Below are 60,948 nucleotides of genomic sequence, written 5' to 3'. Positions count from 1 at the left end.
GCTAATATACAATAATATATTAGCTTCAGGTGTACACCATAGTTATTTACCATTTGTATATCTAAAGAAGTGATCATCATAAGTCTAGCAACCATTTGACACTGTACCACGCTAACCCAATATTAGTGCCTATATCCCCTATGCTGGACATTACATCCCCATGACTTATTTGTTTTTCTAAATTTTATAATAGTTTCAGGTGTACAGAGCAGTGATTAGGCATTTGTATAATCTATGAAGTGATTCCCCTCAATAAGTCCAGTGCCCATCTGACACCCTACATAGTCTTTACATTGTTGATTATGTTCCCCATACTGTATTTCACATCCCGTGACTATTTTGTGACTACCAATTTGTACTTCTTTAATCCCTTAAAATATGGAACACTTCCCAAATTTTTGTGTCATTCTTGCACAGGGGTCGTGCTGATCTTCTTGGTATCGTTCCAATTTTAATATATGTGCTACTGAAGCGAGCACAGCTTCATTCCTTTTTATGGCTGAGTAATATCCCACTGTGTGCGTGGAATGTGTTGTGTTTATCCTTATCAGTTCACATCCCTGTCATTTTGCAAACATGCAGATATCTGGGAGAGTGCCACAGTGGGATTACTGGCACAAGTGTTCATGATTCTGGTGGCCTGTGCCAGGGTGCCTTCCATGGGGGTGGCACCATGGCTGCTTCTCCAGCAATGTGTGGAGTTACCTGTTTCCCCACAGCCCGGCCAGCACAGGGTGTTATCATACTTTTGAATTTTTGCCGATCTGATAGGTGAAGACAAATGGTATCTCAGAGTTGTTGTGATTTGCATTTTCTTATTAGGAGTGAGTAGCTTTGGGTGTGTTGAGGAACAACTTGCAGTCCTTTCTGCAAAGTCTCAGTTCAAAATCTTTGGTATTGACTCCTCTGAGTTTGGAGATGGAAAGGGGCAGAGTCTGAGGAGAGAGGGAAGGGGGCAGGGAGTGGACTGCAGACTCCCAAAGTCTGTTGGCATTTATTCCATTTTACAGATGTGGAAACTGAGGCAGGGAATAGAATGGAACTGAACCTGATCTGTCTGATGCCAGGAGCCCCAGTGAGACTGAGACCTTCTCCCAACCCACCCCTGCCCACTCCCTACTCAATCTCACTTTTGTCACTATCCCTCAGAGGACCTTGGCCTCCTCCCCAAGTTCTCCACCTTCAGATCTCAGGCTCACTCCAGATAAATCTCATGACACCGTGCCCCTCCCCCGCTCACACATCTGTCCCTGGAAATAAGCCCCACGCTCAGCCTGCCTTCAAAGCTTGTGCTGCCACCCCCACCCCACCCCTGGCACATCCCCGGCCACTCCACTCCTAACCACAGATCCCAGCACCCATGCTTTCCCAAGTGGCAGGGCCTTTGCTCCTGTTGTGCCTTCTGCTTGGAATCTGCGATGTATTCATTTCTGCCTGCCATTGCAACTCATCCTCCAAGCCCCGGACTCAACGTCCCCTGCCCCACGGAACCCCCTGACCACCCCGGGCATGGAGGTGTCATTGTACATGAGCGGGAACACTGAGTCTGTGGGGGAGGCTAGGAGCTTGGAAAGTCAAAGGCAGATAGATTCTAGGAATCCTTAGCAAACTTCTACCCATGTATTGAAGCCTCAATTTTAATGTCTTCTCCTCCAGGAAGCCTTCCAGGACTCTGCCTCTCCCTCTAGCCTTGCTCTGACTCCATGGAACTGGGGGTGTCTATGTCCAGCTCTGTCCTCTCCCAAGACTGGGTGTTCCTTGAGAACTGGGCCAGGGCTGAGGCCTCTTAGGGGCCCAGTATGGGTGATGTTTGTTGAATAAATAAATGAACGCATGGATTGGGAGTCAACTGAGCTGAGACTAGGAAGTGAGTTGATGAGGTAGCAGTCAGTGGGGTGTTAATGGAGGTTAACTGGGTTTCCACAAGAGGGAAGTGGGACACCCCTCCCCCTCTTGTGAGAACCCGGGGCCTGGAGGCCTTGCAGGGGGGCGGGTCTTCTCTGGGTCTTCTTCATTCTTATCCTCTGCGCTCCACCAAACACCAGTTCCTCTTCCTCTGCACAGCTGGGTACAGAGTCTGCGAAGCGCCAGGGACCACAGAGGATCCAGGAAGGTGTGGGCCACTGTGCCCCCCGCGTCCAGGTGAGCCACCACGCAGCCCCTCCGCGCTTGAGCCTTCCAGCACAGCCCAGATAAAGGTGTGGCGGTGGGACCGCAAAGCTAGGACAGAGGCTAGCACTGGGTTCTGTGCAGGGGCGGCAAATCTGAGCTGGCGGACCCCCTTTCAACAGCCTCCACTCCACCCCCTCCAGCCCACGACTCCCAGCCACCGTCAGTTCGTGGGCGGGGCAGTTTGCAGGGCAACCGCTCACTTGCATATGGTATCCTCTTGGCCAATGAGACCATGAGACCGCGGAAACGTTGGGGAACTAGGTCAAGGCCAAGGGGCTCATCTGGGAGAAGGGGAAGGGGCTGCCAGGGTTAGGGCTCCTCCGCCCTCCGGGCATATGGTTTTGTTCCCTTTCTCTGGAGCTGGAGGCCGGAGCCAAGCATCAAGGGGACAAGTGAGGGGCAGCCTATTACCAGAAGTGGCCTGAGCTGTTCTGACCTATAAATAAAAAGTAATAATAAACTCAACTGGGGAGGGTGACAGTGACCACAGGCTGAGGTCAGGGCTTGGATTCTGGTGTCTCTGCCTAGGTTGCTTGAATGGGGGGCGCCCTAGCATGGGTGCTGTTGTTGCCGCCGCTGCTGCTGCTGCTGCAGATTCCAAGTAGCCAGGGATTGTCCTGCAATGTGTCCTTGGTGGACACGGACTGGACCAGGGAATTCACAGAAACATGCTTGAACTTCAGTGGTCAGCGCTTGAGCCTGCCCCAGAACAGGTCTCTGCAGGCCATCAACGTGGTTCTCCTTGACCTCTCTGGGAACAACCTTCGAGAGCTCCGGTGGTTATTCTTTTCTCGCCTGGAGAAGCTGCAGATCCTGAATGTGACAGACAACCCCCTAGACCGTGTGGAATCAGAGCTGGCGGAACGCTGCGACCTTGACCTGAGGGCTAACTGCCGCTGTGTCCTCAAGTCCTTGCATAAGGCCCGGCAGGACAACTGCTCTGGCCAGCTGCCTTTGCAGTGCCTGGACCCAGGCACTGGCGCCTGGCACAACCTCTCCACCTTCCTGGAGAACAACAGCTGCACCTCTGGCCTGGCCCCAACGACCATTGGGGCACTGGCGGCGGGTGGAAGCCTGCTCCTTGCGCTTGTCATTGCTGGTCCATTGCTGGCCTGGAGATTTCAGGCAAGCTGGGCACCCAGGAGCCGGGACCTGGGAAAACTATCTGCTGCTCAGGATGGTTCCAGGCCCAGCTCAGGGCGGCAGTCAAGGTACAGTAGCCGGAGTCTCAACCCTAAGGAGCCAGCAGCCACCCTGCCCACCCCCTCGCCTGACTATGAGAACATGTTCGTGGGGCAGCCATCTGCCGGACCTCCGTGGACCAAACATGGGTGAGTGACTCACACACATTTGCCTGCAAAACTCTGGAGGCAGACAACCAGGGTTCAAATCCTAGCTCTGCCTCTTGCAGGCTGTGTGATCTTGGGCAAGTAGTATCCCCTCTCTGGGCCTCAGTTTCCTTACCTGTAAAATGGGAATAATCGCAGCCCCCTCTTCATGACATACAAACCCAGTTTCTGGCCACCAAGAAAGGGGAGAGAGAAGACAAGTGCTCCAGGCAGAATGGGGGCTCTGTGGTAGCGGTCAACAGTTTGCGCGCAGATCTCTTGTGACCCAGAGCAGTCTCTGAAGCTCCATTTCCATCTCTGTGTAACGGGGACAGCCCTCCCCCATCTGCCTTAGACATGTGGGAGATGCTAAGCAAGCCATCTGTGTCCATCTCCCCGCAAAAAGCCCCGATACTGCTAGATCTGGCTGGGCTTAGATAGATGTGTTCAACTTTTCCTGGTTGGAGGATGAATTGAGGGAATTTCAAGGGGAGACACCTGCAGGAACAAATGCCACGAGGTGGGAGAGAACGGAGAATCTGCTGTGAATGGGTTTAGAGGTAGCAAGACATCAGAGCTCAGACTCAAGCAGTAAGGGAACAGGGTCCTGGCTGGGTTTGAGTGGTGGGATCCACATTTGGAGAAGCTGGTAGGAGCTGATGAGAAATGAGATAATATGCAAAGCAGATGTAAATACATATGGCTTAAAAGCAGAAGTGGTTTACGGTAGGGATTTAAAGGAACTGGGCTTGCTAAGACAGCTGGTGCTCTGATGCTCGCCTCTGCCTCACTGTCACCAAGGGCTCAGGGCCAGTCTCTTCCAAAAGCATTTAGGATTGGAGGTGTCATTCCTACCCTACATTTTACAGAAAGGTATGCTCTGAGAGGAAGGGAAAGACTTGCCCAAAGTCACAGTTAAGTCAGAAGGAGAGGCAGGAAACTCTGACTCCCAATCCTGTCCATTGCGGTACAACCATATGTTTTTGGAGAAAATCATGCTAAAGTGTGAATGACTGATAGACACCACTTAAAGTAGCCTTTGTTATAAGAGAACCCAAGATGGGATTAGGTGGTTCTGGAGGTGGGAAAGATCTTCTCTGAGGGTCTTGCCTACCATAGCTAGACATTTCTAAGAAGCACCTCCTCTCCTACCAATTCTATGGATGCAGAAACTGAGGCTTAGAGGCTTTTTATTATTATTGGGGAATATTGGGGAACAGTGTGTTTATCCAGAGCCCATCAGCTCCAAGTCACTGTCCTTCAATCTAGTTGTGGAGGGAGCAGCTCAGCTCCAAGTCCAGTTGCCTTTTGTTCAATCTTAGTTGCAGGGGGCACAACCCACCATCCCATGCGGGAATTGAACCAGCAACCTTATTGAGAAGCTTGCGCTCTAACCAGCTGAGCCATCCGGCCGCCCCTCCGGCAGCTCAGCGGCAACTTGTTGTCTTCAATCTAGTTGTGGAGGGCGCAGCTCACTGGCCCATGTGGGAATCCATCCGGCAACCCAGTTGTTCAGAGCTCGCGCTCTAACCAACTGAGTCATCGGCCACCTGAGACTTATTTTTATATTGAGACCACAAAGTCCGCTGCTTCAGGGACCATGGTGGAAACATTTCCCACCTAAAGCAGCAGACACTGGCCAAGCCACTTGTGTCCATGTGAATGGTGTATGAGCAGAGCTTCCAGATTTCCAAGAGGAAACTGAAATCTAGATTTTAATGTGAAAAATGGGCAACCATCTCAATTTTAAGGAAGGAAAAAATGCTACTATGCTCAAAGTCTTTAGATCCCAGCGTAACAATGCTGAATCCACAGAATCTTCCCTGACTCACTTCCACCGACCTCCCTTCCTCAGAGAAAGTTGCAGGCTGGGAGAACACTGCCCTGTGTCTCAGTTTCCTCATTTGTAAATGTTAGGAGTGGACTCGGCCATCCTGAAATTTCTTTGCCCCTCAAAGCTGATGTTCCTACCCCGAGTGCTCCTCCCCGACTGTCTGTTTCTCCCCACAGGACTCACCACCCTTCAGAGGACAGTGACTTCTACATGAACTATGAAGACCTCTGCCAGTCCTCCCAGCCTGTCTATGGCAACCTGCCATTCCCAGGCCAGGTCCCGCTGGATGAAGAGGAGTATGTGATAGCCGGCTGCTGAGCCTGTGATGGCCTCAACTCCAGCCTGCCCCCTTCCGGTGATTTGGGGCATTGCAGGTCTCCCCTGGCTTCAGTCTCCCAGTCTGAGGAATGGGAACAGAGAAGAACTATCCTTGCAGCCCCCTCCCCAGCCTTCTGCTCTGTTCCTCAGCCCCCTGGACGGCTAGAAGGGGAAGAGGAGAGAGACCCCAATACAGATACAGGAGGTTCAAGGTGTGAACTCCGTTTCACCTTCCAGTTGGTCTGCAGTGCTCAATAAACACTGTGGGGCTGACAAGACTGCTGGCTCCGAGGCAGAGAGTTCCTTTGGATGGGGACTTCCTAAGCTCTCAAGAGGAGATCTCTATCTCAGACCCCTGGATTTCTCTCCAACCCTGGTCCCTCCCCTCTGTCTCTCTCAGGTCTCCTTCCCAGGCACCTGGTATCGAGACTCAGCCCCCAGGGCAGCCCATGCCAACCCCCAAGGGATCTTTGTAACTTATGAATTGAGACTGTGCCCCTCCCCTGCTCACACACCCACCATGGCTCCCCATTACCCCTGGATCCTCAGATTGGTACTTGAGGCTTGCCTGGTCTAGCCCTGCCCACCTCACTGCCCTCTCCCATCTCTCTGCCCTTCTGGTCTGGGCCTCATCCCCACCAAGCGCACCTGCCTCCTGGGATGAAAATGGCTTTATTTCCTGAAGCTATTTTCCATGCCATTTCTTTCGCCCAGAATGCCATTCCCTTCCTCTTTTTCTCACTTTTAAACATCCTAATACAGATGCAAAACTATGGCCAGGGTGCCAGGAGGCCCTGGTCCAGGTCCTGACTCCACCATTAATTCTCCGGGCCTCAGTTCCCCCATCTGTAAAACAGGGTGTTAGAATTGGTCTCTAAATCTGTTTTAGCTCTAATATACCAAAATATCTTAACTGGTCCAGAAACAGGAGTACTGAGAGATCAGGAGAGATGCTGAGAAGCAGAGAAACGGAGCTAGAGAATCACAGAGACAGAAAGCGATGTCCCGGGCTGCCCTTGAGGCCCACTGGTGTCAGGAGCACCATCCAATTGCCTGTCATCTCCAAGAACGCCCTGTTGCCCATTCTCTGAACCCTCCCACTCACCCCTATACCAGATCCCCAGTGAGAACTGAGGCCACGGAGGGGCGGGCTCTTCCCAAAGTCTCCAGCTCTATTTGGACATCACAGGAGTCAGGTCAGACAGCTTTCTTTTTATTACCAGAGTTTAAATAAAGGCACCAGCCCTCCCCAGCCCTTCGGTCCCCAGGCTGCTAACCCCAATAAATTAATAATAAATACCAACTTTAAATACAGAGGTTTGGACGAGAGAGGGCAGATATCAGTGGTTAGAATAGGGTACTTCAGGTCCCACAAGCCCATTCAACAGGCAAGGACTGAGGTCAGTTACACTGCACACGTGCCATCAGTGAAGCCCTAAGGCCGCTCATACGCAGTGGCAGTCCTTGGCCACGAGGTTGTCGTAGGACTTGAGTGACACGCGGCCTTGGCTGTCCCGGTGCATGAGCACCACCGGCTCGTAGCTGGAAGGCACGCAGCAGGGAGAAGGCGCGGACTCAGGCTTCAGCTGGTGCAGGCGCGCCTGCATTTGCGCGTGCATGTTAGCCGAACGGAACTGGCTCGGGCACGCGCCGCTGCACATGCGCAAGTCCAGCTCGCGGGGCGATATCACCCAGCCTTCCCAGCCCAAGTCTTGGAGCGACGCGCGCAGGTTCTTCAAGCTGCAGCAGCGCCCCTCTCCGAGAGGGCAGCGGTTCCGGAAGTGCGCATGTGCGCTGCGGCGCCCCCTACCGGCGCGTGGCCACCAGTGCAGCTCCAACCGGAGCTGTGCAGAAGGCAATGCTGCCAGCCACTGGTCAGAGGGCGCCAGCAGGTGCAGGCGGAGTGCGGGCGCTAGGGAGATTCCGAGACCGAGCTGACGCTGCAGCGGCCGCGTCACGTCCCACGAGCCCGAGTCCGTCGGGGACAGCCTGAGCAGGGCCTGATACAAGCGGGAGGCTGTAGGGGGCCCCATAGTCAGGTTGGCCAAGGGGATGTACAGGTCCACGTGGGAGTCCGGCCCAAGTGTCACTATGGGAAAGAGAGGAAGGGAAGTCACCCAGGAGCATACTGTGTGCCGAGCGCGGGGGTGCCCAGGCACCACCCTATTTTATTGGGTCGTGTAACATTTCATCTTCCCTACTAGAATCTCAGCAGGGTTTTGACTGCCTAGTCACGGGGGTGCTTAGTAAATACAGAGGGTGCCCCAAAAATGTATACACATGTTAAGAAAGGAAAAACTGTATTAACATTGTAATAGTCAATATATACCGATAACAAAAGATGAATACAAGTTACATTTGACTTCTGCAATTACAAGAGGTGCTCAAAGTGGTTGCCATCAGCCTACGCATAAATTTTTTTTTAAGGAGGACGCAACTCAGTGGCCCATGCGGGGATCCAACCCACAACCTTGGTGTTACCAGCACCACGCTCTAACCAACTGAGCTAACCGGCCACCCCAGCGTAATTTAATACACTTTTTTCCTTTCTTAAAATGTGTATACATTTTTTTGGACACTCTCTGTCTCTGCAGGAATTAATACATATTTGATATTTAGAGAGACTGGGGCTAGACCGCTGACTCGGCCTCCTCCAGCTGGCAAACAAAAACATGTTTATTGAAGGACTACTAAGTGCCTGGCACTGGGGATACAGCAACCAGTCATTCTGTTTTCAATTCTTTGGGTCTCTATTTTCTACCTGAGAAATGAAGGGTACCAGGCTCCCCAGGACTTGCAGATCCCCAGGCTGGTACAGGCGTCAGGGGTACTATGCGGACTGGGTTTGAGTCGCTGCTTGAGCACCTCCTGCTCACTAGGCTCAGAGAGGGCAAAAAGTTTACCTGGATCCTCACAGCACCAGTGGGCTTAGGACCGGATAACAGACACCCTCTGACCTGACACCCTCTCCCCAACCCTTCCCAGTTCCTAGCGCAGCCCAGATTTCCTTCTGCCCTCTCCACCTCCTGGAACCACCGTGGAAGTCGCGAAAATACTCCCTTCCCTCTTTCAAGGCACCTATCACGTGTGACAGCGGTGCCTTGCCGTGCGATTACATCATATTGGGAACCAGCCAGGGTCGGTTCTGCCCATCGCCGCGCACTGCTAGGTCCCGCCTACAACACTCTTATTCCCCCGCCCCGCTCCTGCGTCTCTCGTCTTGGATCCCACCCACCCTCAACCCCAGCTACATCCAAGGACAGGGGCCGCGCCCCCTGCGGGACGTCGTCTCTTGGCTCTCCCGGCTCTGTGAACCTTCTGGAGAGTCGCTGGCTTCTCTCGGCCTCAGTTTCCTCATCTGCTATCCGAGGAGGTGTAACATCTCCAATTGGCTAAGGCTAGCCGTGTCCCGACGCAAACAGGGACGCTAGCTCCATCAGCCTCGAGTGGGGGACGTTCTTGTCCATCTCACAGATGGGGAAACTGAGGCTCGGCAGCATGCTCTATGACTCAGAAACACTGGTTAGATGATGGGAGCTGCCTGGGCGCACAGTGGGGGGATATGTCTGAGATTTCACTCACCCTCTGGGGTGAGTATCTGGACTTGAACAGCGGGGATGAGGTCAGGGTTCGAGTCTTCCCAGGTCTGGTTCCCTCGAAGCCTGGTCGGCAAATCTTCGAAGCGTTTCTGCAACTCCTGGAATGTGGAGACACTCGAACTGGAGTGCACGTGTGAGGGTTCTGGGAGGGCTTGGAGGTGCTCCTGGGCCAGAGATACAGCGTCTCCTGACGGCAGCCCCGAGAGCGTCAGCAGCAGCATTACCATCACGGAGCAGCACGGTGTCGTGGGTCGCTGCCCGGGCATGGCTGTGCTCCTTGTGCTCCGAGCTGGGACAGATCGGACACCGCTAGCCTGGCCTTTATAGTCCCCGGACTTTGTCCGCCCCCGCCTGCCTGGTCCCGCCTGAAGTGGATGCACGGTAAACATTCCAGGGACCACAGCTGGGCAGGGTCTGAGGCTGCTTTTCAGGAGGAGGGGCTTGGGGGGTGCTCCCAGGGAAGCTGGGGGGACCCCCACCCCCACCCGCCTCTGAGCCTCAATATCCTCTTCTGTGAAATGGGGATATCATCCCAGCTTGGTGGGCTGGTAAGAAGAATGATTTTCTCAGAGAGGACTTAATTACTAGGTGCTCAACTCTATAGTGAGAGCTTAATAAGTGGCCTTCTTCCCCTGTGCGGTTCCCTGCCTTCCCTATTCGGTTAGGGTTCAACAAAGCAGAGCAGAAAGGGCCAAAGAGCTATAAAGTGCAAGCTGGGGCAGGTGGGCGGTTCTCTGAAACCCACTCCACTCACCTCCTTAGATCTCTTGGGGGTTATCACCAGATGGCTTCTCATGCCTCCCAGATAGAAGGCTCCACAGAAAATGAACAGGAAAGTTAACATTTGAAAGTGAACAGTTCAGTGGCATTTAGCACATTGACAATGTTATACAATCATCTTTTCCAGAACATTTATATCACCTCAAAAGGAGACCCTGACCCAATTAGCAGTCATTCCCCATTCCCCCTTCTTTATCCCCTTGCAATCACTAATCTGCTTTTTGTCAATGGATTGGCCTATTCTGGACATTCCACATTAAAATTCTGCACTCAGTTTCCAATGTAGGGAAAGGGGTTCCTCACACCAACAATTCTCCCACACCAGCTGGGTGTCCAATAATTCAACCCAATTTTGACACTATCTACCTGGAGACAGCATTATATCCCAGAGGCTCAAGGCCCAGTCCCATGAGACGACCCCTTCCCACCCCCTTCTTCAGATGCCAATCCAAAGTCCAGGTTACCTGTGCTTCTGACCTACTGGCTATAAAAGGGAAGTTACCATGACCCCCTCCTTGGGTAGATTAATTTGCCAGAGCAGGTCAGACAACTTTGGAAACCCATTTACTCGATTTATTACAAAGGATGCAAAAGATAAGAATCAACCGGCAGATGAAGAGATGCACAGGACAAGGTGTGAGGAAGGGGCCTGGAATTTCCATGCCCTCTCCATGTGTACCCCTCTCCCAGCACCCCACATGGTCACCAATCTGGAAGCTCTTGGAACCCCATCCTTTTTTGGATTTTTATGGAGGCTTCATGACAGGCATGATCGATTACATTATTGGCCATTGGTGACTGATTCAACCTCCAGTGACTCTCCCTTCCCCTCATGAGAGGTCAGGGGTGGGACTGAAAGTTCTAACCTTCCAGTCACATAGTTGGCTCCACTGGCTACGGGACTCCATCTTCAGGTTGTTTTCCAAAAGTCACCTCATTAACAAAAAATCTTTCTCACTCTCTTCACAGGAAATTCCAAGGGTTTTAGGTGGTCTGTGACAGCGACAGGGTGGAAGACCAAGTATATATTTCTTATTGTAAGTCACAATATCACAAATATAAATGGAATCACGTACTATGTGGCCATTTGTGTCTGGCTTCTCTCAGCCTGTTTTCAAGCTTCCGCCATGTTGTCAGTGACCGAGTAATATTCCATTGTATGACTACACCACATTTTGTTTATCCATTGATAGTCTTTTGGGTTGTTTCCACATTTTGTCCATTGTGAATAGGGCTGCTATGAATATTCATATACAAAGATTTGAGGACCTGTTTTCAATTTTGGGGGGATACACCCAGAAGTGGAATTGCTGGGTCATATCATCATTCTATGTTTAATTTTTTGAGGAGTTGCCAAAATGTTTCCCAAAGCGTCTGCCTTTTTATTTTGGAGCTTTGAGATAGGACTTCCATAAGGAAAAAAGACTAACCTTATGTGTTCAATTCGATGGCATTTTTTTTTAAATTAAAGTTTATTGGGGTGGTAATTGTGAGTAAAGTTACATAGATTTCAGGTATACAATTCTGTATTACATCATCTATAAATCCCATTATGTGTTCACCACCCAGAGTCAGTTCTCCTTCCATAGTTCGATGGCATTTTACAATGGTATCCCTGTGGGACCACTTTCCAGATCAAGTTCCAGAACATTCCCAACCCAGGAACACCTTGGGCCCTCTCCCATCATTCTCCCTGCTCCTGGATACCAGTCGTTCCCAACTCTGTTACCATAGATGAGTTTGCCTGTTTTCCAACATGTTGTAATGGCAGCAGCAGTGCATTCCTTTCTGGCCAGCGTCTTTGAGAGACTCAATACTACGTCCATGAGAGCTCTTTGTTGTCTGCTAGGCAGTTTGCCCTTTTTCCTTGCTGTACAGTGTTCCACTGTGCAAATCCAAGAGTAAAGCTGCTGACTCATGGGTAGGCACCCATCACTTTGCAATCAGAACCAGTAATGAATTCATTTTATTCCTGGAACTTCTCAAGGGGACACGGCACCAGTGAGGGCCTGGGGAATCCCTAGGGACAGGATGTTAGCTCCATGGCGATTTCCACTTCACCAAATTCTGGAATGCTGGCAGCCAGGCCCACCTGGCTCTCCTTTGGCCAATGACCTCACTGCCAGTCCTGTGGCCAAGCTGGGAGGAGAAGTGGGGCAGGCTGTGGGCAGCCAGCCAGTGATGAACTCAGTGGGCCAGAACCCTGCATTCCTACTGTAGGCTGAACCAGGGTGGAAGTAAACAGAGCACCCAGACTGGGGGGCAGGCCATTCCCTTTCCCTGGCTCAGCCCCAAACCTCCCAGAATCTTCCCTCACCACTTGGCCATAGTCACCCTTATCAAACACACACAACACACAAGAGAACACACAAACCCACTTTTATTGTTTGTTTCTCGTGACTCGAGGTAAACATAGTCATGGCAGGAGATCTGGAAGAGGCCAAAAAGCAGATTATTTTAGAATCTATAATCAAAAGACAAGGAGAACTGCTATCCCATAGCCATTGTTAAAAGACAAAAATTCAACAAATAAATTTAAAGATCCAGTTGGCTTTATTGAATGATTTGTTAATTGGGCAGCATCCCATCTAGTAAATACAAAAGTGCTCTAAGGAGTTGTACAAAATGGAAGGCTTTTATAGGCCTAAATGGGGAGGGACAAGAAAGTTAAAGAGTAGATGATTTTAAAAAAAAGTGGATGATTTCAGGCAAGGTAACCTTCCCCTAAGGGGAAGACAGGGCGTCTTCTCAGGCAAACTACCTCCCTAGTGCGGACCGGGAAATTCCCAATCGATTGGCTTAAACTTTCACTCTTGGTAGAGGCTGAAACTCCTGTTAGGTTAGGGATTAAGTCTTGGTGGCGCTTAGTAAGAATGACTCCATTGTGAGACTCCAAAACTCAGTTTCTCAGTATTACCCTTTATAGAGCAGCACTGACTAGATGAGGCTTGATTAGAGCTACAATCTCAATATTTTAGAATAACCATTATTATTATTATAGGTGGTTGGGCAATGATGTCTCCACTTTAGCAAGAGTTGGGTTCAGATATACCTAGGCAAGTCTGGAAAGGACAGCCCCTGCTGGTAAACTCCTACTTATCTCTTCAACCCCAGCTTTGATGTCCCATATTCCAGTAAGCCTTCCCTGCTCTCTCCCCAAGCTCCCTCAGGCTGAGGGGTCTCCCTCTAGCCTCATCCTGACCACACAGGGCTGGAGTGTCTGTGTCTGACTCTGTGCTTCTCCACACCAGTGGACCAAGCCTCAGTGTCACTACAGACATACCTCAGTCATATTGGAGGTTTGGTTCCAGACCATTACAATAAAGCAAAGAGTGAAATAACACAAGTCACGCAAATGTTTTCATTTCCCAATGGGTATAAAAGTTATGTTTATACTACACTATAGTCTATTAAGAGTGCAATAGCATTATGTCTAAAACACAATGTACATACTGTAATTTAAAAATAGTTCATTGCTAAAAAATACTAACCATCATCTGAGCCTTTAGCAAGTTGGAATCTTTTTGCTAGAGGAGGGTCTTGCCTTCAATGTGTAAAACACAAAGTATCTGTGAACTGCAATAAAATGTATATTAGTTTCCTTTAACTGCCATAACAAATGACCAAATATGGGATGGCTTAAAACAACAGAAATTTCTTCTCTCACAGTTCTGGAGGCCGGAAGTTTGAAATCAAGGGTCACAGGGCCGTGCTCCCTCAGAAAGCTCTAGAGGAGGGTACTTCCGGCCTCTTTCAACTCTGATGAATCCAGGCATCCTTCGCTTGTGGCTACATTGTGCCAGTCTCTGCCACTGTCTTCACATGGTTTCTCTTCTTCGCTTTCTAAAAACACCTGACATTAGACTTAGGGCCCACTATAAATCCAGAATGATCCCATTCAAGATCCTTAACTCATCTGCAAAGACCCTTTTCCAAAATAATATCACATTCACATAAACTGAGGGTTAGGGCATCACATCATCACAGGAAGGTGTGGTCCAGACAAGGGCCATGAAACTCCCAGAGAGACATCCTTAGCAGTGAATGGTGGTGGTGGGGGATGGGGGGACCTACATCTATGGGGGAAATTTTTGAGCCCCTATTATGTGTCAAGTGCTTAACACACAATCTTTATAAAACCCAATGAGATGGACACATTATCTCTACTTCGCAGATTCTGTCCCCATATTCTGTCCCCATTAGCAGTCACTCCCCATTCCCCCTCCCTTAGGGCCTGGCAACCATTAATCTACTTTCTGTCTTTATGGATTTACCCATTCTGGACATTTCATCATATAAATGGAATCATACAATATTTGTATTGTAGTTTGGCTATTATGAATAGTGCTGCTATAAACATGCACATACAAGTTTTTGTTTGAACACCTGTTTCATTTCTCTTGGGTATATATATATATATATATATATATATATATATATATATATACCAAAATGGAATTGTTGGGTCATATAGTAATTTTATGTTTAATGTGTTGAGAAACTGCCAAACTTTCTCTTGTCAGTTTTATTTTTCATTAAGAAACATTTCAGGCATATAAAAAATGTATCAATAATAAAATAACAAACACCTACCTACCCAGAACCCCCAAAGGAAACATTCCTAGGAGAATTATTAAAAGGGACCAAACAGAAATTTTGGATCTAAAAAGTACAATAACCAAAATGAAAAATTCACTAGAGGTGTTTACCAGATTTGATCAGTCAGAAGAAAGAATCAGGAAGCCTGAAGATAGGACAATTGAAATTATCAAGTCTGAAGAGCAGAAAGAAAAAAAGAATGAAGAAAAGTAACTGAGTCCAAAGGTCCTCAGTTAACCATCCAGAGGACCAACATACATATTATAGGAGTCCCAGAAGCAGGAGAAGAGAAAGGGGCAGATAGAATATTTGAAAAAATAATGGCCAAAAGCTTACCAAATTTGATGAATGGTATAAATCTAGACATCTAAGAAGCTCAACGAACTCCAAATAGACAATATCAAAGAGACCCATTACACTGAGACACATTACAATCAAACCGTTGATAGCCAAAGAGAAAGAGTCAAACTTGAAAACAGCAGTGGAAAGCTATTCATCGATGAGGTTAACAGTTAATTTCTCATTAGAAACCCTGGAAACCAGAAGGCAGTGTGACAATGTATTTAAAGTGCTGGAAAACAAAACAAAATGCAACACAACTGTTTACCTAGAATTCTATATCCAGCAAAACTGTTCTTCAAAAATGAGAAAGAAATCAAGATATCCTCAGGTAAATCAAAGCTGAGGGAATTTGTTACCATGATACCTGCCCTGCAGGTTAAAATGAAAGGACACTAGACTGTAACTCAAAGCCATATACCGTGGTACCTCGGTTTTCTAACATAATCTGTTATGGAAGACCGTTGGAGTTCTGAAACCTCGGAAAACAACCGACAACTAGCCCTCAGGATCTTGCACTCAGCAGAAGCCACGTGACATGTTCGACTTCCGAGGTGTGTTCGAAAACCGAAGCACTTACTTCCAGGTTTACGGCGTTTGTAAATCGAAATGTTCATCAACAGAGACGTTCGAAAACCGAGGTACTACTGTATAAACATCTATGCACCAAAAACAGAGCCCCAAAATACAGAAAGCAAAAACTGATAGAATTGAAGAGAGAAATAAAAGATATACACTAAGAGTTGGAGACTTCAAAACTCCTCTTTTACTAATGGATAGAACATCTAGACAGAATATTAGGATACAGAGGATTGAACTACACTATAAACCAGCTAGACCAAACAGACATCTACGGAACACGCCATGAAACAACAGTAGAATACACATTCCTAACAAGTGCTCCTGGAACATACTCCAGTATAGACCACGTTAGGCAAAAAAAAAAAAAAAAACAACAACAAAAAAAAACCTCACAACAAATTTTTAAAAGATTGAAATCATACAAAGAATCATCTTCAACGACAATAGAATAAAGCTAGAAATCACTAACAAAAGGAAAACTGGAATGTTCACAAATCTGTGGATATTAAGTAACACACTCAAACATTGGGGGAAAGAAGAAATCACAACAGAATTTAGAAAATACTTAAGAGACAAATGAAAAGAAAACGACAATATACTAAAAGTGACGGGTGCCCCGAAGACAGTGCTCATAGGGAAACTGACAGCTATAAATGGCTACACTGAAAAAGAGCTCAGATCGATAAATTTTATAGTTTGATGAAGGAGAAAAAGAAGAATAAACTAAAATCAAAACTACTAGGAGGAAGGAAATAATAAAGATTAGAGAAAAGATCAAGAAAATACAGAATAAGGGGCGGCCGGGTGGCTCAGTTGGTTAGAGCGCGAGCTCTGAACAACAGGGTGGCCGGTTCGATTCCCACATGGGCCAGTGAGCTGCGCCCTCCACAACTAGATTGACGACCACGACTTGACTTGGAGCTGATGGGTCCTGGAAAAACACACTGTTCCCCAATATTCCCCAATAAAAAAATTTAAAAAAAAGAAAGAAAAGAAAATACAGAATAAATAGGATCAATGAAATCAAATTCCAGCATCTACCTGGCATCTCAGATTGGTCTTTTCAGATGTAATTATTTATGTTAAGATGAGGTTACCCTGGAGTAGGGTGGGCCTTAAATCCAGTGACTGGTGTCCTTATAAAAAGGCCACATAAAGACAGAGGCAGAGATTAGAGTGATGCCGCCATATACCAAGGATTGCTGGAAGCCACCAGACCAAGAGAGAAGCCTGGGACTGTTCTCCGTACAGCCTCTAGCCCTGCTGATACTTCGACTGGGGACTTCTGGCCTCCAGGACTGTGTTTTAAGCAGTTTATGGTCATTGTTACGGCAGCTCAGGAAACAATGTCATCTATCTGCCCATTTTTCTGTCTGGCGCTTTCTCCTGTCTAGTATGTCTGGGAGCACTCATTTGTTCTGGAAGCTAATGCATCACAGATATCCTCTCTCTGTTCCTGGCTTGTCTTTTGTATTTCTTTATGGATTTTTTTAGGTGTCCAAAAGTTTGAAAATGTGACTGAGTCTATACCCCAAACCATCCAATATTCATTTTTTCCTTTTCAAGGGTGTGTTTTCATTTGCCAGGCTGTTAAATCTAGGGTACGGTTCTCCTCTGCGATGCTTTCTACAGGCCATGACCTCCCTGCGTTCTGGGTTTGGGACTCTGCCAGCCCCCACCCCCCTTCAGCGCTCTGTTGGGCAAGGGGGAGGGACAGCTGAGTGTGAGTCAGCAGGACCTGGGCTGCTGGGGGCGGAAGTGGTCAACTCAGCCCCTAGGACTGGCTGTGTGGTTCCTGGTGGGAGGCCTTGCGGTGGGGGGCCAGGGAAGGGGTCAACAGGACAGTTGGGCTGGGCAGGAAGTGGGTCAGCTGAGGCCCCAGACTTTGGGTCCCCATGTGCTCACTGCCTGGAAAGTGTCCGCTGGGGTAAACCCAGTGTTGTCCTTCCCCCATCACTCCCCCCCCCCCACTGCAGCACATCCTGCTCCCGCTGGCTTTGCATGCTAGCTCCTATAAGGGTTCCGCTGACCACAGCGTTCATTTTTGAAGCACCTGCTGTATGTCAAGCCCTGGCTGACTGTGGACACACAGCCCTGCCAGCTGGGTGCGGTGGTCAGCTTCGTGTCACAGAGGGAATCTGAGACCCAGAGCAGGGCAGCCCTGTGCAGGAATCACACAGCACAGAGTCCGAGTCACCCAAAGTCCCAAATCCTCCTGTTTGGCTGGGGTTCTCTCTGCCCCTCAGTGTCCTCATCTTTCTGGCTCTGTGTCTCCCCTACTCGCTCTGCACTTTGCTTTTCAGTCTCTCACAACTCTGTCTCTGCATCCCCACCCCCACCCCTTATCAGCACCACATTGGGAAAGGAAGCAGCCTGTGCCTGCCCCTCCTCCCTTCCGGGGTACTAGGACATGTCCAGGCAGGTCTGAGGCACTTCTTGTAGAAACTACTGAATGCCTTGTGGCATGCTACCAGTGCAGGAAGGAGCTAGTAGGCAAGGTGAAGAAGGTGTAGGGGAAGGACTCTTGGGATTTCCGGTGCACTACTTTGCCCCCCTTGTCCCTACCCAGGCCTGTCACACTGAACGCGTCCCAAGATGACCTCAGCATCTTCCTCCAAACCTTCGGTTTTGAAGGATGCATAGGAGTTCTCCAAGCATAAGTGAAGGAGGGGCCCTCCTGGCAGAGGAGACAGCCTGGGGTCAGCAGAGATATGGGAACAGGGGTTCAAATGTTCAGCGGACGAGTATGGGCGAAGGGGAGCCATCAGGGGTGTGAGAGGTGGGGAGGGAACCAGATAGGTCCCCAGAACAAGGTGGACGGGAAGGGTGAGACTGGTGTCCCAGACCCTCACCTCAAATTAAGACTGAGATTGTCCAGGCAGGAGCTGAAAGAAACTGTTGAATGGAGCCAAGCGCGGCCTCTCCAAGCGTTACCCTCAAATGAACTCTCCCCATCTGCCTGCATCCCTCAGCTGACTGTGTCCCCATCACAGCTGGATCCCTGGTGTGTCCCCAGCCCAGGGCACAGCTCACAGTAGGCATTTCCTAACTAGCCTAGCCACTAGGAGATGGGGCTCTAGAGGCAGGGAAGAGGCAGGGTAGGGGCGGGGGCTGGAGGAGGAGCCTGGCCCCCAAGGCGGCGTATCTTCTGCTCCCAGGCGGCTCTGGCGCCTCGCTCCGCCCCCTGCTGGCCACAGGTTGGAACATCCAGCACTCAGCCCTCTCCTCTTGGTGCCGTAGTTTATTGCACACCTATTTTGCACCCAACGCTGTGCTGGGTGCAAAGGACACAGGGCATGCCAGGCACACCCGATCGCCCTCCCCAGCTCCCATGGAATCAGTCGATTACTACCCAGAGTATGTGACTTGGTTGGGGGGCACCTAGGCAGTTGTAGGAGCCAGAGGAGGAACCTGGACAGACAGGAGAGCTTCCTGGAGGAAGTAAATATAATTGCATTTATTAAGCAACTACTATGTGCCGCTAGTTAAGGGCTATAAAAGCAGAGTTTCACTGAATTCTACAAAAGCTCTACGAGTACAGGGAAACCGAAGCTCACGGAAGCACAGTGAGCCCTCCTGACTTCTCGTGGCCTGTAGAATAACATGCAGACTCTCCCCCAGGCCCCGAGGCCTTGAGCCGTCAGCCCTGTTACCTCTCCCTCACCCCTCCACAGACACCCTCCACCTACATCACCCACTGCCCGTTACACACAGCATTGTCTCTTGGCCTGCAACACAAGGGAGTCCTTGGGGCTCTTTCTGGGCAGAGTAGCCAAGGGGAGGCAGGGGTTCCCATGGGCCAAGAAGGCTAGGGGAGGTTTCCAGAATTTGGGGAAAGGATTTTCCCATCTGAAAAGGACACACAGAATACCACAGGAGCATGTAGATGATACTCCTGGGACTGCAGCCCACACCCAGGGGCCAGGGAAAGAGTGGCTTTAGGAGCAAAACCACCAACTGTGGACACCCTCTCTGGGGGTGCAAAAACCTTGGATCCCTGGGACTTTGAAAAGGCGCTCTCTCCCTTGGGACCGATGGTCCCCGAGACAAGACATGGTCCTTATTGCTGAAGCCCCTTTGGTTTCAAAAGTTTCTTCTTTGAAAGCCACTCATTCCTGCTAAGGACAGATATGCGGAAGGACTGAGTCCTGTTTCTAATCTTCAATCTGCTCAGCTTCAGAGCAGCCAGCCTGGGTTTACATTCTAGCACTTTCTCTTCCTGGCCATGGCATGTGGGACAAGGGGCTTCAAGTGGCAGAGCCTCCGTTTCCCCACCTGTAACAAGTGGTAATGGCACCCCTTCACAGGTTGTGGGAGTGGAAATTCTTCACACGCTAGGGGTCTACATGATAATTCAAATCCCAGAGTGTTGTGTGATCACAGGCAAGTTACTCAGTAAAGGCAGTGGACGTGAAGAGGGAGAACTGTACAGAAATACTCTCGTCGTTATTCATTCAGCATATTTGTAGCAACCACCAGAAACTGAGCTCCAGGTCACACACCAAGGACAGAAATACTGGTGGTTTGGAGCCGCTCTGCCCACTGACGCCCCCAGTCTGAGGGTGACCCTTGGGGATGCCAACTTCTCACAAAGGCACACAAGAACTCACATATCTCAACTAATTTATTTGCTTTGGGGGGTGTCAAGTTTGGGGTCTCTCAGGGCCCAGCCCCCAGCAAAGTCTAGCAGACATTTTCCCGGCCTGGGTTCCCAGGCATGGGGGTTTCGGACAAGGCACTCACAGGAACTCGGGGGGTCAGGGAGAAGCCATCCTGAGAGTGCAGGGGCCACAGCCTCTGTTGGGGACAGAAGACATGGTCACGTTGGGCAGGATTTTCCTAGAGAGAGATTTAGGACAAGATAGAAACCTGAGATGTTGGAGGAGCCCCAGAAACACACTAGATACGCCCCCGGGCAGGTGGAAAGCCAACTCCTCTTCCCCATGACCCAAGTGGGGCCTCCCATAGTTCAGGGATTCTACAGGCCTTGGAGCTGAGAGCTTGTTCCAAACCGCCTTTCTCTGGGATTTCCTAGAGACAAAGTGTAGAGGACATAAAAGCGGCTCCCCCGAGGCCCCACCCCTGTAAACAGCTTGGGTGACCCTGACACGCCCCCTACTGGGTGGTCAGGAACCAGGGCCATCTCCCAGAGCATGGGGTCCTGTCTCCCTTCTCTGTGCCCCATGCATATCGAGAGAGGCAGGCACTTCTGTGGGTCTCTGGGCAATTGAAGAGAAGGCTTGGGTGAGGAGAGGGAGGACAAGAAATGGATTTTTCTTGGGGGAGGGGAGGAAGTGGCGCTGGAGTGCAGGTCAGGGCTGGATTGAAGCCCATTAAGGTCCGGTGACCCAGACACTAAGCTTGTGATAGCTGCTCCTGAACCACAGTACAGGGCTTCTTGGCAGGTATGTTCCGAGTCCATCTAGGAATTAACTTTCACCCCACCCCCCAAACAGCCTTTCTGCCGCGGGTCTAAGTGGACCTCCAACACGCTTCCTCACCCAGAGGTAGTCCTGGGCCTTTAGGAGGCGCTCGTGCCTGGAGAAATTTAATCTGGGACATGAAAACAAAGCCCCTTTTGGCTTCTCTAGGTCTGTGGATGCCATGGGATATGTGGCCATGGATTTGGGGGGCAATGTGGCACTGTCTCTGCCCCTATTACCACCATCAGCACCCCACGCTGGCTACAAACTCACCAGGGCTTCCAGCGGTCTCCAGGTGGAGGCTGGGGCCACAGAGAAGAATGGGACTTTGTCCCACCATCCCCAAAGGGGACTTCTGGGTTCAGACACTCCAAGGGGCGGAGAGGTCAAAGGTCAACCGTCTAGACAGTGGCGGCAAAAAAGAGGCCTGTGTGGTGGGCGGATTTCCCCAGCAGCTCCCCTCCCCTGCCTGGTCACCCCCTGGGGGCACAGGCTGGCTGGTGGACATACCCCAGCTGGCTCAGCTTCCAGGCAGAAACTTCTAAGATAACAACAAGGCATCGCAAATCTGCTTTTCCAGCCATTTCCCTAAGCAAGCTGTTTCTGTTCTAGAAGTTTCCATGCCAGCAACAAGCAGGGAAGCAGAAAACTATTTTCCTTGCTGAAACTATTGCAATCTGATATTTTCTCCAAAGACCTAGCGTCAATTCGCCCCCTGCCTGTCCCTGTCTCTACCAGGGCCCAAGGGACCTTGGCTGTTCCTTGATTGAACCAGGTGGGCCAGATGGCACCCAGCCCAGAACACCAACTCGAATTCCTCCTTCTTCCCATTTTCCTTTCTTTCTATCCACTCTGTCTTATTTCTTTTTCAAGCTACATATTCATACACATACTACTGACCTTCCTTTTCGTGGAGAAGGGGGAGCCAAAAAGGCTGAGAGAAAAATATAGTACAGAGACTCTGGCATCTTAAAGGAGATGCTGTTGCCAGAGGCCCGGACCCTGCCCCACGCCCCACCTCAGCACCCCCCAAAGCGGCTCACCAGGGAAAGGCCCCTCTCAGCTTTCCCACAAGACCTTCTCACCTTCCCCCACCAGCCTTCATACCATATCCCTCAGCCCATTTTTCCACCATTAACTGCTGCACCCACCTCTTCCGGCATCACTCTCCTCCACACCTGACAAGCTGCACCCACTTCATAGATCCATCCTTTTGTTCCATTCTGTGCAAACCCCTCCCCCCACATATGGGACTCTAAAAATGACAAGGGAGAAGTAATGGGACCTGGTCCCCCCTTCTCAAACAAGGACATTTTAGTCTGAGACCCAGTAAATGCAGACAGACACACCATGGAGTAAACAGATGAGTTCGCCCAAAAGAAAAAGATTAAACATTTTAAAACAGAAAAAGAAAGAAAGAAAGAAGGAAAGAAAGAAAGGAAGGAAGGAAGGAAGGAAGGAAGGAAGGAAGGAAGGAAGGAAGGAAGGAAGGAAGGAAAAGAAAGAGAGAGAGGGAGGGAGGGAGGGGGAGAGAGAGGGAGGGAGGGGGGGGAGAGAGAGGGAGGGAGGGGGGGGAGAGAGAGAGAGAGAGAGAGAGAGAGAGAGAGAGAGAAGGAAGGAAGGAAGGAAGGAAGGAAGGAAGGAAGGAAGGAAGGAAGGAAGGAAAGAAAGAAAGAAAGAAAGAAAGAAAGAAAGAAAGAAAGAAAGAAAGAAAGAAAGAAAGAAAGAAAGAAAGAAAGAAAGAAAGAAAGAAAGAAAGAAAGAAAGAAAGAAAGAAAGAAAAGCTGGCAGGGAGTGAGTGAAATGTTTAATGGATGGCTGATTAAATAAAAATGAGCTAAATGCTCTGCATCATGGTGAAAGACACAATTCAAGTTCGACTTGAGGAAATCTAAAACCAATGCTGGAATGCAAAAATGACACATACACACTCAATTATGATCAGACAATAAGTTATATCTCTAAGTTGCTAAATCACAGCGTGCTTTAAACAGAAAGGCGAAATGAGGACAAAAGAAAGATGAAAATGTGGAGTTTGGGGAAGGCGTGTCTGGGTTGCAGCGGGTGCCCAGCTAAGCTTGGACCTGGCTCCCCTCCAGTCACCACCCCCCCATCTTGCCTAGATTAAATTCCTCCTTAGAGCCCCACAGATCAGGCCTTTGGGGAACAGAGCTAGATGGAGCTTCATAGTGTTCTGAATAAGACTTCTGGGGGACTCCTCTGGCCTTGAGCCCTCTACATTCAGAAGAGCCACAGCTTCTGCTCACAGAAGCTGGCTCAGGGAGCACACGCAATGACATCACACACATCAGATGTCTCGGGAGACACTGCAAACGCAGACTGGGGACATGGAGGGGGTGTTTCTGGCGGGGGGGGGGGGCTGGCATGGAGAGAGGAGCAGAGGCCAGATTATTTCAACCTGTCAGCCACAGGCCACTGCCAAGCACCCATCTACTCCCTTTTTCCCCTCCAGAAAAAGTCTTTAACTCAAACCGATCAACCTGGTTCCCAAGTGACAGAGCAGCTCAGCAGAGGCAGGAACCACCCTGGACATCAGAACGGGAGGGAAAGAGGGTGAATGTTTAAGAAAACAGAACAAAACAAAAATCTCAACTGTTTTAAAAAGAACTGCATGCTGGGAAACACTGACGTGATCCAACACAGCATCAGATTCCAGCTTACTTCACACTTAGGCAAATGATAAAACTGCATGTTCTCCAAAAAACAGATGAATATTTCCAAAACGTGTGTTTTTTCCAATTGGCTTCATGGTTGCTGCTGCCCTGGTGTCAAGGTCCAGCTGAATTTAGTTGCCTCCGGAGGGATGTTACTCTTTTCCCTGGCTGGGAAGTTCGAAGTTGCCAAAGAGTGAGATAAAAATTGACTCCTGAGTCTGGGTGTGTCTCCAAAAGCCATCTACACAAAAACCTGCTGGCTGCCTCCTGCCCTCCTGCTTAAATGTGCCAGCACACACGGGGCTCAGCAAACTCTGGACCCCAGGCCCTGTGGCAGCCCCCCACACACACACACTCAAGGAGAACAAGAAACTAGTCCCCAGCACCAAGGCTGCGAAAATCCAGGCCAGATGTGGGATGGGTTTGGAGCTGCTACAAATTTTTACATTATTAAAAAAAAAAGTCCTGTGCATGTTGAAATGACAAGGTCTGCTTTCCCACTGGCGGCCCACTCCAGAGCTCACGGCTCAGTTCAGGTGTTGAATGGATCAGCCAAACTTATCAATCTCCTGGGGCAGCAGACGCCCCTCCCCTGTGGTCTGGCCATCGGCCCAGTCCCAACCTCAGGGTTAACCTCCAAACAAAGATGTGGGTCCAGTTTTCCAGGCAGGAGGCAGAAGGGGCAGCACCCCAGAAAAAAGAAGACACTTTTGTTGTTGGCTACAGCCTGTGTTTTAACCAAAGGGAATATAAATTACTCTGTGCACTATTGTTTAAAAAAAACAAAACAAAACAAACAAACAAACAAAAAACCCATGCCATATCCCAAGGGGGCCTTTTCTGAGACTGTCCGGGCTGTTGGGACACAGCTCAGGGCAAAGACTCTTTGAGAGGCTTTTAAGTTTGGGAAAAACCAGTCACGGGATGGAGGGACTCTGGAATCCCTTCACCAGAGACCTAGATAAGCAGGTGACCAGGTGGCCCCAGCTGTGGGATCGCAGAACAGAGGTTTACCCGACCAGGGTTCTCTGAGGAAATCCACACCCATGGGCTTCCCAGCCATTGTAGCCACGTCCCCAGATGCAAAGGGAAATTGATTAAAAATTCTTCAGCCGACTTCTTCAAATTGATCAGCGCTTTTGCGGAGAAAAAGAGAGAGGAAGTGTGTGAATTGAAATGTTTGATCCAAATCAGATTCCCAGACAAAGGGGTCTGTCCCCTCCCAGGGTCCCTGGGGGATGAGGTCTGAGGAGACCTGCGCGGCTCTCAGTGTTTGTGGCGACAGTTGATTTTGCCTTCTGACTGCTCCAGGACACCCAGCATCTCCTCGATGATGGCCCGCAGCGCCCTGCCCAGCTGGTCTGCATTGTACGGCTTGCCCAGGGGGGGCACATGGACAAAGGCTGAGCGGCCGTGACTCTGGTACAGAGAGGTGTAGTAGGTGAAGTCGCAGAGGTACCTAAGCCGCAGGGTGCAGTAGGCAGGAGGGAGATCAAAACATGGTCAGACTGACAGAACAGCCTCCATCCAAACCCCCTGTAAGACCCCCAGCCTCACCGGACATCCACAAGGTAGAACACTGCTTCTCCCTCCCCAGGTCAGCAAACATGGTAACGCCTATTGCTGGTGCATAGGTGGGATGCAGGCAGTGTGAGATGCGGAGAGTGGGATTGCCAATTGCCCCGGGGAAAGCAGTCTGGCGGCTAGCAAAATTACAAATGCATAGTCTTTGCGACCTGGTAGTGCCAGTTTTTAGAAGCTACCTTTAGGAGCCATCTGTGTGAGGGCACAGGAAAGATACACAAGGTGTTTGCTGCAGCGTTATATATAAGAGCAGAACAGGAAACAACCTACCGGGGTCTGAATGTTTATGTCTGCCCCCACCCCCCTCGTCGCCCCAACGCATATGTTGAAGCCCTAACTCTCAATGTGATAGTATTAAGAGCTGGGGCCTTTGGGAAGTGAGAGCCTTCATCAATAGGGTTAGGGCCCTTTGGGAAGAGACCCCAGAGAGCTCTCTCACTCCTCCCACCATGTGAGGACACGGTGAGAAGCCAGCTGTTGGAGGCCTTCCTCAGAACATGACTGTGCTGGTGCTTTGATCTTGAACTTCCCAGGCTCCAGACCTGTGAGCAATTCATTGCTGTTGTTTATAAGCCCCCTAGTCTGTGGTATTTTGTTACACCAGCTCAAACAGACTAGGACACAACCTAAAGGCCCACGGACAGAGGAGTAGCTTAATAAACTCTGGTTTATGCACACAGTGGAATACCACGCAGCCATTCTCAAGGCAAGCAGTTGATCCAGAGAAAAGAAGAGAATTCACTAAGACCCAGTCACATGACCACCAGTGAAACCGAGGAAGGGAACGCTCAGGAAAACGCAAACCATGTCACCCCCTCCACACAAAAGCAAAGCAAAACAGGGCAAAATCCTAAAGCAGCAGGCCACGTGTTCTCTCTATATATATACGGAAACGTGGGTGATAGGAGATTTCATAATTTAAGTCTCTAATTTAACAGAGGGATTGCTAAGGGGAAGGAGAGAGGGCAAGATAAATTTTCACAATGGGAACATACGAAAACACATTCCAGAACTGTCTATGCAATTTAAAACTAGTGTTTAAAGGAGACTGATGGCAAAGTCAGTTACTCCTGTATTTAGTCAGTCAACTATACTTGCCACCTGCTGCTGCCTTTGGGCTGAAGTAGTGTAAGAAGGGTTCAGCAGTCAAGGTACCCACTGCCGAGAGGGAGTAGAGCAGAGGACACTACTTGGTCTGGGAGGTTGGGGAGGCCTCCCTAAGAAGGCAACATGTTGGAGCTGAGACCTGAAAGAGGCCTCATCAGAGGGAGATGGGTTGGACAGAGGCCAACGCAGGTGCAAAGGCCCTGAGGCTAGAGTGCGCTTGGTGTGTTTGAGGAACAGGAGGAGGCTGGTGTGTGGGTCTGGAATGCAGAGGATGAGGGGAGAGTGGAGGCAGATGAGGGTGGCGAGGTGGGCAGGGACCAGACAGAACAGCACCTAGGGATGGTGAGGAGAGGTTGGGATTTTATTCTAGGGGCAGTGGGAGCTACAGGAGGGGTTAAGCAAGGAAGGGATCTCATCTGACTTAAATTTATAAAAGACCTTGTAATAGTTTCCTTCTCAAATTCATGTACACCCAGAACTCAGAATGAGACGTTATTTGGATATGGGGGATGGGCAGATGTAATTAGTTAAGATGAGGTCATACTAGACTAGGGTGGGACCTAAATCCAAGGACTGGTGTCCTTATAAGAAGGCCATGTGAAGACAGAGGCAGAGATTGGGGCAATGCATCTACAAGCCAAGGACTGCCAACGGTTGCTGGCAGCCACCATCAGCCAGAAGAGAGGCAGAGAACAGATTCGCCCTCAGAGCCTCAAGAAGGAATAAACCTTGTCAATACTTTGATTTTGGACTTCTAGCTTCCAGAACTAGGAGAAAATAAGTTTCTGTTGTCCTAAAACACCAGGTTTATGGTTGTGTTCTAGTTGTCACAGGAAAAGAACCTAGAAAAGAGACTATTTGGAGAAGGACTAGCAGGTTTGGGGCAGAGGTGATAGGAGAAACATCAAGGAGTCATCTGAGCAGCATCCAGATGGGAGACGGCAGGGGCCTGGGTGGGGAGACGTGGGCAGATCCAGAATCAGAATCAGTGGGACCTGTTAAGTGTATATACTTAGCTCTATGGCTCATGCATGTGAGTGTTTGGCCCACCGAGGCCAAAGTCAACACACTGGGCTTGTTCAACACCAGCCTGGGCTTTTGGAGGAGGAACACCTCTGCGCACACCCACCCCTGGTGCCCTACCTGCCAGCATCTTGTGAGATGGTCACCGACACATCCAGGCCCAACGTAGTGACCCTCTTACATACAGCGTCCATGTCGATGATGGAGTCAATGCTTTCAGGACCGTCCTCCACACAGCACTGGGAGCCAGGGCAAAAGCGGCAGTTGTCCAGCCCTTTGTAGCCCTTGTTGTGCCCACACTTCTCCAATGTGACTGTGGTCGCCATGCCTGACACACCCACGTGCACCACCAGCTGCAGACAGACAGGCAGGGCTTAACAGGGTCTGTCCCTAAGAGTGGGGGTCCCCGCGGCCAAGGAGAAGGCAGTATCCTCACTGGGCTCTACCAGGGGTTACATTGTTTCTGACCTCTTGCTGCTGGAATAAACCTACAGTCACTCTTGCAGAAAGGTATGCCAAGTGAAACATGCAAGGATGTTCACCGCAGCTTTGTTAATGCAATCAAATACTGGAAACAACCTCATTAGCCACTTGTGGGGGTTGGCTAAATTATGAACTACAATATAGCTGTTAAAATGTCCAAAGTGGGCGGGCCTGGTGGCTCAGGTGGTTGGAGCATGGGACTCCTAACGCCCAGGTCACCAGTTCAATTCCCACATGGACCAGTGAGCTGTGCCCTCTACAGCTAAGATTGTGAATAACAGCTCTCCCTGGAGCTGAGGAGCCGTAGGTTGGAGTGGGCTGCCACAGGCTACTAAGTGCTGCCACAGGCTGCTGAATGCTGCTGGTGGCTGCCCTGAGCTGCTGTGAGTGGCCAACCAATGACTGGCGACTACTCAGCTGGGGGGAGCGCAAGGCTCATAACACCACCATGGGCCAAGGAGCTGTGTCCTACGCAACTAGACTGAGAAACAACGGCTTGAACCGGAGTGAGGGGGGAGTAAGGCGGAAGAAAGGGGGAAAAAAAATACCCAAAGCAATTCTGTAAGGAAAGGTCTTTAAGACATATCACCAAATGCAAAAGACAAGGTATACCTTCTAGGAATCTAATCTAAAAATAATTAGAGATGTAATAATCTTTCAATGGTCACTTACAAGGGAGAAAAAAACATGGAAACAAGTGGCATGCCCCATAGTAGGAGAATGGTTATATTAATAAACAAAAATTACCCAGAGATTAAAATAATATTTAGGGAGAATTTTTAATGACCCAGATGATTAAATGCTCATGATAAAATACTTATAAAAGCAGGATACCAAATTGAATACAGTTTAACTTCAACTATCAATTATTGGTGTGTATGCTTACACACAGAAAGGGCATTGTAAGAAAATATGTGAACATTTAAAATATAGGCAGCCACAGGTGACTCTTGGCCACTGAGCGCTTGACATGTGGCTGGTACAAATTGAGATGTACGATCAAGTGTAAAACACACCAGATTTCAGAGACTGGGCACACAAAAAAGAATGTAAAATGTCTTATTAGTGAGTTTTTAAAAATGTTGATGACATGTGATGGCAGCAGGACCAAAGCCACATAAATCATCCTTGCCTGGGGCGCTCACCTGCAGGTCCTGATGAAGTAGCACCTGCCTTTGCTCCACTCACCTGCGGGCTGTGTTTCTCCCACAGGGCGGGGATGAGCCTCTGCACAGTCTTGTACTCGACAGGAATCTCATACACATGCAGGTCCACGCTGTCACCAAGCCCCAGCTTCTCCAGCTCCTGGAAGCGAGAGGAGAGGGAGTGTTGTGGCATTAGGTGAGGGCTGCCGAGACCATGCACGCCCTGGAAATAAACTGACCCATCCTCAGAAAGCAAGCGGGGCTCCTGACTCACTGTGTGGAGGGGGAAGATGAGTGTGCTGGTCTGCCCCCAAACTCCTCCCTCATCCCTTTCCCCACCCATACTTCTCGAACTCTCTGTGCACATCCATGAGCGGTGGTCTGATGCTGCAGTCTCTGGAGCTAGGTTCCCAGGTTTGAACCCTCCCTGTGTGACTTTGGACACATTACTTAGCCTCTCTGAGCCTCAGTTTCCTTATATATGAAATGGGGATGAAAAAGTACTTGTGAGCAAGGCGGTGAAAAGAATTAAATAAATGAATTCACACTAAGACTTCCAAGCAATGCTTGGCACATTCTAAGAGCTCAAATAATGTTGCCTACTGTTACTGCTTTTGTTGTTGTTACACTTTCCCTCTGGCACACCTGAGAAGCATTATTTTTAGACATGGTACAGGGTACATAGCAAGGGCTCAGTATACATTTATAGGTGGACCCAACTCCATGGGGGTAGGACCTGGACTTGGGGTGAGGCAGCTTCAAACTTGATCTGTCTGGCTTTTTAAAAATATACTATTTTAATGTCCTTATTTACTAATTCTACCGTCTGTGTTGTTCCTGGCTCTGTGACCCATACACACCTATCTGAGAAAACACATAGTATTTCTTGTTACCTCATTTGTATCCTTTGGCAACTGTGTTTTCTGCTCTCAGTAGGTGGTTTTGGAGATCTAGCTACATTGTTAAATCTAAATCTTGTTCCTCCCCTTTTCCATACCACATAATATTCCATCTCAGAAACTAGCTGCCATGGATGTAAACTTTCCCCTACACTGGAATATTGAAGTGGCTTCCAATTTTTCTCAATTATAAGCCGTGCTGCAGTGAACATCCTTGAATTATATACAAAATTGCGTGCACACTTTTCCGGGAAATACCGATGCTTTCCTCGGCTTTTCAACGTGCTCCACTGAGGGTCTACCAGTTCACTCCGTGCAGGCCCCCCACGTGGCTGGGCCAAGGCTCAGTGCATAGTAAGCCCAGAAACCAATTTGCTGGAGGAACAGTGATCTTACCAGCCCGGGCACCCAGAGGCAGGCAGAGATGTTTGAGGATGAAGGTTTCAGCTGCACATGAAAATCTGAGCATTCTTTATAGTAAAATTAATACTTCAAATAATAAGTATCAGTAGGGCTGTTTCTTATTCTTAGATCTCATGCAATGGTCTTTAAAACCCTACCACTGCCAGACGTTATCCATTGCTGTGGGGGGGTCCCAGGAAGAAGCATTTTTTTGACTGGCTTCATTGAATTTGCTGTAGGTGAGTTCTTGCATCTCCTGCAGCAGCTTCTAGATTTCCTTATCCAGTCACCTGACCTTGCTATCCACGCTGTCCCAACTCTGCACCTAACCACTGCAGTTATTCTTCCCACAGCCTAGAAAGGCAGGTCCCTCCTCATGGTAGGTAATTCCATATTGCGCCTCAAAGAGGGTGCATCAGGTCACCTGGAGACAAGAACACCTGGAGGGTGGGTGGGGCACAGTGGGTGCATTGGGGGTGCCTTAAATGCTGACACCAGGAACTGGGACCCCATCCTCTCACCAAACCCGGAGACATGCGGAACTAGGAAGGGCCCCCTGAGAAATCCCACAGCCTGACAGATGAGGGCAGAGTGTAAACCTGCATCCCAAACACGGGTGCCTGAGAGAGCTGCAGACTGCTGCTGGGGCAGATGGCTAAGGGGGGGAGGGGCTTATGTTTTGTGTGAAATTGATTTCAAAACATTTAAAATATACCAAAGGGAACACCTGATAAAATACTTCACGTTTCCCACAGTCATTTTTCTTAATCATTCGTATTTTTATTCTTCGTGCTCCCTTTCCATCTAAGCCTCAACTTCTTGGACGGTGCTATTCTTTAAAGAGGCTATTCTTTAAAGTGTTTGAGGACTTGGAGACAAAGCAGTCACGTGATTCCTACGGGACTGTATTGTTTTTCACACTGTCAAACCCCTGTGAAGGAAGGAAGGAAGGAAGGAAGAAAGAAAGAAAGGCAGCTCTTCATTGCAGATGGGGGAGGGTAGTCAGGGGTGTGGCTTCCAGAGCCAGGGGACCAGATTAGTCCTCCCCTCACTCACTGGCTGGGTGACTTTGGGCAAGTCACTCACCCTCTGTGCTTTAGTTCCCTCATCTGTACCCATGTTATAGGGAGGAGAAACAAAACAAAACAATACACATGAAGGGCACAGTGCTTAAAAAGGTCTCAGAACATGCAAACTTAAACTATATTTTAAAACATGAATGCACTTCCTTAAAAAAAAACACACAAAAGCAATTTCTGCCTAAAACGGAGCCATAAGAATCAAGTTTTACTTTCCTGTTTGGAACCCCTGGGCGGAAAATTGACAAAATGTGTAAAATAACAGTTCTCAGACATTTAGTTGAGGAGTCAAAGAGGATGTTCTAGAAAGGGTTAAGAAGGCTACAGTTTGAAGGGTGGAGTCCCAAAGAGGAGATATAAGGCGGCCACTGAAGGGAGGGCAGGGGTGAGGAAGAGTGATAGAAGTGCTTGGGGAGGGAGGGCAGGCAGGAGAGAAAGGAGTGGGGGGAATGGATATTTATCCAGAGATCTTTTGAGGATCCAGGGACTAATGGGTGTATATGAGCATGCTGAGGCCAATGACACAGCTAGTGACTTGAAAGGATCAGAGGGAACAACCCTCAGAGCTCACATGGGGCTGGAAATACGTGGTGTACCCACTGGCCAGAGTGGAAAAACTTCATGAGGAAGTGGGGGGAAATTAGCCCTGGGAATAAAGATTGCTCTGATCCTGCCTAACAAAGCTTAACAGCAAGCCTTGAAAGGATAAAACTGTTGCCAATAACTTAACTGTATCTCAGAACAAAGCTCAAGAACATTTAGAGGAAATACAAAAGTATCCCGCACACCACCAGGTGAAATTCATAATTCTGGTATCTAACTGAAACTTACCAGTCATGCCAAGAAACAAAACTACCACCAAGGAGGAGGAAAATCAATCAATAGAAACAGAGCCAGCAACAACACAGATGGTAGAATTAGTAAATGAGGACATGAAAATAGTATATTTTTAAAAAGCCAGACAGATCAAGTTTGAAGCTGCCTCACCCCAAGTCCGGGTCCCATCCCCATACTTCAGAGACATGTACTACCAACCCACACACATTCCTGAGGACCCATACACACCTATCTGAGAAAACACATAGTATTTCTTTTTACTTCATTTGTATCTTTTGGCAACTGTGTTTTCTCCATTCAGCAGGTGGTTTTGGAGATCTAGCTACATTGTTAAATCTAAATCTTGTTCCTCCCCTTTTCCATGCCACATAATATTCCATCTCAGAAACTAGCTGCCATGGATGAAGATGTTCCCCTACACTAGAATATTGAAGTGGCTTCCAATTTTTCTCAATTATAAGCCGTGCTGCCGTGAACACCCTTGCGCACATTTCTCACACAATGTGTGAGGCATAACATCTGAGAAGTGGCCTTGCTGCACTCCAAAATCAGTACTTATTTACCATCAAGTGATACTGCCAAATCAAAGCTGCTTTCTGACCTCAGACTTGGTGCGTCTTAGAGACAGGGGGAAAACGTTAGGGTAAAAATGAGTCTTCTCCTAATCCCCAAGAGGAGACCCACTGAGCTCTTTTCTGTCCTAAAAACCAATTCAATGACACCAAAAGCACAGACAATAAAAGAAAAACTAGAGAAACTGGAGTTTATGAAAATAAAAACTTTTGTGCAAAGAACACAATCTACAGAGTGAAATGAGAATGGGCTGAGAGAAAATATCTGCAAATCACATATCTGACAAGGGATCAAAATCTATATAAAGAATGAGTATAACTTAATAAAAACCCTAACAACCCAATTTTAAACTGGGCAAAGGGCATGAATAGACATTTCTCCAAAGAAATACATACAAAGGACCAATAATATAAACATGAAAAGATGCTCAACATGATTAGTCATTAGAGAAATGCAAATGAAAACCATGGGATACCACTTCACACCCACCAGGATAGCTTTTTTTTCTAAAGGAAAATCACAAGTGTTGGTGCGGTGGAGAAATTGGAACCTTTGTGCACTGTGGTGGGAACGTGAAATGGTGCAGCTGCTATGGAGAACGGTAAGTCCATTCCTCAAAAATATTAAACATAGAATTATCATATGCTCCAGCAATCCCATGTCTAGGTATATACCCCAAAGAATTGAAAGCAGGGTCTTGAACAGGTATCTGTACACCTATGTTCACAGCTGCACCATTCATGTTGATGTAAGAAACGCCCAAACCTGTAGAGAATTTTAATGATTTTATTTGAGCCAAACTGACGACAACTACTGGGAGGGAAAATCTCAATAGGTTAAGAAAATACTCTGGAGAATGACAGTTTTGCAGCTTATTTTATACATTAGAATCAAAGGAAGAGACATAAGGAGCGTTACAAATACATTGCCTATGTAGTTAATTTCGGTCTCTGAGTCTGGAGGGCGGGCCACGCTGGGCTCCTCTGAGCTTGTCAGCTTTAGTTATGTGGCCCCTTTTTATTCTACATTCAGAATAGCCAAAAGGTGAAAACAACTCATATGTCCATCAGCTAATGACTGGATAAACAAAATGTGGTATATAAATACAATAGCATATTATTCAGCTTTAAAAAGGAATGAAATTCTGACACCTGCTACAATGTGGATTAACCTCAAAAACATTATGCTGAGTGAAACAGCCAGTCACAGTGAAAGGTCAAATACTGTGTGATTCCACTTACATGAGGTCCCTAGAGGAGTCAGATTCATAGACAGAAAGTAGAATGGTGGGCGCCAGGGGCTGGGGGCGGGGGGATGAGAGTTAGTGTTTAGTGGGGACAGAGTTTCAGTTTGGGAAGATGAAACAGTTCTGGAGATGAATCACCACTCACAACAGTGTGAATGTGCTTAATGCTACTGAACCGTGCATTTAAAAACGATTGAGATGGTTACGTTTTATATGATGCATATTTTACCACAATAAAAAAATGACTTAGAAGAAAAAAAATTTAATTATATTTACCTTTATATCTATTTATCTACCGAGAAAAAGAAAATTTAATATAATGTTAATATTTTGGGAACCTGGGTGTGAAAAGCCTTTGCACTATTTTTTTAACTTGTCAAATTATGTTTTAGTTGAATGGAGATAAAGATGGTTCCTTCTCTCCCCACCCCCTCGCCCAGGGCTGGGAGGAGAAGTCTCCGGCAAAGGCTTTATCTTGGCCCCGGGTGAAACCATCTCATCTATCCTTACACCCCATCAGCGATGACCCCACTTGTTCTTACCCTCCCGTCCCCTGTGGCTTGAAACTTTCCTGCCCCATGTCTTTTCCCCAAGACCCTGGCAGCCTCTTCTGGCAACAGAAAATAGGTGGAAAGGCCAGGAATTAAAGGAATCCGTATCTCAGGCAGAGTGAGGACTGAAAAGGATCACCATGATTTGTCCAGAGTTTCAGTCAGGGAGTTGTCCGCCACCTCAGCCCTTCACAAGCCAAGCAAGTCAATGGGGTGGCACCACCTTTGAGGGCAGAGGGACCAAGGTTGCTGAGAATTTGATTAGTGACCAATCTAAGGAACCCTCTTTGGGAAAGAGAAACCGTTCCAGTGGCCACCGTGACATATGATGTGCCAAGGCTGGATGGCCAGCTTGGGGTGGCAGACCCTCCCAATGAACCCTCTCTGTCCCCCTCTCCAGCATTCGTGGGATGGCTACTTGCCCGCATCAAATCTTAGTGCTAGGAAAGGAGCTGGCGTCACCAGGGAGCCACGGAGTGAAGCACTGTCTTGACCTAACCTTGGCTCTTCATGTCCTCCTGGAGCCCACCTAGCCCCTCCCCAATGGGGGAAAAATACCTAAACTATGAAAATCACCATCAAAAACAGGCACACACCCCATGGCCAGCAGCCCCGCAGAGAGGCGTCCACTGTGTGCCAAACACCCTGCCAGGACTGTCCCTGCTGCTGTATTCTTAGGAGCAAACCTTGGAGCCCCCAGCAGAAATATCAACGGGAGGAGGGGTGAGTCAGGAAAAGAGCCAGTTGGCCCCCTGTACAACGCAGACTGAGCCAGCGTAACCAGCACACACGGGCACAGAAACTGTGCCGTATGTTCAAGACCAAGCAAAACTGCTTTATGGTGACTGAGCTTAAGATGGCAGCAGTTCCCGGGGCAGGGTGGGGAGGCAGGAGAAAACGTGCCAAGTGGATGGTAACGTTTTCTATCTTGATCGAGGTATTGGAGACATGGGCATAAATACTTGTCACTGAAGTGATGGGGACACTGAAGATCAGCACATGTGCCTGTATGCAAATGATTCCCCAGTTTCAAAAAGAGCAATGGAGGGGAAAGAGCAGCTATGAAGTTTGTCTGCAGCTACTGCAAGAAGTGGGTGGCCCATAACCTCGCTAAATTCTGTGCCTGTGAACACTTTCTGTTCCAACAGGGCCAACCAGTTCTCTTGGGGGGCTGGCAGTGGACCCCAAGTCCCATAACACTTTGCAGCAAGCGCTGAGCACACACCGTGAAAGGAAGGGAACGGAACAGGCTCGGGAGCCCCAGACGGTGCATTGTCTACACCCTGTCTACCTGACAAGACCCCGCTGCGCGGCCGCGTCTGACCGATTCCCTTGACCCCACAACAAAGACCCCCTTTGTTCCCTGGTTAATATCCTTAGCAGGTCTGTCTAGACTCACTGTGGCAGTAATTGTCCCGTGATATCACCAGGACCTGTGACCCCGGCTCCTCCTCGCCCACGAGGGCAGGGAATGCTCCAGACACCCCGAGCCAAGGGTTCCCAGCCCTCGGCACCTACCTGGGCCTCCTAGGAAGAGACATGCAGCTGCTGTCCCACACCACTTGGCAGGGATGGGACACATAAAGAACATAGGCCCTCCTGTGAGGGGTGCTAAGGAGCACCATCCTGAGGAAAGACGAAAAAGGGGGGTCACCCCTCAGTTCCCACAACTCCCACCTCTTGATGGGGCTGGTGGAAAAGAGTTCACTCTTTGCTGGGGAGCAAGTTCCCTCACAGCGTGAAGAAGGAAGGGGTGGAAGCAAAAGACAGACAGAGAGATGGAGACGGAGAAGGGAAGAGAGACAGAGAGACTGAGACTCACAGAAAGGCCAAGAGAAATACAGAGAGAGACAGAAGGGGAGAGACAGAGACAGAAACAGAGATGGAGAGAGATGTAAAGAGAAGGGGAGAGACACACCAATTGATAGAGACAGACAGACCCACAGAGAAGCCAAGGGAAACTGAAAGAAACAGAAAGGAGGGAGGGAGGAAGGGGGGGAAGAAGGAGAGGGAGAAGAAGAGGGAGAGGGCGTGAGAGAGAAGGGGAGAAACAGACAGGGAGAGAAATTAGTTGGTCTCTGCGAGAGGAGGGGTTCCTTCTACAGATGGCAACTTAGGCTTCTGAAAAATCAGTTAAGACAGGAAGTAACACTGCTCACTCCATTCAACCAACCCCCCCGCCCCCCAGGTGACCTAAGTCAAGTGCCCCTGCAACTCAAGTCTGGACAACATGGAGCACACTTAAGGCCTATTTTCTTGAGGGATTGATTTGACGCATCCAAAGGCTGCACTCTTTTCACAGGCAAATCTGTTTCATCCAGGGCAACTAAAAAGCACCCATGCAGCTCGGGCAACCCGCTGGTCAATCTCACAGACGCTGCACTGCGCAGAAGGCGCAGGCCCTAGCGCAACTTCACTGACCCTGAGTCTAGAAGACGTTAAGTAAGACTCACCTGCGGTGGCAATAAAGTCAGCAGGGAGATTTACAGGGGGTGGGGGTGGGGGAGAGGGAGCTAGCTAGGAGGGACACAAGGGACTTCTGAAACAAGGAAGGACGGGAAGGGGCTGGAATGTTCTAGATCCTGTTCCATCCACATGCGTGTAAATTTCCATGGAGTTTACATGGGATCACGGATTCACAGGATGTCTGTGACACTCCAGGTTTTTTTTTTTTTAAGAAGGGTAAACAATCAAGTCTTGGCAATTTGGCATCTTTTTAGCTCGGAAATGGTGGAGAATCCTTTCTTGTTTCATACACTTGAGGAAGAAAATGGAAAGTCTTCCAGGGGTGAGGTCTGGAGAGATGAGCAACTAAAACAGAAGGGGTATTTCCCCTCTGGCAGGCAGCAGGACGAAGAGCTGCCATCCCCCGCCATCCGAGTCCCAAAGCTCAGAGGGATTTCCAAAGATTGTTTAATTGATTTTTCTCCTATTTAGATGCAGATCATCGTGTCTGGGGCCCAGGAATTCAGACACACGGCTTTGTGTCCACTCAGCCCCGTGAAGGCTCTGGTCTGAAACTCGCACAAAGCCAGACACACACGTCTTCAGAAACACGCTGTTTCCTTTTTGTCTGGGGCTCCAGGGAGCGGGTGCGATGAGCAAAGCCTCGGACATGCTCCCATCTGCAGGGTCCGGGGGACCCTGTCCCTCTGTCCTACTTGCAAAGCGGAGTTAAAAAAAAAAAAAGTGGCCAAAGTGTTTGAGGTCTGGAGCAGGGGAAATAAAAAAAAAGGTGGGGAGAGGCCCAATTAGCTGTTGACCCATCAAGGTTTCTCCCAATTCAGGGCTCTGGAGTGGAAAACAGGCAATGCTTTAAATCAAGGAGCTAATGGGCTAGGATTAACTCGAGTTTGGCTCCAGTCTCTGCAGATCTGATTTATATAAGGCGAAACCGTTCTCTTTCTCTCTGCCTATTGTTCCCCAGTCTGTCCCTCCAAATGCCCCATCTGACAAAGACTGGAAGGCTCACTGGTTGACACCCCGCTCAGGACAACGGGAAAGGCGCCCCCACAATATGCAAACTTTTCCTCCTCCAGCTGCTGGGAGGTACCAGTGAGGGTCACTGTACCCTCTCTACAAGGTTACTACATCCCCTAATATCCCTGCCTGGTCACCCCCAAACCTGACTGAGGCATGGAATAATTCTGAGGCAATGCCACTATGGTTTTCTGGCTGTGTGACTTCAGATAACTTTCTCTGGGCCTCAGTTTCCTCTTCTGTAAAGTGGGTGCAGGAATAACTGCTCCTAACCACGCAGGGGTTGTTAGGAAAATTCACAGTGCTGGGCTGCAGAAAATGCTTAGTCTAGAGCAGTGCTCAACACACGGCAGCAATAGCGTTGCTATCTGGGAAGATGTGTACATCAGACTGAAATATTTCTCAGGAAGCTTCAGGAGCTGTTCTCGTTGTAGGTTCCTTCCTTTCTTTGGTGCCAAATATTTCCAGCAGGAGCCCAGCCCCCAGCCTGATTCCTACCCTCCGGATCCCAGTTACCTGGACAGCAATCCAGCTGGCATTCACAGTGTGCTCCCCAAAAGGACCAAACCCTGAAAAAACAGTAAAAGTATCATGTCACCGCACAGTGGCCCTTCCTAGCCTGCCCAGGGCCAGGCTGCTGCCTCCACGTGGGAGAACAGAGCAGGGAGCTGCAGGAGCAGCTGCCACCTGGGACAATGTCAGGGGCCTGTCCCTAGTTCTGGGGCAAACCCAGTGGTGCTTCAGAGCTGCCCCCCTCCCACACACAAACACTGCCTGCTATTAACTGAAGCTGTATGTCCTTTCCTTTCCTCACCTATACCTGACTCTTGTGCCCGGCAAAAGGCCAGTGGTCTCCTTTTGCCCCAGAAAAGGCTAGCTTTGCTCCCTTCTCAACTTTCTCCATTGTGCTTGACCCAGTGCCTAATTATTTTATCACTGTCTTCCTCTGGGGCCTCTCCGCTATTCTGGAAATGCAAGGGGCTGGAGGCACTCCGTGAATCACCACCGAATGAAGAATGGTCCTTAAAGGATGCATGTGGGTGTCTCTCAGGCCAGGCTGTCTAGACACCATCCCACCACCCTCCTTCCCACTTGCTCACACTCCAGACCCATTTACAAACCAAGACAGTTGCCCAGAAATGTGCTAAGTGCTCTGCCTGTTCTGTGGCATTCAGTTTCACTGCACTGCCTTTCCCGGCAATGGTATTTCCTGGGCCCATTTCACAGAAGCGGGACTGAGGCCCAGAGAGGTGAAGCCAGCTGCCCAAGGTCACACAGCAAGAAGATGGAAGAGCTGGGATTCAAACCCAGACCTATGAATCCATGGCTTACTTCCCTCTTCTCATCACTCTGTCACCCTGTCTAAAAAATAAACATCTCCAAGAGAGGCTGCCCAGGAAGCATGGGTCACTCCAGCTAGGCCGAGGGTCCCAAGTGGTGCCAGGCCCTGGGAGAGATGCTGTGCCCTGGAACAGCAGGAACCACCACTCCTCCCCCCCCACACACACACACACAAGCTGAGTCAGGACCTCTCCACTCCCTCTCTCCTCCTGCATGGGCTGCTTAGCCACTTACAAACAGGGTGACTTCTGTGAGCCTCAGTTTCCCCCTCTGCAAAATAGAGACCGTTAAGATGTCATGAGCTCATTCAAGGAATATGCCCAGTAGGGTGGGTGCCTTCATAGTCAGCACTAGAGCGACAAAGAACCAGATACACGAGGGCTGCAGGGGGCGGTGACCCCCCCACCAAATACACACACCTGTTAGTCAGGTGAGTGGTTTCTTCCATCTTCCTGGGAATTCCAGGGCCAGATCTACTCTCCCAGGCCACAGAACAGTTGTGTGAACCTCAGCTGGATTTCCCACTCCGACCCCTCCAGACAGCGGATCAAAATGACACACACACACCCCCAGTCACACGCCTGGCGGAAGTTGACGCCCACGTGGCCACGAGGTGGAGTCTCCTCGAGGAGGAACAGTTAGTTTCGGGAGTTGGTGACAGCGGGGACCGCGTTCACCCACAAACAGCTCTGGGAAAAAAGATTTTGACCAAGACGATCCCTGGCACAACCGGAGGGCGGCCGGGCATCCGAGGTCCCTCGAGCTCCACTTGGCCTGCCTCTCGGGAGCAGCCCCCCCATTAGTGCAGGGCTCGGGGAGCAGTGGCTGGCAGGAGGTTCATCTGTCACCGGGGCACTTCCTGCCCGCAAATCGGCCTTTGTCCCCTGGGGCCGGGGGTGGGGACGGGCCCGACCAAGGAAGGGGCAGGAGGAGGAGTCCAGTCTAATCCACCGGCCGGACAGACGGAACAGGCAGGTGCCCGGAGGGTCACTGTGTCCACCCGGGGAAGGAAGGACGCCAGAGGGCCCTGCTCGGCGCGGGGCAGGCGACCGGACCCTCACGTCCCTGCCCGCACGGACCCTGACACTAGAACCACAGGAGCGCCCCTTCACTTTCTACATCGCACGGACGGAGCTGGGCTCCTGCGGGCGATGACATCTTCCAAACCTGGCACGACTTCCAGCACCTGCCCGGCCCGGGCCACCGCGCCCCTCCGGGCCCCACCGCTCCGGGAGCCGCCCGCCCCGCCCCCGGCCGCCGCCATCAGCGCGTACCCGTCACTACCACCGCCTTCCGGGGCTGTTCCATGGCGCTCCGGCTGCACCTCAAACCCGCCTGAGTCCGAACTGGCGCGTCCTACGCCGCCGCCGCCCGGCCCCGCCCAGGCCCCGCCCACGGCCCCGCCGCCCGGCCCTGGCCACACCCCCGGCCGTGTTCACTCCCCCCGGTCCCGTCGCCCACCCCACCCCGGCCGGACTTCCCGGCGTAAGCGCCCCCGGGCCTGAGACGCAGCAGGCGCGCCCCGAACCAGGTGCTCAATCCAGGAGCGCCGCCCCGCCCCCTTCCCCCGCCTCAGTTTCCCCACCTGTAAGTTGGGGACAGTTCGTCCCGTAGGGTGTGGCCACCTGAACTGACTCAGGAGCTGAGGACGAGGACAGCCGGTCATTTATTCCGCAAGTGTTCATTTGGCATCTGCTGTATGCCCACTGTCGTGAATTATCAGGCCCCCCCCCCCCCCCCCCGCCAGACACACACTTCGTGTGAGCAAGGTTCCATTATTCACCTCATTTTACAGATGAGGCACCTGAGGCACAGTTCGGAAGGCTACTACGCTAGAGCCTCCTGGGATCACAGAAATGGCAAGAGGTCGAGCTGGGAAACGAAAACCTGGCACCCACAGTTGGGAGGTGCCAGAAGGTTCTCTGCAGGCTCCTCTGTTGCTAAGGAGACTGACGTGGCCCAGAGACCCTGGCCTCTCCTCCCTCCATCTTCCTACGACTCAACCCACTCTAGCCCCAGCCGTCCTCCAAGAATCTAACACAATCCTACCTCAGAGTCTTTGCACTTGCTCTTCCCTCTGCCTGGAACACATCCTGCAAACCTACTTGTTTTCTCTCCTTCACGGCTCAGCTGGAGCGTGACCTTCTCCTAGGGCCTTCCCTGTCACCTCTTCCTAGGGGTCCCCCTTACCTCCCTGGCTGAAATTACCACCACCACCCCAGCAGGTCCATCTCATTTCCTTATTTTATCCTCTTCATAACAGCGATCACTTTCAGAAATCATTCCTTGTCGGCACTGCTTCTCTCTTTTGTTTCCCATTTTTGCTGACATAAGGGTTAGGACTTCTACGCCAAGGACATGTCTCCATTACAGCCGTGTCTCTGCACCCAGTATGAGCCTGGCACACAGTTGGTCCCCCATCAACATTCATCTGAGGCCAAAATTCTTCCAAAAACAGCCAGAAAAATAAAGTTGGGGTTTCTGGCTACATCCTTCGAAACAGGGCTGGATTTTGGACTTGGGCCATTGACATCTCATTCCAAGCAGCCTTGGCCCCTGATTAACCAGTATGCTGATGAAGGCCCATATGCCTCTGGCCAGGGCCTCAGAATACCTAGGGAAGAAGTCTCTGGACTGCCCAGGAGTCGTTTGCAAGCTCAGACTGGAGGTCACACACTCAGCAGCTATTTTGGTCTCTGGCAGCTTCAGGTAGAATTCAGAAAATTCAGAGCGGGCCTGGTCTGGCTGTAGGAGCAAGACCCAAACCAAGGGGGAGAAGAAAACAGAATGAAAATCTCACCCAGAATCAGGTTTTATTGCTCAAACATGTAATAATAGTGTCTGGTGCAAAGTGCATGTGTTGCTAGAAGGCTGGGATGTGAAGAGAGGTAAGTCGGAGTGGGTTTCATTTTCCCCCATCCCACCAGAAAAAGGGGAGAAAACTGATAGCACTCAGAGTCAGTGCTGGGGGGAGAAACTGAGTCCCAGGCTGCTGCCAAGAGTGACGGGGGTAAGGCTCGTGTTCACTGGTACCCAAACCACCCACAGATACTGTTCGAGTGTATCAGTAGGTTTCTCTTTTTTTCATCTCCCAAAACCCTTGGAGGGACTATTCTTATAACATTTTGCAAGTGAGGAAACTGAGGCCCAGAGCAGCTAAGCCAATTGTCCCAGGTCACACATGGGAGGGGTCAGGATTTGGAGCAAGAGTGCTTGAGCACGTTCTTAGGGGAGGACAAGCAGAGACAAAAAAGTCCTGGCTGGAGCTGCCAAGATGTGTGTTCAAGGATTGGCTTCCAACATTATAAACACGTTGTTACATTAGTGTAACCACTAATGCAGTGTCTATGGTAGGTAAGATGAAGGGGCAGAGAGGAAGATGGAGGACACTTAAAAAAAATAAAAGCAAGTTGGTTACGTTGGAAAGCCAAGTGCAATAAAATGGTGCAGCTGCAGTGGAAAAAAGTTTGGCAGTTCCTCAAGAAGTTAAACATAGTTACCACAGGCCCCAGCAATTCCACACGCCTAGGTATAAACCCCAAACAATTCAAAGTATTAAGTTGTTCAAATACTTGTACATGAATGTTCGTAACACTATTCACAATCGCCCAAATGTAAAAATAAAATGTCCACCAAGGGATGAACAGATAAAATGTATCCAATAATCCATGGATTATTACTCAGCCATAAAAAGGAACAAAGTACTGATACATGCATGAATGAACCTTGAAAACTCCATGCGAAGTAAAGGAAGCCAGTCACAAAAGGCCACATAGTGTATGATTCCATTTTTATGAAATGTCCACAACTGCAAATCCATAGAGACAGAAAGATTAGTGGTTGCCAGAGCTGGGGAAGGGGGAATGGGGAGCAACTGCTCATGGGGACCAGACTTCCTTTTGGGATGATGAAATGCTCTGGAACTAGATAGATAGAGGTGATGGTTGCAAAACATGGTGAATGTATTTAATGCCACCGAACTGTAGATTTTAAAATGGTTTAAGTGTTGGACTGGCCCGGTGGCTCAGGAGGTTAGAGCTCTCTCCATGTTCCTAACGCCGAAGGCTGCTGGTTCGATTCCCACATGGGCCAGTGGGCTCTCAACCACAAGGTTGCCAGTTCAATCCTCAAGAGTCCCGCAAGGGATGGTGGGCAGCGCCCCCTACAACTAGCAACTGGCAACTGGACCTGGAGCTGAGCTGCACCCTCCACAACTAAAAAACTGAAAGGACAACAACTTGACTTGGGGAAAAAAGTCCTGGAAGTACACACTGTTCCCCAATAAAGTTCTGTTCCCCTTCCCCAATAACAAAAAATTATTAAAAATAAATAAATAAAATAAAATGGTTTAAGTGTAAGTTTTATGTTACCTATGTATATTTTATCACAATTTTTAAAAAGCCAGCGTGGAAGAATTTATGGAATGAAAAACAAATGCAAAAGAAAGACAAATGCACACAAATGTATTTGCAAAGGCAGCAAAAAATCTCAGAAAGGAAGAGTAAGAAATTGATAACACGGGGGCGCTTTGGGGAGGGAACCAGGATGTGGGGAGAGAGGGTGAAAGTGGGGGTGGAAGGGAGATACCGCCAACATTTCTTGCACCATGTACATCAACTACTCAGAATTAAACGTACAGACACTTTCTTTCAAAAAATCACTAGAGTTTTTTAAATTGTGGTAAAATATGCATAACATAAAATTTACCATTTTTAAGTGTACAGTTCAGTGGTATTAAATACATTCACATTGTTCTGCAACCAACATTCAGAACTCTTTTTATCTTGCAAAAGTGAAACTGTTCTCATGAAACACTAACTCCCAACTCCCCTCCCTCAGCCCCTGACACCCACCCTTCTATTTTCTGTCTCTATGAATCTGACTATCGTAGGTTACTTACATAAGTGGAATCATGTAGTATTTGTCCTTTTGTGATTGGTTCAGTTCACACAGTATAATGTCCTCAAGGTTCATCCGTGTTGTAGCAGGTGTCAGAGTTTCCTTCCTTTTTAAGCCTGCATAATATTCCATTGTATGGATGGACTGCTTTTGTTTCTCCATCCATCCATCCATCCATCCATCCATCCATCCATCCATCCATCCATCCATCCATCCGTGGGCACTTGGGTTTGCTTCCACCTTTTGGCTATTGTGAATAATGCTGCTATGAGCACTGATGTGCTAATATCTTTTAGAGACCCTGCTTTCAGTTCTTTTGGCCACTCAATTTTTGTAACTTTTTTTGGAAATAGTTTAAGACTGATACAAAGTTGCAAAAAAGTAGTACAGTTTCCCTGAACATTAACTCTGCTTCTCCCAGTGAAATGGTCTATCTTACTAACCACTGTCAAAACCAGGAAATTGAAACAATTAAACAATGTAATGGACTCAGGTACCACAGCTTCTTTCCCAGAGTTTTTAAAAAAGACATTTCATATGTAAAGAATTGTTCCTTTTAAATTGTTTATGAATTTTCTTAGTGAGAGAATGGAAGGCGGCAAGTATGGTGTTTAGAGTCAACTGGCCTGAGTTCAAATTCTGCCTGGCTCATCACATGGTGGGTGCTCTTAGATGAGTTATTTTCCCATTCCAAGCCTCAGTTTCCTCAGCTGTAAAATGGGGATTAAATAGTGCTGCAAGCTTTTTATATTGGAATAAGTTCAGAACTACAGAAAACTTGCAAAGACAGTACAGAAACTCCCCTATGTCCCTTACCCAGCTTCCCGGAATGAGAAGATCTTACCAGATGCAATTGTACAAGAAATTGACCCTGGTACATTGTTTTTAACCAACCTCCTGATGTTGTCTGGATGTCACCAGTTCTTCCACTCATGTCCTCTCCCTGACCGAAGATTCTGTAGAAGGAATCCCGTTACATGTAGTCAACACATCTCCCCAGTCCCCTTTTGTCTGGGATGGCTCTTAGGTCTTTCCTTTTTCATAATCTTAGTCTTGGAGAGAGCTGGCCAGGCGTTCTGCAGAATGCCCTCCATGCTGGCCTGTCTGATATTCTTGCCATGATTAGAATGGGGTTATGGGTGTTTGGGGAAGACCACAGAGGTGAGATGCCCTTCTCACCTCATATTATCAGGCAGGGATCCCTGATAGCCACGACTTATCACAAAGATGTAATCTGGATCACTTGGTTCAGGTGATGAGTCCTGGGGCTGCCATAACAAATGACCACCAACTTGGTGGCTTGAAACAACATAAATGGATTCTCTTCAAGTTCAGGAGGGAAGAAGTCCAAAATCAAGTGTCAGCGGGGCCACATTCCCTCTGGGGACTCTAGGGGAGGATCTTCCATTGTCTCTTCCGGGTTCTGGGGGATCCTGCTGTTCCTTGGCGAGTGGCTGTATCACTCCAATCTCTGCTTCTGTCTTCTCTGTGTCTCAAATCTCTCTCTGCCTTTCTCTTAGGACACCAGTCATTAGATTTTGGCTCTACCCTAAATCCCAGACATCTCATCTCATGGTCCTTAACTTAATTACATCTGAAAGGACTCTTTTTTCCAAATAAGGTCACATTCACAGGTTCTGGGGGTTAGGACTTGGACATATCTTTAGGAGGTCACCCTCAGCTCACTACTGGTATCCGCCAGGGGTCTCTACCATTTAAGTCTCTATTAAGTTACTTTTTTCCCCTTTCTCTATTCTTTAGAAGTGAGTCACTAAGTCCATCTTTGGGGGGTTTGTGGGGAGGATTTACATATCATTATTTTTTAAAGTGTGTTTTTCCAGGACCCATCAGCTCCAAGTCAAGTAGTTGTTTCAATCTCGTTGTGGAGGGCGCAGCTCACAGTGGCCCATGTGGGGATCAAACTGGCAACCTTGGTGTTATGAGCACTGCGCTCTAACCAACTGAGCTAACTGGCCGCCCCTACATATAATTTTTAATGAATGAAAAATATTCTGTCTAGTGGATAAACCATGCTTTACTCAACCAATCCACCGCTGTCAGACCTTTATGTTCTTTCTGCTATTTTAGAATTAGCAACATTGTTGCAAGGCCTCGGCAGAGTGGTTCCCTTCATTTGCAAGATCTCAGTATAAATTTTCAGAAAGGGCATGACAATTTTATGGGCTTTGAGACATAATGCCAATTTTTTTTTCCCCACTTAAAAGGAAATGTATGTTAACTGGTTTCACCACAACCTTGCTTTTTTATTATTATTATTTTTTTTAGTGAAGGGTAGGGTAGTTTTGTGAGTGTGATAGGTACATTAGTCCTCATTCTTTACATTTCTGCTGTCAGAAATACAATTGAAACTGGAATTTAAAAAATTGTATTAGTACAAGGGATAGGGAAGGATAGGATTTATGAAGCATCAGCTACAACTGGATCCAGGATTAAACAGGGCCAAGACTCTGAGGTGGAGAGATGGCCATTTCTGTACCTGACTCACATTACCCCAGCTCTGCAATTCCAGCATCATCCCAGGGAAGCCTTCTGATTGGTTAAGCGTGGGGCATGTGTCCATGATGAGGGGGGAGGAGGAAATATGCTGACTGCCTCAAATAGTGGCCCATACAACTTCTCATGTTTTTAGCTCCTACATGTCAGAATCCAGAAGGCCTAAGCGTGCAAATGAGCAATTACAATGTGGCACAAATTGGGTAATGATGAAAATCAGTGCAAGGTACTGAAGTTCAAAGTATAAGAGAGGGGATGATTTGATTTGGGGGGTCAGCCATTGAAGATTTCATGGAGTAGCTATGCGTTAGTGCAGGTTATGACACCTGCCAGAGACAGAGTCTAAACTCTAAGGGGATTAAGCAACAAAGGACAACTTCTTGGACTCATATAAGTGGAAAGCCAGATCTAATGGTTTCAGGTATAGCTGGATCCAGGGGCTCAAACCCTGCATCCCTGTCCACTGAGTAGCTCTTATGTATGTTGGATTCTTGTGTATACTGGATCCTGATGGCACTGGGCTTACACTTTCTCACTTATAAATCTATTTCACTAAACAGGAGAATCTCACTATTTCATCATCTCACTTTTAACGACCTCCATGGAAAGCACTCTTCTCCCTCCCAGCCCTCAGTATCCTTTTCAAGGGAGATTCTAATTAGCCCTGGTTGGTCACGTGCTATCAATTTAACCAATCACTACGGTCAGGGGGACAGAAAACTCTGATTGGCCATCCCTATGTAGAAAGGGCTGACAATAAACGCAGTTACCAGAATCCACCACAAGGGGTCACCCAAGCAGAGTTTTCAAGGATAAATAGGATTTTGCCAGATGGGCAAAAGGAAAAAGCCTCTGCACATAGAAAAGTCTAGAAAAGTCAGAAAGGGGTGAACCAGCACAAGATTTTCTTCCTACTCCCATCACCATATTAATGAGGGGACATATCCTGTACTCAATTTCTGTTGTTTACATCAAGCGGCCTTTACCCTGGACGAACAAGCCTTGGCTGGTCACCCTGATCCCTCTAACCCAATTATCACATCACTGTTGGCCACCTACCAGTGTCCTGCACACATCCCAGGCCTTGCCAGCTTCCCTGGAAGCAGCCCTGAGCTGATGACAGATGGGACTTAGAGAATAAGTGCCCCAGCTGCCCTGCCCACGGATGGGACAATGATGAAACATGAGTTCTTATGCTTCTCCCTGAGGTCCCCAGCTGGACCGACCCCCAGTTGCCTTTTGCACCACCTACCCATTGGTGCCCCCTGCAGGGATCCTTCCCTCCCTGTGTCAGGTCTTCACCCCCAATGGGGGCTTCCAGGAGTCACCCCCTATGTACACTTTGTGCTTTTGAGTCCTCATCTCAGGATCTGGCTTCTGGGGGAGGGAGCGACCCCAAACTAAAACATGAAGGACAACTGTTGGTCCTGGGGTAATGGTGCCTTGTACTTTATATGGTTCCACATTTGATCAATCCACACAGTAACCCTGGTTATAAAGACATGTCCTAACAGTGCTCGCTTCAGCAGCACATATACTAAAATTGGAACGATACAGAGAAGATTAGCATGGCCCCTGCTCAAGGATGACACACAAATTCGTGAAGTGTTCCATATTTTTTTTAAAAAGAAGATATGTCCTAACATAACATGTAAGTTCTAAGTCCCAGTACCTGTGAATATGACCTTATATGAAATAACATCTTCGCAGATGTAATTAAGGATCTTGAGATGACATTATTCTGTATTTAGAGTGGGTCTATTAAGAGAAAGGACTGTCCTTATAATAGAAAGCAGAGGAAGATTTAGACAGACACAGAGAAGAAAGCCATGTGAAGACAGAGACAGAGATTGGAGTGATGTGTCTAGAAGTCAAGGAACTACAAGAATTGCCAGCAACTAGCAAAAGCCTATGGGCATGGGCTGAATTGTCCCTCAGAACCTTCTATAGGAACCAACCCTGCTGACAATCTTGATTTCAGACATCTGAATTAAGTTCTATTGTTTTAAGCCATCCCGTTTGAGGTAATTTGTTACAGCAGCCCAAGGAAACTGATACATACGCCTATTTATTTTATTTACTGTCTGTCTCCCCAAAGGGCTCCTAAGCCTGAGGAGGGCCAGCTGTCAGGTTTGCACACTTGTGTTCCTAAGAGCAGGCACATAGTAGGTGCTCAATAAATATTTATTGCACGCTTGTGCATTAAGTGTGTGCTTGTGTTTAGTATGTGCCGGACGCTGTCCGAGAAGTGCTTTCACACGGCTTAAATCGTCTCATCCTTACGGCAACCTTCTAGAGCAGACACTATCATTACATCCATTTTACAGAAGGGCAAACTAAGGCTCCAAGGAGCACAGTCTAGATTCCAATATACCAAAAGACGTGCCTTAGACAGGGATCAACTACAATAATGAGAATCAGAAGAGTAGGAGCCCGAAGTTACTTCCTAATTACCATTAAGCCTCAGTTTCTACATTTGCAAACTGCAAAAAATAATCAGCTTTGCCCACAGCGCGGAACCCAGAAGAGGGGTTTCACTTGCGCATGCGCCCTTACCCAGAGGCGTTCGGCCCCGCTGCACGTTGCTCTGCCTCGCTTTTGCAGCACTCACGGCGGCACTTTACGGCTCTCCCCATATTCTCGGCAGAAACACGGCCCGCACCGCCCCTTGTGCCTAGCAGGCCCCGCCCTACTCCTCGCGGATTTGTTGCCAGTCCCTTAAGCCCCGTGCTGACTGGTTCGCGTTGCTGCCACTCCAGTTTAGCCTAGTGGCGCGCGGCGGTTCGGCTACTGGCGGGCGCGTGAGCGGCGGCGGCGTCGGAAGTGGCCGGCGTGCCCAGTCCCCGCCGACACCATGGTGAGGGCAGGACGATGGCAAGGTGTCGCCGGGAAGCAGGGGATGCGGCCATTGAAGGCTGTTGGGGCGGGCGCTGGGGCAGGGGCTACGCGGACCGAGCGTGCACTCCGCGCCTCGATTCCTGCCCCTCGGCCTGAGGCGGGGAAACTGAGGCCGGAGAGAGCGGGGGAGGGGGGTTGCTCTCTCAGGCACCCAGTCTCTGGGAACTTACAGTATAGCGGCCTAGCCGCAGTCTTCCCATTTTGCAAACGGGGAAACTGAGGCCGGAGAGGGTGGGGCCCGGTGAATGCAGCAGAGTGAGTTTTCGGGCAGGGAGGTGTCCCCGAGCGTCCCCCATCCAGTCTAATCTCATATGGTTGAAAGCTGGAGCGCCAGCAAGTAGGGGCCCGCCTGAGTTCTCAAATTAAGCCAATTTGGGGGATTTCAGGGCTTGCAAGGCTCTTAGAACGTTAGCACAACCCCCCGTGAATGTCGTTTTCAGGCTGAAAACAGACGCAGAGAGGGGGTTTGCTTCTCCGGATCACACAGCATGTCATTCATTCCAGTGGGGAAGGGAGCGTTTTGAGCCAGGAGTGCACTTCCTGCCCCCTTCCAGTTCACAGAAGGAAACCTGGAGGCCCTGACAGAAAGCTTCCAAGGCCAAACCGCTCACACATCGTGGAAGTTCTGGATCTAAGCCCCAGTGACCATGCCCCCGTGTGTAGACAAGGAAATGGAGGCCCCCACAGAGGGATTCCAAGTTGGGTCTCCTGGAATTGCGCCTGGCCGGTCAGCACTTGAGTCACTTTGACAGCGTTGCTGCATGTTTCTGAGAGCCAAGGGTTGGTGAGGTTTCCTGCTAACTCCTGCTGGCCCGATCCCTCTGCTGGAGGCCAAAGTGGGCCTGAGGGAACCACTGGACGGAGCTTTGTTTACCCCTGATAGAGTCCCAGCGTATAGAACAGCCTGTGCAAAGTACAGACTCATTTCTTTAACCCGAAGAGTGTCCACCAGTGGACAAGGCATGACACACCCTTCGTGTCCACCGGTGGACAAGGCATGCTCACACAGCAGGGCGGGAAGCAGGGGTCGCGGTGTGTATGTGGGTGTGATCCTTGACAGTTTCCCGAATCGGGAGCCTCAGGAAACCTTTGGATCTAGTTCTGGATTGAGCCAGACCTGAGAACCAGACCCCAGACCTTGTGAGAAAGCCCAGAGAAACGAATTCTCTTTCCTGAAGCTTTTCTGACTTTCCCAACTGCACATGCTCCTGGTAAAGGTCCCATCTCCCCCGAACTGGGTGTCCGGCCCTCTCCTGTTTCCCTTGATCCCTTCACACGTCTTCTTCCTCTTCCCCATCAAGTTGTAAGTTTTCAGGGATCCTTCCCTTCCTCTTTTCTGTCTCCCGCCCCGTTTGGGGAGGATAGTATAGAAGATGGCAAGACATGGCCACTGCTCCACGCTGTTGCTGCTGTGGAGACCTATCCCGATGCCACCTCTCCCGCGTCTCCTCTCCTTCTTTGTGGGGTGGGGCGGGCATCCCACCCACCCCATGGACCTCCCAGGCAGTGCGTGCATTTCCCTCATGTATTTGTTCAGCAAATATTTACTGAGTCCCTCTCATGTGCGCGGCCTCATGCTGGGCGCTGGACGAAGTCCACACCTTTTGAGTTTTCCAGTCTAGCAGGAGGCGTGGTGTTTCAAGTCTAGCCAGGGAGACAAGTAAACAAGATAATTAGAGACTGGCTGCGTCCTATAATGGAAACAGCAGAGGGTGGCCCAGGTGGAAACCTCATTCCTTCGATGGGGTTATGAGGACCTGGCCAAACGAGGTGACATTTGAGGAACAACCAGCCTGCGGAAGGGAAGTGTAGGAACAAAGGTTGGGCGGCAGGAATGGATGGGCATGTTGTGTGAGGAGCAGCATAGGCCCGTTTGCTGGAGCCTGGTCAGGCCTGGCCTTGTCGCCCGCCTGGGGAGTGTGTGCCAGGAAGTCAGGGGAGGGGTGGGAGCAGGTGCTGGTGCCTTCTGCGTTTCAGATGTCCTGTCCACTGCTTTGTGGATAGGGAATTGCCAGGGACAGCCAAGGAGGCCGTGGGTCCTCCAGGGCTGTGCTGCCAGTAGCTGGGATGAGGTGGTAGCCTGAGAGGCTGTCGTTAGCATAGAGATTGTGAATGCCATAAAGGGACGTCAGTGGGTCCCCTGCTGACAAGCATCAGCCTACTTTCACCGGCTTTACCAGGACCTTGCTCTGTGTCCGTGGGCCGATCTCTCTACCTCTCTGCGCTGAGTGCATCTTCATTCTCACCTTCCGGGCCTAGCCTGATTCTGTGCCCTCTGTTGATGTGGGAGGAGGACCCGAGTGTCTCATCACCTTGGGCTTGATTCCCACTGCCCAGGAAAGCCCAAAGTATCTCCATAGTAAAAGGCGGCCTGGGTGCATGGCCCTGCATGCGGGGCTGAGCCTCCAGTTTTTCCTGTGCAGCCTAGGCGCAGAGTCATATAGGTGTACCCAAAGGAGAGGTCAGGAGCTGCAGGTTGGTCCTCGTTGGGGTCCCAGTCTGCCCACCCACCCGCCCTCCTTGGAGCAGCTGCCTCTTCTCCACATGGCCCCTTCCTCCTTATCTTGCCCTTCCAGGAAGCCAGTGCAGGAAGCAGGCTTGGGCCTGGTTTCCTATCGGCGCTGGACCTCCCCTGGTGACTTCTCAGGGAAGGCCTGTGGGAAATGGGACCTGCCCCCGCCCAACAAGCCGTTCATGGGGAACCACCCTGTAGGGGTTGAGGCCCATTTCTGACCTCCACAAGGAGAGGCTTTCCAGTTCCGCCCCGTGGAGAAACAGCTGGCCGGCATTGTGTCAGGAGTGCGAGGGCAGGGCAGGGCAGGGCACAGGGAAGCTTCATTCCTCCCTCAGGCAGTTTCCCAGCTGTGGGGCCCTCGGTTCAGAACCTTCATCTGATCATGCTGAATGGGCTGCCCTTGGACCCTGGACCTAAGCACTGCCCCCTGAGTCATCCTTCCAGAAAACCAGATGCGGTTCCAGTGTACAGGTCATGATTTGTGTTCCCAAAATGAGAAGAGCTGATTTTTTTCCAGTTATACCACGTTTGTTATAAAAAGAAAATTCAGTCATGATGGAAAAGAAATATCTTGAAAGCCCACCTTATCTGGGTGAACTTTAAAAGATTCCATTCTTTATCGGCCATCTCTTGGAATAACCACAGACTTTTTCTAGAATATTTCTTCACCTCACCCAGTGAATTGGCTGTCTTTGAAAACCCAGCTGCAGTGTGGCCTCCTCAGATTGGGGTGGACTCCCCATGGGGCCTGGCTGAGTCACTCTTGGTCCCAGTGGGACTGCCGACAGATGGGGTCAGGCGAGGCTCTGTCGCTTACGAGCTCTAGCGCTGGGAAACAACCTCAGTCTCTAAGCCTCAGTATCCCCATCTGTAAAGTGTGACGATAACCACATACGATGCTGGAAATGAAAGCCCTGAAGCTTTCCGACCTGGAGCATCTCAGACGTCCGTTGAGTACAACTCAGCTGCACAGGGACCTGTACTCTGTGATGCTCTTAATCCGCATGGTGGGCATGTAAGATGGTGGGTCACACCTCACCTGTCAGGCGTGTGCAATCTGTACAGCGTGAGTTATAAAGCAATGCCGAACGGTTAGCACCAGGACCAGGTGGCAGCTGCCTCGGGCAGGAGAGGTGGCGCTTGAGATATTCTTTCCTAAACGGTGATGCAGGTGTGTATCCTGGAGTTTGACAGAGTGAGGGTGAGGCACGGGCACTCCTGCACCACCCTCACCACCATCTCAGGTGCCATCGTGGGACGCAGCCTAGAGGCCAGGGCTCCCAGGCACCGATGAAACAGACGAATCATGTGCCCTTGTTTGCCTTTCAGCTCCCGTTGTCACTGCTAAAGACAGCTCAGAATCACCCCATGGTGAGTATGTGCAGTCGGGGACAGCGAGTTTCAGTGGGGACGAGCCTCAGCACAGGGACGGGGACACTGGGCGAAGGGTGAGGTAGGTGCCTCCAGCCAAACCTGCTTCCCGTCTGTCCACGAAGCAGCAGCGTGTTCTCTTCCCTCCCACATGGGTCAGGGCCAGCGTCATTTCTGCTGCTTGTAAAAGTAACCTGTGCTTATTAAAAATGTCAAACGTGAGAGAGACTTAGAGTGGAAGCCCCCTGCATTCATCTTCCCAGCAACTTAGCTAATTCTGTGATGTACGTGTGTATAAACGTGAATGTGACTTTTTAAAGCACAGACGGGAATCATGTGATGCACATCATTTCCTAAACTACCTTTGTCCTTCACAGTACAGTGTGGTACGTCGCAACGTTCTGTGTTCTTTCTTTTTATTCACTGTAATTCAAATACCATACAGGTCAACCTTCTAAAGTGAATGATTCTGTGGCATTTAGAACATTGACAATATCTAGATCCAGAACATTTGCATCACCCCAAAAGGAGACCTGTCCCCATTATCAGTCACTCCTCTCCCTCCCCCAGGCCCTGACAGTCACCAAGGATTGGCCTGTTCTGGACATTTCCTGTGAATGGGATCATACAACATTGCGGCCTATGTGTCTGGCTTCTGTCACTCCGCATGATGTGTTTGAGGTTCATCCACATTGTGGCACGTGTCACAGCTTCCCTTCTTTTTATGGTTGAAATATCCCACCGTGTGGAAGGACCACAGTATGTTTATCCATTCACCAGTTGGTGGACATTTGGGTAGTTTCCACCTTTTGGCTATTTGACTATTTGGCTGCTGTGAACACATATATCTGCATTTTTGCGTGGATTAGTGCCTTCATTTCTCTTCAGCAGATACCTGAGTTAGTTCTTTTTCACATCTCCGCCTTTGTTGTTTGTTTGTTTGTTTGGTTTGGGATTTATTTCCCACAAAAGAAAAAATGGTTTAATCGGAGAAAATCTCCAATGCCCAGCAAAGTGTGCAGATAAAGCAAAACATGTCCCTGTGAGACAGGCCCCTCAGCGCTGCATGCCATGGCCTCTGAGTCCAGAGGGGAGTTGGGTGGCGGTCACCTGGCTCTTAGGGGCAGGGCTGCCCCTCCCTTGGGGCCCTTGGCTGACTCGGGGCCTGTTTCTCTCCAGTTGGTGGAGCTTAAAAATGGGGAGACGTACAACGGGCACCTGGTAAGCTGCGACAACTGGATGAACATCAACTTGCGTGAGGTGATCTGCACGTCCAGGGTGAGTGCTCTGCGACAGTCTGCGCCCAAGCCCTGGGCCATCACGTGGGGCTGGGGGGCAGGCGGAGTGGGTGCCGCAGGGCCGGAACTGCACACTTGGATTGGGGGCTTACAGAGCCTCCACGGCTCTCCTCCAGATGGGTAAGTCCCCTGCCCGGGGCCTTTTGGGGGGAGGAGGGGGCTTTCTCTGCTTAGCACAGGTCATCCTACCAAGGGCGGGGCCTGAGGGACTCAGCTGGGTGTGGAGGGGCAGTGCCAAGACAGTGCCCTGGACTTTGCACCTGGGTGAGGAGTTTGCACCTGTGGGGATGCTGCCGGGGCTGGTACTGAGCTGTTCTCCCCGCCCCCCTACCCCTGCTGCCACCCTGACCAGGAAGGACTCAGGCCTGGGGGGCTGCTTCTGGCTACAAGTCCCTGCTGGAGAAGTGGAGGGTAGAGCCTCCAGGCCAGGCTGGGCCATGGTGGAGTGGTCATGGGGTGTCCGGGCCACCAGGGGGCGAGAGTGGCCCCAAGAACCAGCGGGCTTGTTTACCTCCAGAGGCCTGAAACCAGGAAGTAGAGGGCCAGAAGCACCACTGGGCAGGCCAGGGCTGGGGGATGGTCCCTGGGGTCACGTGCTGGGATGACCCCAGAAACACGATGGTGAGGACGGTGGTGGTGGAGACAGGGCTCCCTTCTGCTAATGTGCCCGGGGCACGTACATGTCCTTCTGCCTGGACTCCATTCTTCCCAGTGTACAGGAGAGGAAGCGCGGGGGGGCGGGGGGGGGGCAGTGTGCCCCTGGGACTCTCCATGCCACAGCACCCCCGGCCTGTCCTTGGGGAGGGTTCACACCCAGACGGGCAGTCAGGTGGCCATGACCCCTCCCCTCCCCCACATGGCTCCATGACCTGCTGCTTGTATTGGTACGTCGTGGGCCTTCCACAGCCACGGGCAGACTGCTAGAAGCCCCCTCCTGGTGTCCACGCTGCACCCCTGGCAGCCAGTGTCTGGGAGGCTCCGCTGGGGCATTGTAGCAGGCGGTGGCTCAGTGATAGCCTTGCACGTGTCCTTGTACACGTGGCCGGCAGGTCTGCGTCCCCTTCTGGGACCTAGAACCAACCGCCGGGCTTGGAGTGATGTTGGTCGGGCTTCCACAGTCAGCTGAGCCCGGACACTGGGCTCCCCTGGGCAATCCCCTCTGACCAGGCGGTTGGGAGAGCCTGGGGTGAGGTTCATACTCTTGGGCAGAGCATGGCCCAGAGGATCCAGAGACCCCGGGGGCTGAGACCCCAGGGGGAGCCCCAGCTGGGAAGCGCTAAACTACTGCCATAGAAAGCACAGTGAGCCCTGGTTCCCACGGGGAGCAGACGAGCTGGGCCCAGCCTGTCCTTGGCTGGGGGAGAACCAAACACGGAGCAGCCAGCCCCAGCCCTGGCCTCGAGCTTCCACAGAATCCTTCTGTTTCTGTCTGGCTGTACTTTGTATCCCCACAGACTTGGCCTCTTGCCCACCCTTTCTGGGAAAGGAATGCCCGGGGTCTCTCAGGGTTCCTGTGTGGGCTGGGGGCTCATGTGCGTTCATGAGAAGAATTGGCCCTGGAAAGTTCTGTGTGACCTGCTCAGTGTCTCTGCAGGGCCAGAACAGGCGAATGTCATGTAGGAAGACCAGGGGTTTCAGGAAGGCTGGGAGGCAAGGCCTGTCAAGGGCCAGACTTAGCTGGACCAGGAAAGGTGGGAACAGCGTATGCAAAGTGCTGGAGGCAGGAATCCCTCGGTGTGTGTTGCAGAAAGCTCCATCTGGAAGGCGAGTCGGGGCCCGAGAAAGGGCAGCCAGGGTGGGATTGGATCTCAGGGCCTTGGGAGCCACACTGAGGAGTTTGGGGCTGGTCTTTGAGCCAAGGAGGCCCTGATTGGGTTCTAAGCAGAGAGAGGTCTTGGTCTGATTTCTAAGGGTGCGGGGGTAAGAGAAAGTGCCAGGCTTCTGGCACTGGGCAACAGGGGTAGGGCTGGGAAACAAGTTTGATGGAAACGGCTCCGGGCTCCTGCCCAAGGGCAGCAGGAGGGGACATAGGGGGAAGGCCTTGTGCTGGTCCCAGGCTATGGGGGGAAGGCAGTCAGTCCTAGAAACCAGGACCTCAGGATTGTGACTTTGCAAGCCTCCCTGTCTCTCCAGCCTTAATTAGCTCCCCTGAAAACTGACATTTTGGCGAGCTGCCCCTGGTGGGCCCCAGACCTGCCTCCCCACCCCAGTCCTGGCCCTCTTCACCCATCACACAGCGTCTCTATCCTGTGTCCTATGCCCTGCCAGGAGATAGTTTCATGAATGAGTCAGGACATGTAGAGAAGGCTCCAGAAGGTGAAAGCTAGGGGCAGGAACAGGGAAGAGCTGGGTGGGCTGTGGCTGCGACTGGTGCGTGGGGCAGCCCCCCACTCTGGGCTTTGGGCTGCAGGTAACAAACCCCATCCCTCAATGGAGGACAAGCCAAGGAGGCCGTCTCTCCCAGAGCCCTGCTGCCTTTCCTTCTGTGCCGTGGGTGCCAAGTGTCTTTTGAGACCCTGCTGGGGGGCAGCCCCTCCATGCCTTGTGTCTGGGACTGTGACGTTGGCAGAGTGCAGGGGTGATGTCAGGTGCAAGCGGCCTGGGACCGCCCTGGCCATGTGCACCACCCCGTAGGGACCACCACAGCTCAGATACCCGTCTCTGACACAGGACGGGGACAAGTTCTGGCGGATGCCTGAGTGCTACATCCGGGGCAGCACCATCAAGTACCTGCGCATCCCCGACGAAATCATCGACATGGTCAAAGAAGAGGTGGTGGCCAAGGGCCGCGGGCGTGGTGGCCTGCAGCAGCAGAAGCAGCAGAAGGGCCGAGGCATGGGGGGTGCCGGACGAGGTAGGCAACACACACACACACACACACACACACACACACACACGTGGCTGGATCACGTGGCATCCATCCCAGCCAAATGTTGACATTCTTGACCAGTGCCATCACGGTGCCTTGGGCCTGGCTCTGAGCCCCCCCCACACACAGAGCCAAGGGGCGGTGACTCACAGGGCTTCTCTGTGGAGTGGCTGTTGCTGCTGCCTGCCCCCACCCCAGCCCCCAGCCCCAGGTCCTGGCGGAGTCTTTGGTGCCCCCTCAGCACTAAGTCTAGCCCAGCATACTGACCTGGCGCCTATGCAGACCTGGGCCTCAAGCCCCCCCATCAAGATGTCTGCCTGCGTCTCTGGACGTGGCACCTCCCTAAGCCTCAGTTTCCCCTCTGTAGAGAGGGTCCTGCAGGGCCTGCCTCACCAGGCTGCTGGCTAGGAGCCCAGCTCAGAGCCTGGGACAGTACCCTTCCCCTGCCATGACTCCTCAATACAAAGTCAAGGTCGCGCCTTTTGGAGAGGCTGCCCCACAACCCCAAGATGATAACTCTGGCATAAAATGAAATCTGTGCAGTCAGCTGGGGGCTGAGCCCAGACGCCATCTATAAACCCCACCTCCCCAGTCAAGCTCCTGTTCTTGGAGTGGCCTGTCTTTGTCCCTTCTGTCTTTGGGGGCCTCCTGAGTGCCAGGCCTGGAGCCAGCCAGGCTTACGTGACAGTCAGGAGGAAGCCACAGGGAAGAAGATGGGAGGGCACTCCAGGCAGAGGGTTCACCGGGCCTGGGGATGAGTGAGGCCCCGGGATCTCAGGGCCTATCCGGTACCTAAGGGCCAGGCTCTTCACACTGAGGGGCACCACTGCTGACTGAGCTGCAGGGAGGATCGGCGAGGTGGCCTGCTCAAGTCACTGCAAAGAGGCTCCAGGGCCCTGAGCGGCGGGTGGAAATCTCCCAGAAGCCTCTTTGGCAAAGCTGTTCTTGACCTGTGAGAGGTCAGGTGGGGCGGCCTCTGCCAGAATTGGTCTCTGTCCCCACAGGGTGGTGCTGGAGCGAGGGAGGTCCTGGGTCCCCATTGCAGACCTCAGCCTCCGAGTTGGCCACTACCTCACCCCTGCTCAGAGTCATCCCTAACAGAAACAGTACCCCTTAAACAATAACTCTCCTAGGAAGCCTGCCTCAAGCCCCAGTGTGACTTGTGGCTGACCTCCGTCCTCCCTCAAACCCTATGCACCCTGGGGAAGCCTGGTCCTGTTTGTCACACTGAGAACATTCTGGAGCACTACCCATGGCCAGCCCTGGTCAGATGCTCTACCCAAGGTTCTCAGCCTTCCCTCCCCACTTTACAGAGGGGTTGCTGAGGCTCAGAGGGGTTAGATGACCCTGGAGCCCGGCTTCCCTTCAGCCCCGACTTCTCTCCCGCAGGTGTGTTTGGCGGCCGGGGCCGAGGCGGGATCCCGGGCACGGGCAGAGGGCAGCCAGAAAAGAAGCCAGGCAGGCAGGCGGGCAAGCAGTGACCCAGCCCTGCGTCCCCCAAGACTGAGCAGCGGGAGGCTGCGTGGCTGCTCCAGTCCAGTCCACAGTCTGTCCAGAATGGAAAGAAGAAGCAGGTGTTCGTGGGACCCCCCCACACACATCTGTGCATATGTGTGTTTTGTGATCCTCTTTATGTAAAGTTTTTTGTTTTTTGGGTTTTTTTAGCCAGCACGGCTATCCCTGGAAGTGTTACTTGGTGGGTTTTGTGAAGTTTCAGTCAGAGGCTCTGTGTGTTGGTGCCTCTTTAGAGCCCTCAGCCTTCTGTTAGGGGGGCATGCTCCAAACAGGTTTGTTTTGCGAGCGTTGGATCCCTGCGTGGTGAACATACTGGAGGGTTTTCGTAGGTTGGTGCAAAAATAATTGCGTTTTAAAAGGTTAAAAATAATTGCAAAAACCGCAATTACTTTTGCACCAACCTAATACTTTTAAGCTGTTTACACAGAGATTGACAGCCCAGGGAGTTTTCTGAAACATGGGCCCAAAATTGCCTTTTGAAAACAAATCTGGACAGCCGTGCGTCTCAGAAACTGTTCAGGGCATGTGGTTGGGCCTTGCCCCTTCACCTCCTCTCTCCTTCTGTGGGTTAACAAAAATAAAAGCAAACACAAGGACAAACTTAAAATCCAAAATTCTTTTTGAGCCGCTAGGCTCACATAGTATGTGGTGTCGTTGGGAAGTCCCAGCCCTGTAAGGCCGTTGCCTTTCGAAGGCTGCATTCATAAGGGTGTCAGTTTACGTAGGTAAGGTGAGCTCAGCATGGCTGGGAAGAGGGGTGCCCCAGGTTTGTCTGCAAACCCCTCCCCTCTTTGTAGAGAGCGTGGGTGCTGTGAGAGGCGGGGACCGGAAATGGGAGGACACCCAGGAGGCGCAGCCTGGCCACCCGCATCCCGCCCTGTGTTGCAAGCATCAGTCACACCAGAGTTCACCCAGAGAGACAGGTGGCCGCCAGGAATGTGCCAGGGAGGTTTCCTTGCGCCTCCTCCGCCACATTGCTGCAGACGTGGGACTGCACGTGAGCCAAAGGCTTCCAGGGGCATCCGCTTCAGACCGATTTCCCTAGTGCAGGGACAGCCAGGTGCTGAGAGGGAGCACTGGCCAGTTCCTGGGGGTGAAGGTTCTCATTGTCACTGTGTCGAGGCCTGTTTTGAGGGGTGAGTGAAGGCCTAGTTGCCCCGAGAACTCCACTTGGATCTGCAACGTGCTAGCGAGCCCAGTCCCCTCTCCAAGATCTCTGCATTTCATATTTCTTCACCTGATCTCAGGAATGTGGTCCCCTCCCCCACTCCATCACTGCTTCTTCCTGATTGCACCCCTCCCGAGACCCGCTGCCACGCCTGAATCCTGGTCTAATAACAAAACAGCACTTCGGCCTGTGTTGGGGATGGGGTGTGAGGACTAGGGGAGTTCTGGCAAGGCAAGGCCCCCGAGATTCTCCCCCCTCATCAGAGATGTGGGCGGTGGTCCCTGGCAGTGTGGGCTTGAAGGGGCAAGAAGTGAAGGACAGATGAGAAAAGAGGAGCCGTTTGCAGCAAACCCCCATCACCCCGCTGCAGGGGCCCATAAAGATCTGGGGGTTGGGCCCCCCCGCCACAGGTGGTAGCTGGTAGGGCTTCGATGAAATGGTGGCTCTGGGGTTAGGTGTCCCACTGGCTGCAAGAGGAAGTCCCTTGGAGGCCCACCCCTTC

General features: G+C 50.5%; 4 protein-coding genes across 11 annotated transcripts; 2 read left to right on the top strand and 2 right to left on the bottom strand.

Moving 5' to 3' along the window:
* The first annotated feature begins 1,874 nt into the window (after window positions 1-1,874).
* On the top strand, window positions 1,875-6,965 carry LRRC25 (leucine rich repeat containing 25). Its single transcript, XM_081076748.1, has 3 exons — window positions 1,875-2,142; window positions 2,701-3,503; window positions 5,511-6,965. Exons 2-3 carry the CDS (start codon window positions 2,710-2,712, stop codon window positions 5,650-5,652), a joined length of 936 nt encoding a protein of 311 aa, XP_080932874.1. The 5' UTR covers window positions 1,875-2,142; window positions 2,701-2,709; the 3' UTR covers window positions 5,653-6,965.
* Window positions 6,966-7,097: 132 nt separating this feature from the next.
* GDF15 (growth differentiation factor 15) lies at window positions 7,098-9,478 on the bottom strand (the record flags this gene model as incomplete). The annotated part of the gene is made up of 2 exons (XM_081076747.1): window positions 7,098-7,741; window positions 9,235-9,478. 2 exons carry the CDS (start codon window positions 9,476-9,478, stop codon window positions 7,098-7,100), a joined length of 888 nt encoding a protein of 295 aa, XP_080932873.1.
* Window positions 9,479-23,352: 13,874 nt separating this feature from the next.
* On the bottom strand, window positions 23,353-40,778 carry PGPEP1 (pyroglutamyl-peptidase I). 7 transcript variants are annotated; one of them, XM_081075673.1, is made up of 6 exons: window positions 40,674-40,778; window positions 38,575-38,627; window positions 29,035-29,151; window positions 27,484-27,716; window positions 24,905-25,108; window positions 23,353-24,785 (listed from the first exon to the last, which is right to left on the bottom strand). In XM_081075673.1, the coding sequence occupies exons 1-5, from the start codon at window positions 40,705-40,707 to the stop codon at window positions 24,916-24,918; spliced, it is 630 nt and encodes a 209-aa protein (XP_080931799.1). In that variant the 5' UTR covers window positions 40,708-40,778; the 3' UTR covers window positions 23,353-24,785; window positions 24,905-24,915. The 7 variants fall into 7 exon arrangements, with proteins under 7 accessions (XP_080931799.1, XP_080931800.1, XP_080931798.1 ...); XM_081075674.1 differs by adding an exon at window positions 36,097-36,204 and having other exon boundaries at window positions 23,353-25,108; window positions 40,674-40,742; XM_081075672.1 differs by having other exon boundaries at window positions 23,353-25,108.
* An 8,780-nt stretch (window positions 40,779-49,558) lies between these two features.
* Window positions 49,559-59,881, top strand: LSM4 (LSM4 homolog, U6 small nuclear RNA and mRNA degradation associated). Of its 2 annotated transcripts, XM_081075449.1 has the most exons (6): window positions 49,559-49,669; window positions 50,151-50,705; window positions 53,555-53,596; window positions 54,776-54,874; window positions 57,565-57,748; window positions 59,153-59,881. In XM_081075449.1, exons 2-6 carry the CDS (start codon window positions 50,673-50,675, stop codon window positions 59,242-59,244), a joined length of 450 nt encoding a protein of 149 aa, XP_080931575.1. In that variant the 5' UTR covers window positions 49,559-49,669; window positions 50,151-50,672; the 3' UTR covers window positions 59,245-59,881. The 2 variants fall into 2 exon arrangements, with proteins under 2 accessions (XP_080931575.1, XP_080931576.1); XM_081075450.1 differs by lacking the exon at window positions 50,151-50,705 and having other exon boundaries at window positions 49,566-49,669.
* Window positions 59,882-60,948: the final 1,067 nt, after the last annotated feature.

The sequence above is a fragment of the Rhinolophus hipposideros genome (genome assembly GCF_964194185.1).
Source record: "Rhinolophus hipposideros genome assembly, chromosome: 16".
NCBI classification, from domain to species: Eukaryota; Metazoa; Chordata; class Mammalia; order Chiroptera; family Rhinolophidae; genus Rhinolophus; species Rhinolophus hipposideros.
Note: the sequence above shows the minus strand (reverse complement) of the source record. Positions and strands in the feature narration are given on the sequence as shown.

Excerpts from the sequence above, each read along its gene's own strand:
- LRRC25 (XM_081076748.1), top strand. The coding sequence starts at position 2,710 with ATGGGGGGCGCCCTAGCATGGGTGCTGTTGTTGCCGCCGCTGCTGCTG. Across the intron at positions 3,504-5,510 it reads CCTCCGTGGACCAAACATGG|GACTCACCACCCTTCAGAGG; the intron begins GTGAGTGACTCA and ends TTCTCCCCACAG.
- LSM4 (XM_081075449.1), top strand. The coding sequence starts at position 50,673 with ATGACACACCCTTCGTGTCCACCGGTGGACAAG. Across the intron at positions 53,597-54,775 it reads CAGCTCAGAATCACCCCATG|TTGGTGGAGCTTAAAAATGG; the intron begins GTGAGTATGTGC and ends GTTTCTCTCCAG. Across the intron at positions 57,749-59,152 it reads CATGGGGGGTGCCGGACGAG|GTGTGTTTGGCGGCCGGGGC; the intron begins GTAGGCAACACA and ends TCTCTCCCGCAG.
- PGPEP1 (XM_081075677.1), bottom strand. The coding sequence starts at position 40,707 with ATGGAACAGCCCCGGAAGGCGGTGGTAGTGACGG. Across the intron at positions 29,152-38,574 it reads CCAGCTGGATTGCTGTCCAG|GAGCTGGAGAAGCTGGGGCT; the intron begins GTAACTGGGATC and ends TCTCGCTTCCAG. Across the intron at positions 25,069-27,483 it reads ATCTCACAAGATGCTGGCAG|AGTCACGGCCGCTCAGCCTT; the intron begins GTAGGGCACCAG and ends TCTCTGTACCAG.